The sequence below is a fragment of the Phalaenopsis equestris genome, unplaced genomic scaffold (genome assembly GCF_001263595.1).
Source record: "Phalaenopsis equestris unplaced genomic scaffold, ASM126359v1 Scaffold000240, whole genome shotgun sequence".
In the NCBI taxonomy this organism is placed as follows: domain Eukaryota; kingdom Viridiplantae; phylum Streptophyta; class Magnoliopsida; order Asparagales; family Orchidaceae; genus Phalaenopsis; species Phalaenopsis equestris.
Window position 1 is genome coordinate 1,694,810 of NW_018164682.1, and position 56,031 is coordinate 1,750,840.

General features: G+C 33.3%; 1 protein-coding gene across 2 annotated transcripts; it reads right to left on the bottom strand.

Moving 5' to 3' along the window:
* Nucleotides 1-7,620: 7,620 nt before the first annotated feature.
* On the bottom strand, nt 7,621-25,310 carry LOC110024012. Of its 2 annotated transcripts, none has more exons than XM_020723725.1 (5): nt 24,781-25,310; nt 23,140-23,275; nt 8,753-8,943; nt 7,959-8,132; nt 7,621-7,878 (listed from the first exon to the last, which is right to left on the bottom strand). In XM_020723725.1, the coding sequence occupies exons 1-5, from the start codon at nt 25,006-25,008 to the stop codon at nt 7,792-7,794; spliced, it is 816 nt and encodes a 271-aa protein (XP_020579384.1). In that variant the 5' UTR covers nt 25,009-25,310; the 3' UTR covers nt 7,621-7,791. The 2 variants fall into 2 exon arrangements, with proteins under 2 accessions (XP_020579384.1, XP_020579383.1); XM_020723724.1 differs by having other exon boundaries at nt 8,753-8,955.
* Between the last annotated feature and the right edge of the window lie 30,721 nt (nt 25,311-56,031).

The window sequence follows — 56,031 nt, forward strand, 5'->3', positions numbered from 1 at the left end:
TATATATATATATATATTCCTTTTCCCTTGTAGAAGTGTATTATCATGTCACAGTTGTTTCTACAAAATTCTCAATCTCGGAGATTGAGCTAAGTTCATCTTTCTTTTTTTTTATTCCTTGTAGAATTATGGCGAAAAGGCACAATAAAAGATAAAAATATCATATAACACTCCTGTTAAAGTAGGGACAAGTATGTAAATTTTAGAGTCCGTCCCTAGCATGTATTAATGGCTCTTTGCATCTCTAGACCTTGGCCTCATCATCTTCCTAGGGGTTTTAGCTAGGAGGTGAGCACCACAAAACAGATGGCTGGCTCCCAATGTTCTAAACAAACCGACTGACCGTACTTGTGTATTGCTCAATCAATTCTAGATGGATGACACCTCACCGAGTGAAAAAAGAGAGTATTATTTTCAAACTTATTATCTTCTGACCAATAAATTTTTTTATTGTTTTCTTAGTTCCAATTGAAACTCCGAGAACTCAAATCTAAGAAGCAATATCGATAGTGAACCTAAAAAGGCTCTATCGACAGAATAACCTATAACCCAAAATGCTCCTGCATCGTATATATTGGTCACCAACATGAATCAGATAAAGCTTTAGAAATGGTTCCCTCCCAAGTATTGACAAACTACGTGAAGGGTATAACGCAAATCACCACAGAAGTAAGTCTCGAAGATTATCATCGTAAAAACAACGATAAAGTTTGTCTATGACATGACGAAAGGTGAGGCTAGATTTGACAAAGCAATCGAGATTATGAAAAGTGTAAGATGCGAGTCGGACGACAATGTCATTAAACAAACTGACAGCGATGTCGTAGGCATCCGGTAGATAAAAAATAATAATGGAAACTCACAGCAACGTCATAGAGTTTGATTGGCATCCTAACAACAAATCTGACTCACAACGTCAAGCATAAAAAAGCCCATCTCAAAGCTCAATGTGAATGAAGCTCTGGAGGCGATTTGTTGCTCAGTAGTGACAAGCTACGTGAAGAGCATGTTGCAAATCACACCAACAATGAATTTTGATAATTACCCCACAAAGGCAGCAATAAGATCCGTCTAAGTTCTGACAAAAGGTGCAACTTGGCCAGAGTAACAATTCAACTGAGCAAATGAGACAGGCAATATAAGACTTGTGTTGGGTCGTGAAAAATCTAAAAATGATCGACTGTTTTTCTCAAGATCTAAGCCATCAACCAATACCAATGTTCATCACGAAGTAGTTATCACAAGAAAATAACGCAATAAAACTAAAACTGTAAATAAAAGCAAATGTATGAAAAAAATGACTAAAAAGCTTCATTTATTTCTATTTTGAAAAAAATATACATGTCTTTTTCTATGCAAAAGATTAAATTTATACAAAAAATCTTTACAAAAGTTTTCCAAGAAGATTTTATAAATTTCAGCTGGCCAACTGGAAGATTAGAAAATGTAAATTAATCTTAATCGTCCTCATAAGAACGCTTAAAGCCAGTATACAGAGCAGCACATTCACCTAAGTCCATAATCTTTGGGTCGATTAGGCTCAACTAAATGAGTCGGTCGATTGGTGTGATGTTGTCAACTAGAAATTGCTCGCCTAAAATCTTTTTGCGATCGGTGGGAAGGGAGCGCCTCAAAGAACTCGTCCTTGGTCATCATCATCATCATTTGTGTCTTCAGCTTCTAATTCTCTTGCTAAGTGATCGATTGAAGATCATATAGAGTGGAAATCACCTTCTTCGTTGCTCCCAACTTCCTTTCAGATATCATGGCTTGCTTATCGTACTTCTTAGCAAGCCTGACTAAGGTCTCAGCCTTTTTTGAGGCAGCGGCCCACTTCGTCTTGGCCCGACTACCACCGTTGACTTGAAGTGGGAAGCCTCTCACGCTTTCAAATGGTGGTAATTGGCCTTCTTGTAAAACCCGCGTCACTCAAGCACCTGGAAAGACTTAATAATAGTGTGTGACCAAATCATTTCAATAAAGATGGACATGAACTTCAGCCAATGGCTAAATGCTATACCAATCCACCTTCTGGTCGATGGTTGTGTACCAACCATTGGAAGAATTTCATATCTTTGTCCCCTAGCTCTTAGAGGAAACCTAGTCAATTAGGGAACCCTTCCTCTTTTTTCAATAGAAGAGAGGAGATGAAAAATTCGACTCAATAATTGGCTCGTTCCCTTCCCTATGTTGTACCTTTTCTGGAGAAATTACTTTCAGGTCAATTTGAGACATGTTATCGCTCTTGACAGTAAAAACGAGTTGATTGTCCTCACTTATGATAGATAATCTAATGAATGAATGATCATGGCAAGGTGAAGCCAACCGCGCTCTCACCCCTTCCTCATGGGATTCCTCAGCCCCATTCTCTTCTAGGCAACCGAATAGCTCCCCAAATTCTCATTGACCAGTGCATAAAGGAGCTAAACCCAACAGATATATGTCAAAATTAGCATGAGTTGAATGTCTCCTTGCAATGATGGCAAATTCACTAGTTAAAATTCGTTGGATCACCACTGTGGTTACAAAAATAGAAAAAAAAAATTCTTTACCTACTAAGCCAACTACTTTGTCATGTGGCTCAACCGACCTCCCTTTAGTCGTCGTGATTCCCTGGGCAGGAATGACTTTTTCCCTAGCCCCAGCTTTGGCCTTCTTCCGAACCGTCTGGAAAGCAACTTCTGATTCTCTCTTAACTTCTTCAACATCCGAGGCGGCCCACGAATTCATTGTCATTCGACAGAAAATTCCAGAGAATAAAATCATATTCACAATCATTAATCCTATGTACTAGGGAAATGAGAGCAACTTCCCATCGATCTCAGCTCCCTCAACATGTGAGTATTTTGTACCCTTCTTCCTCTTGAAAGCATCATCGGTCGACACGGTTCTGATGCCCTCAGATCTAAGAAGACAAGGCAATGAAGAATTTTTACTTTCAATCCTTCACCTTATTCTTTAAGCATGAGACTTGAAATCGATCAACCTCCCTGAACTGCACATATCCATCAACCTTTACTTTGAAGGAAAACATATGGCTGAACAAGTTAGTCAACCACAGGATTCCCCTCCTTTGATAGAAAAACACATAGGTCACTATCGCCACTATTGAATTTGTCTTGATTTGTGATTTAATGGCCCCAAATTTATTAAAATTTGTCCTAAGTTATTGGCACAAAAACAGTCGCGGTCCATACTGCAACTGATCTCGTTAGACTGCCACATCTTCACTGAACCTATCGATTGCCCTCTCATTCGTGCGAGCGGCTCTGCACCTAATGATTGAGTTGAAGACAAAGGACTCCTCAACAAAAGCTACATTGGACAGAGACAAAATTGACTACTCAACCACAGCTATTAAATCAAAAGTCTAAAGAGTTCACTTCAGAGCCATCAAAAAATAGGATGTAAAAGTCAAACTAAAAGAGAAAAACCGAGCAACAAAAGTTGACAGAAAAAAGACAGCAAGTGAACAAATGAATCCCTTAGCTCCAATTTATAGGGACCCAATGAAAGATGAAACGTCGCACGAGGATTTCAAGAGAAAACATTACATCAACACAAAAATTATGACAAAAAAAAAGAAAAGAAAATATTTATTTTAATAATGAGGTAATTACACTTGGATCTTACCCTGACAACAATTATTTAACTAACTGGTCATCGACCGCCTCAAACAAAATAAAATCTTTCCTAACCAACCTCCTATACAATATTTGACCACCTGGCTTAAAATGGTTCACTCGATTGGCCAAAGAATGAGCCTTCTATACAAAGGCATCTTCCTAGAGTTCCGACACTCTCAATGAGGATCGGCTTCCTCCCTTGCATCTCCTCCAACACTGCGTGGAGATCCTCCTCCTACCGAACCCAAGCAACTTGTTCTCATCCATGCAATGGGTCAAGGTTCTCGAAGTCATTTGAAATCTCTCAGCCACTTTCTCTCGGATGTCCACAGGATAGACCGAGCAGTTGAACACATTCTCCCTAATATCGACCGACACTTAGCGCACAGGAGCAGCCACCGCAGTCGAATTTCAGCTATCACCAACAATCGATAAAACTCTGATATGAATGTCCCATCTACTAGAAAAAAAATTTGATAAACAAATAAATGAAAAAATCTAAGTAAAAAATAGAAATAAAAATATATACCCAGGATCCAATCCACCTCGGACTAAGTAGCTCCGCCAACATCCAACGATGAAATGTCATAAACCCCTCCTTTCTCTCTGACCTGATTACCCCCACAAACTCCTGGTACACCAGTTGGCGGAGGTGCACTCGCCATCTCGGGTTGACTGGGAACCTCAACAGGAGTCTTTATTGATGGACCAATTTCCAAAGCACACAGCTCTTTCCCAATGCTAGGTTGAACCTTCTCGAGAGTCTCTCGCATTGAATCTGACAACTCCTCAACCCCTACTAGCTCAAATGGCTTTTGCTTCTTAACAATATTCTTCTCCCACTTTTTTTATTCTTCGCCTTGCCTTCCAGTCAACATTGCTTCTTTACTCAAGGGCAACCAACATATTTGTTTGATCGACAGGTTTAAGTGTCAAATCAAATCATTTCTTCATAAGGAAATCACAAAAGTTGAGCGAATGTAAGGAGGTACAGACTCGAGATACTGAGAACCATCTACTATGCCTTATATTTAAGGGTCATGGGCACAAACATTCAGGGTATCTAAGCATTGCATTAAATTATGACTATTAAGATTTGATTTATTGCATTAAAAATTTTGTTGTCCTTATCGTAACTACTGCTATGAACAAGAAAGAAATTTGGGGATCTTAAAATGTATACTTAATCATTTGCATGAATCAAAAGACAATATAACAATCCATATTAAGAGAGATAAATCGAGAATCATCCCTCTGACAAGAATCTACAAGTATTCATGAAACCAACAGGCTGAAGATCACCAACCGATTGATGGCCAGCTGACCAATGCTGGTGTCAGACCGAAGCACTACTGATCAACTAAAGGCCAGTTTGCTGACCAAAGGGCCAGCTTGGCTGACCAGAAATAGATATTCACACCAATGACTGAACAATTGTCTAATACCCCCAACAATCTCAAATTATCAACGTGAGGCTCTCTCAGTAACTCCTTTAAAAATCTTCAAATATCACCAATAAACAAACAAGCCGACCGACCACCCTAAGGTCAACCGGCTACCACTCTCTAAGCCGGTCGGCTTCCCAAAGCGAAGATCGACCAACAAGCAGGTAAAATAGTAGATCGATACCAGCTCGATCGACCGATCCGAGGACCTGGCAGCCAGAAGATCCAGAAACAACAAATATGACAAAATCAATTAAAAATACAAAAAGGCACGACAAATGACATAATACCTTGTAACTCTCCAATTAAAGCAAGAGCAAGTATGTAATTTTCAAACTTTGTCCCTCTATCTTCTATAAATTTGGGAGACCATAGCATGTATTAAATGTTTTTTACCTCTCTAGGCTTTGGCCACTTTAGGCTATTCTCTCTAAACCGATCACTTGTAGGGAGATCTTTCTCCCCTTCTTTCTCGTTACCCCATTTTCAAGATATAAAATGGGTCACATAACCCGAGAATACCATAGTTCACTCCTGTGGGGCAAGTCTGTGTATGTTCTTTTATTCTTTCTAATTCTCTGTATCTTTTTCTACTTCTCTCTAAAGGTTTTTATAGCTCTGGTCCTTGGGCATGCCTCACAGAACAAATTTGGATTCACTATTATTCTGGTGGAGAGATGGCTTCACCAGACTCAACCAAGCAAGCGTGATTGCATTCAAAAACGAATAATCGACGAAATTTTATTTTGACAGCCCCGACTTTGGCTACATTGAAGGATTCAATGGGAAAAGAGAGAGCAACAACATGATGGACATATATATTTTAGGAAGATTTACATACATATGACTTACTTCCTATGCATTTATGTCTTAACACCGAACCTTCATTTTTTACATATATACAACCCTCCCAATGCATTAAAGTATATTTAACTTTTTCAAAGTTAAAATAATGATATTTTTGATGTGATATGAAAGAATTGGGTGATAAATGTAAAAAAGTAAAATTTTGGTGTTGGATATGTAAATGCATAACAGTTTGGTGATATGTAACTAAATACCCCTACCATAGCGAGGAACAAAAAGTGTGCATTTAGCTTCTAAAGTTCTTAAACTGTAGCACAGATCTTCGAAGGAGATGATGCCCCTTACATCAAGATCACAGAACTGAATTAAACATATATTTTAAGCATATTTCTTAACTAGATCTAACGAAAATAAGCAGTATGTTCGCTCATTCTCTACTCATTATTGTCTCAAAATAAATAAATAATTAAATAAATCTTTAATTTTATATATGTTTTGTAATGCGCATGAGTCGACTTTGAGCGAATGATAATTCGAACGAGTTCAACGCTAACACGCAATAAGCTCGCTAACTAGAGTTATCAAAAAAGATTTTTATTTATAAATAATTTATGTTTGGCACATTAAAGGGTGCTTATTTGATTCCACCATTAAGCTATTTTAGTTTAAATGAATATTTTGAGCTCAATTAAGAAAAAAAATTAAATAAAAAAAGAACTATATTTGATCATGTTCAACCTAGTAATGGCTGGCTTTGAACTATGTTTTTACCTAAATGTGTCTTTAAGAAAACTATCATGTCTAAATTCCTATTTTATGGAGACTTTCTTAAGAAGTTACTTCTTATTTCATACAATGCTGCTCCTCCTGAAAAAAAATGGTGAAAGGTTGCAATTTAAGGCTGTTCTTCACGATTCTAATAAAACTAAATTGCAAAAGATGCACCCAACATAATTATTATTTATTTACATATTTAAAACCCAAACTTTCGTATTTACATTTATTACAACTTGGTGTGATAAGCCTATGCATGAAAATGTGCATTTCACTTTAAAAAATAGTAATGATATTATTTTTAGTGTAATGTTAAAGACTTCAATTGGCATGCGCCTAAATATGAATATTTATGTGCTTGATATATAAATACATAATAATCATGTGATACTTTTGTAATGCCTCCAGATTATATTTGGGACAAAATTTTGCGTACGTAAGACGTACGTAAAGCTGCGTACGTCAGAGGTGATTCAGCCAATACCCTCTGTATAACCTCCGACGTACGTAGCTTTGCATACGTCCGCAAATTTTTCTCTTGGGGAATTATAGGTAAGTTACACCCCTTGGGACCACTTATTTTCTAAAATTTATCATTATTTTATTTTGCTTATATTTTAATTTGAGACAAGGCATGATTGACTAATTAATTAAAGCAAGTTTTTTTTAATACTTAAAACACCTAAAAATTATTTCAGAATATTTTCAAAAGCATATTTATTTTTTAATATATATATATAAAATTAAAATATTTTTAAAAATAAATTTGTTTAAAGAGCTCGCTTTTTATATATGGCTGTTCTTGATGAGCTTAACCACAAGTCATTCCTGTTCTCACAATACGAGCAAGCAGCGTAGGTCCTAAGTTCCAGAAAATGTCAAAATCTGCTACCGCTTACAAAACATTCCAGAAATTGCTACAACTTACCAGAAAATCAAGTAAAAATCACATCATAAAGTGACGATAATATTGTGAATTTACAATCATTAGAAATAAGAAAATGCGCACATGAAACAGAAATAAAACAAACCAACAAACCGGTTCGGTCAAAAGTTGGTATTACCTCAAATCAAAGTTTCAAAATAAGAAACAAATCAGCAGAATATACACAAGATGTTTCGGGCAATTCATCAGAGAGCTAAAAGATGTCAGGATGAAATCTTCCTGGGATTGAATAACCCTGTTGAGCTTGCTTCAGATGCATCGCCAGTGCATAATTGTTAACCTGCCAGACAAGAAAATAAGCTAAAATTTTTTATTTGCAGAAAAACTATTTCATGTATTATTCAGGAAAATTTTACATACCTCCAGCTTGCTTAACTGCTCCTGGTACTGGGAAGCGAGCTGCTTAAGCTGATGTAGCTCCTGAGTCTTCACCTCGAAGTCCTTCTGACGCTCGTGCTGAATGGCCACTGCAGATTTCAGAATTGTGTTTTCACGGAGGAGTGTTTCAATCTGTTCTTTCAGAACCATGCTTTCCTATCTCAAACAAAATGGTAATTTTGTTACAATCTTAGAAATGGGGCAATGAGAGAGAAGAAGGTTAACCTCTTCAAGTTCAAGGGGTGTGCACCTTGATTCAGTACAGTTTTAAAATAATGATTCGGATTTTTGTTTTAAAAATATAAGTATACATTTTCCGGTTTTCATATTGGATTTTAATATTCATTGAAGTAAAGAAACAGAAAGAACAAAAAACATTAGGATTAGATAATTAAATTCATTTGGAAAAAACAATAAAGTCAGCATATGACATTTGTTTTAGTTTAGTTTGAGGTAGAGGGGGAGAGAAAAAGGTGAAATAAAATTTAGATTTTGAAATAAAACTTTCAGTTTTAATTATTTAGGTTTAAAATAGATATAAATATTAAAATTCGATCTGCTCCAAAACAAATGGATTAAACCAAATAATATTTCGGTTTTGGATTAAACCAAATAATATTTCGGCTCGGATTGGATCAGTTTTAGCAAATATTTAAATAGTTTGATTTTTTGGATAATAAATTTTGGTTTTATTCGACTTGAATAATTTGTAAACCGATTCATCCAATAAGTCGTTTGCACACCCTTAACTACTTCCATCAAGAAAAGTAAAGTACCTTATTCAGGTTTTGCGTGGCTTCAACATTAACCCGTTTGACAATAGATTTCTCTAGGGCTTCTAGAGCTCGGGAAGTACGAGTCCTCGCATCACCCATGTCGGATGCATTCATCATCTCTTTCACAAAAAGATCCACCCATTCTGATCCTTGTTTTGGAATATAGTCATTAGCAGATTCTTCTCCAGAAACTGAGTTATCAGCTACAACGTTTGAAAATAAGAATAAGATTTAGTAGAAAAGTTCCGAGTCATCAAATAAATTCATCGTAAATTTAACAGAATAGCCTTTCCTATAAATATTTGTGAATTAAATTAATTAATGAATATTTACATGCATACCAATGAATTCTTGTGTATTTCCATATCCAACACCTAATCAATTTTTACATAAATGCTGCTTTACCTATGCATAAAAAGGTGTATTTAACATTTTACAAGTTAAAATAGTGATATTTTTAATGTGAAATGAATGATTTGGGTGATATAAATGTAAAAAATTAAAGTTTAGAAGTTTGATATGTAAATACATAAGAACTGGGTGGTATGCATGTAAATGCTCCTTTAATTAAAGATAGTTGGGAAGCATTGATAGAATCCACAAGAGCTATAGGCGCAAAGATTTCTTTTGAATATGTCATGGAAAAGAAGTGGGCAAAAGTTGTTGCAGAGCACAGGTTGTCAAAGCCTACCAGTATTCAGTTTATAGACCACATATATGACAGACAGCCTAGCGAAGAACACTAATAAATCTCAAAGGCAGCCTATCGATGGCTGAATTATCTTAGCACGCAACGAGATTTACGAAATATTTAGTATTAACAATTATGATGGTTCATGGTGGTGTGAAGTATATGTTGGGATAAGCCTAATCCAATGAAGAGGAATTCTAAGCTACTCAAAAAGATTATGGATGGACTGCTTCAGTATAAAGAAAATGCTGTTTCAAAGAAAAATCAATAAGCTTAGCACATTCAGAGGAGCTTGCATAATGAGGAAACAAAAAATTAGAACATGAGACATGGATGCAAACTTGCGTTTTCCTCTTCATTGCAGTCTTTAACCTGGAAATCAATGTCTCATTTTGGGTTCTTTTTTGTTGGATTCACTCATAAATATTAGGATAACTATATATCAATTAATTCACTCTGTCACGGAGAAGCCAAAATTATTAGATCAAATTTTAGTAAGGGAGCAAAGTGTTAGACAAACGACAAACTTTAAGTAACAAGCGACACAAATGTGCAAGCTACACTTGAAGGAAGAGACAAAACAGAGCCACATCATTCCGAGAGGAGAAATAAGGACCAAGATGGTTAAAGGTTTACTTCAACAGATATTTTTTGATGAATTTATACAGATGTTAGAAAAGATAAACGTTGAGGGCGGCCTTGTAAAATCTATAAAAACCTTGACATATGAAGAAAATATAAAGGTGATGATTATACTAGATAATTCTTCCATTCTCTTCTTCCCACTTTAAGGAGTTGGTATCAATTCCAAAGGTGTTGTTTCTTGATTTGTATGTTTTCTGTGATTTGTAGACAATTTCAAGCTTTAATGATGAATATCGATAAAACAATCAAAATGTTGTCTCAATGCAGAAAATCATCATCGATACTGTAGGACAATTTCGAAGGTGAAAGCATCTTATAAGCCCAGACAAATCAAGATCAGTTCCTCAGGCATCAGCTGATATAGTTCAATTAATGAAATCTATAAAGGTAGAAATACCTCAATATTTCAAATGCTTCTAAGGTCAAAACCAGGGTTTTCATTGGAGAAGAGTATTTAGGTTTCCATAATACGCTGGACTGCCACTGCCTTTATATTTTTTCTTTACATTTTGAAGGAGTTGCCAGCTACACGGTATCAATGGGTGTGCGTAAAAGCCAACAATTTAACATGGAAAAGTTTTCTTCAATCATCATAAACTCGTTTTGGAATGTCCTAATATGTCGATTTGCAAAAAAAAAAAGAAGAAATAAAAATTGTTAAATAGCATCCCAAAATTCCTTTGAAGAACTAGCCTATAAGTTTCTTAGTCTTTCTATCTTCTCTCTGGATAAATACTTTAGTTGAAGTTTCAAGCATCAATAATGTCGTTTGAAGCAAAATGACGTCATAAATTTTGTTCAAAACATAATTATGCTATGAATTCCGAGTTAGCCCCGGTTAGCATCTTTATTCTAGATCTCAAGCATAAATTAGGCAATGAGTTGTACCCATTGCAAGTGCAAAATATGCTCCAATTCACAGAAATTTAGTGCTTCTTATAACATTCAAATGTTCAATTAGATTACAATCGGTACATCAATGCAACAATTTCAAATTTCATAGTATTTCAGACTACCACCACATTCATATCGCATATTTTCATCTTGAAGAAGCTGCTGTGCTGTGATATGCTATCAATGTTTACAATGTTGAAGTAAAAAATGCAACCTGGAATAGTTTTCTTAAATCTTAATGAACTTGTTTTGAAATTTTACAATACAAGAATTTATGTGAGAACTTCTTGTTAGAAGTTTTTAGCATTAATTTATTTCCTATTCATATTTTTATGTCTTTTCTATTTTATATATTTCCTATGTTAGGAGTAATGTAATTTGTATTTATACATCCACTTTCATATTAATAAAATTATCCTCTCTATTCCCAAATTCTACATGGTATCAATCTATGAATCTAACCGTAGCTATCGCCTGGACAGCACCCTAGCCGCTGAAACTTCCTGTAGTTCTTTTAGTCACCAGCCCCTTCTTCTTGCAAGACCTCCAGTCGACGATCCCTTCCCTGCAAGGTTCAGCCGTTGACTTCCCTGCAGGTTCTCCCATTGCAATTTCCCTGCAGGCTTCTGCAGCTGAACCCTCCCGCGGGAGATTTCAGCAGCCAAGCCACCCGCACCCCCACAACAGTCGGCTAACCCTCCTTCCAGCAAGGCCTACCTTCTTCTGGTCGACTTATCCTTGTTATCCTTTCAGAAATGCCACCCGTAGAGCCTATCTCCCCGTAGGACTTTCCAGCCGCCTACAGAGCCTTTTGTTGGTGATCTTCCCAGCCGATTTTCCTGCTGCCAGAATCCTTCTATCTTTCGGCTCACATTTGGCTCGGTTGGAATCATGGCGGACTCCATCACCAAGCTTCCTTCTGACGGTGTACTTCACCGGAGAATCAACACCAACCGCAATCCCTCTGCAGACCGGAGGACCTGAAAATCATATGACCTTCCTGATCACCACCCATAAACTCTAGACTCTAATTTCCTCCAATGATATCAAGTTGTGTCATTGTTCGTCAAAGCTCGAGGTAAATTCGGTCATCTCACAGATATGATTCGTGAACCTTCGAAGACCGACCCGACGCATACAGCGTGAGTGGAGAATTCAATGGTCATGTCATGGCCGATTAATTTCATGGAGACCTCAATTGGTTGGAGACCTCGATTGGTCGTTTGTATTTATTTCTTCTGTCTGCTAGTGACCTCTGGACTGTCGTTCGTGATACTTCTTGGACGTAGGCAATTTTGGCCAACTCTTAAAATTATTAAAAAGATTTGTGAGGCGAAACATGGATTAAGAACGGTAACACAATACTACAATGACTTGTTTGCCTTATGGATAGGATGTAATTTCTACTATGTCTGCACTTGAAACTCTCCTGCAGATCTCTCTCTTCCAAAAAATTGTGATAAAGAATCACGTGCTCCAATTCTTGACCGATCTAAAAAAGGATCTCGATGAAGTCTGAGGACGTATTCTTGGCCGTGATCCCCTTCCTTCAACTCGGGCAACATTCACAGGGATTCACCGCGAAGAAAGTCGGAGATTTGTCATACTCGGCACCTCCACTCCTTCAGTTGAACCTTCAGTCTTGGTCTTTAATAGTACTAAACACTCCGCCACGCCCAAACACATGTGATTTCTATCACAAACCCTACCATACGCATGATAAGTGTTGGAAGTTTCACAAGAAGCCAGTAAATGAGTCATCAACCAAATCCTCCGCCGCTAAAAGACTCTCTATGACCTTAGAATCTTGAATCAACATACTCCATCAAAAGTTAGAGGGAACACTTAATTACTTTTCACCAACTACAAGCTTTATTACATACAATTTTACTAGATTTTGGTTTCAACCTCTAAGATGCACTCGCAAAATAGAGCATTCCTTTGAATACAAAAAAAAAAAAAAAAAAAAAAACTAGGTCCTTTTGACTGACTTGCAACCTAAATTTTGTTTTCATTTATGTAGCACCAACCCTTCTAAAAATGTTCATACTCTTTTCAGACACGTATCAATCACCGACACATGTTTGATATGCCCCTACACTTGTTCGATACTAAAAAATATATGTTTAAATATTTTTCAAGCCTGAATATGCCTGAGATATGCCTCAACACCACATCATATATAAGCTCAACATGATGTGGGTACAAACGGGATACAAGAATAGAAAATTATAAATATATGTATAACTCAAATTATACCTCATAATCAAAGTCGCCTCCTCTCTCACCATGCCAAAGCTTACTCTTAACATTCATCAAAATTGAGCATTGAAGGCGCATTTAATATTAGTCGAAATCGAGCATCAATTTCCCTTTTTGTTTGTCAAAGCCCAACGTCAAAGGTCCATTTTGCATTCGTCGAAGCTGAGCATTGTAGTTTCTTTTGTTTATCGAAGCCTAAACTACATCCTCTAAAGTGGAAGTTGTAGTTTCTTTGTCATAACCTATGCAGGAGTCAAACTGGTTCATTAAAGCCAATTCAAAAACCCACAAATTTTGCAAAGGGTGCATTGAAGCTTCTATTCGTTGAAGCCAAGAAGAGTCAAATCCACTCTAGTTCGTAGGTGATAATTTATATATATTTTTTACTCCTTAACGAGCTAATAGTTATAAATCTATTCTTATTCTAATTCTAAAACTTAAATTTTAATTTAATTAAATAAATAATGTGTAATCGTAAGCTATTTTAAAATTTAGTATATAAGTTGGAGAAATTATTTTGAAACATATTATATGACTAATTTTGAAAATTAATTTTTATAAACTAGAAATTTCATAAATAAGTTAAATTTTATTATTATTTTTTTTATTTTGTGATTTCTTTAATAAAGAATAAAAGAATATTTTATTTATATTAATGATTATTTAAATATTAAAATTTAACCATGAGAGTCCTATTTTTTTCAATTATATTATATCCCAATATTGTGTTGTGTCGTGTCTCTGTGTCCACGCTTCATAGGTTTCTATTCACCTTAATTTACAACATTTTAAGTGTACTTTTTATTACCCTTATACTATTCCAACACATGCTTGGATGGACCATGCATTCCTTTGGTAGCTGGTACAAAACCAGTTAATTTCCATCCTTATCATTATCCTCATTTCCAAAAAAATGATATAAAAAAGCTCGTGAAAGAGATAACTAAAGGCAGGAATATTCAGGTATGGTCAAAGACCATTTTTCAATCCAATTCCTCTTGTCAAGACGAGATGGTACGTTGTAGTTTTCTTTTGATTGTGTTCCTATGGTAAATTAACTGTTGCAAGGAGCTAATTATCTGAAATTTCAATGTTGGTTTTGGCAATTATCAAGTTCATATGGGATTTTGAGCTCTTGTTGGTGTCATTTGAATTTTATTAGCATCGTTTGGCTTTAAATGCACCTTCTGCTTTTCAATCCTTAAAGAATCAAGTGTTTTGGGCTTATAATGAAAAAAAAAATGTAATTAGCTTCTTTAATTATATTTTGTTTTATAGCACAAACTTGTCGACTCATGTTTTTCATTCATAGACAATTTTGGAATTATTACAAAACCACCAATTTGTTGTTACACTAAGCAAAATTCAATTTATTTCAAGGTAATCGGGAATATCTTGGACATACTGTGCAAACTGACAGTGTTAAAGATGATAGCCGTAATGCTACGATGGCTTATTCCTAAAGTAGTTAGAAAGCTGGCGTTGTTTGACTGTGACTTTGATTTTCGTTAAATCAAATCCGCCTCATAGGTGGATTTATCTAAACTCACGAGCAACGACAGAGAAGACAAGTCCCATTATCCGCCTTTTAGGTGGATTTAATAAATCCGGATTCACGTTGTAAGATAGACGGAATGCGAAGAAATCGATGGAACGCAAGATATTTCGAATTAACGGAGCGTTAGGTTTAGTTTCTATTTTTTTATGTTTGGCAGGATTTAAGTTACAACCATGACTAAATCCCGTAAATAACATGCTACCGAATATCCCCTAAGTTCTTGGGATTAAGAGTCCATCATCGACGATTTATTGATAAATATGACTAAAGAACCAATTTGCAACTCTTAAAATTATAAATGTGACAGCACCTGTTTTGGTCGTACTAGATTTTCTAGGGCATTTATGACTAAGATGGATAATTATAATAGTGGCAAGCTCTATGTTGACTCAAGATTGCCATCCAATTTCCTGTTTTAGCAAAAAAAAAAATCCTTCCTTAAGTGACGGGTTCATTTGCCAACTTATGAAAATAATTTCCATAGTAATGTTTGACTTTTAAGTGGCGAAAGAAAATTTCCATAGTAAAGTTTGACTTTTAAGCAGCGACAGTATTTTTTAGTGATGATATTCATTAATCGCTTAGATGTTTGATAGAATAAAAACTTAGGAGATTCAAAGATCAGCTCAACAACAATGAATTTGCAAGATTCTAGGGTTTGCATTCACATCGAGATTCTCTTTCATGCATGTATGAAGATGGAATGGAGGCCACCACGGTGCTGCAGCAAACTAGCTGTTTGTTTTCAGATTTTTCCTTCTCCGTACTAGATTATTAGAAAATGAAAACTAAACAACACCTGATCAACTGAATTTACAAATATGATTAAAATGTGGGGAAATATCAGCTATTGATTAATGCATGCGAGAAAATTTGTTATATTTTCAAGGCAAAATTTGTCCTAGTATGAATTCAATTCATAAAAGATAAATTGCTTAATGAATTCCAATCAGCACCAACTGTCAAACATGGGGAATATTAAAACGCTTCAACAGCTCTCAGTAAATTTTTATTAGCCTAAGAAGCATAAAGATGTTTATGATTATGTTGGTCATTAGATGATAATTTGACAAAGAGATAAAAGCAGAAAAAATTACGCTAGCTGGAGTAGCAACTCTCTCCCCAAACAAAATTGTAGTCAACTTTATTTATGTTGGGGCCAAAGTATGTTATAGCACAAGTTTTCATACAACTTTTCAAATGACTCCATATCAAGCATTATAAGCATTATATGCTAGATGACCAACAACCATTTTCACTAATATTCTGAGAGGAAAAATCATTCTAGCTTTAGAAGCGAATCTAATGGAGAGAAACCGTTTACTCAAAATTGCCTTGTCAAAACCTCCAACAAGCCCAGATTATAACAAAAAACTATGGTTGAAAATCATCGTGATGATAAAAAATTTAATGAGGGTGATTTAGTTATGATTAGACTAAGATAGTACCCGCAAAAATCTTTACCCATTTATGCTAGCAATAAATTAATATAGATTCTATAACCTTTTCGGATTAGAGGAAGCATTAGCTCTGTTACCACATTTTGGATATACTGTGAGGATGTTAAATTCATCCTATTTTTTACATTTCGGTTTTGAAGCAATTCAAAGGCACTGCAACAATTCTTTGCATAAATTTGCCTCAATTGAGCTTCAATAATCATCCATTACTCTTACCCGAAATAATTTTGGCATCACATTGGTACCTTCATAGTATTGGTACAATGGACATAGGCGTCAACCAAAGAAGATACTTAGAAAGACTTTACCTTATTTTGCTGTCATGTTCATCTCTCAACCTCAAGAACAAGGTTGTTTACGAAGTTAGCCGGAGTGTTACCAAAGAACCTATATTATTAGAATAAATTTTAATAGTGTAATGTAGTTGACAAATGATGAGCTCTGCCGATACAAGCGGCAATGAGGCCTGAGTTACACTGAGGGAAGAAACAAAGCAAAGCTGCATCATTCCAAGAAGAAAACAGAAGGGCCCAGAGGGTTAAAGGACTACTTCAAGGGAAAAGAATTGATTAATATGTAGAGAAGTTAGAATAGTTGGAAGTTGGTTTAAATAGCTATCATTCTTTTTGAGTCAATTACATTAAATAACACAGAGATAGGCAGATAATAGTAGGAATGTGTGGAAGTAGTTCATTCTGTTTGGTTCAGAACGACACCAGAGGAGATAGAAAAGAAGTTTTGTAAACCCTATAAATAAATTAACATGATCAAGAAAGGAAGCATGATGATTTTACTCCCTTATTCTATCATCTTCTTCAATGTTTCAGAAGTAAATATCTACTAAAAAAGTACCATTTCTCAAATCATTTTTCATGATTTTCAATTTCCCAAATGAAATGCAATACTCTCCCTCTATAGATAACACGTAATGTCAAGCCATTGGTTTTCAATATATATATATATATTAGTTAAATATTTCAAAAGAGTGATAATATTTTCCAAATTTAGGCAAAATAGGGTAAAATTGCGTATAACCTAGTTATTTTCATGTACATATGAATGTATTTGCCTATGCTTTTATTTTTTTTGATTGTGTGGTGCAATCTATGGTAATGCAAATCTAAATATTTTACTCATTACACATTAAAAAATGTGTGCGTTCATATTATTTTAGTGATCTATCGCAGTTGGCATTACTTTTTTCTTATGCAGAATGTCTGTATTTGACAACTCATTTTTCCTCATATATCCTTATTTCCATAATCTTTTGATTTATGGTTGTTTCTTACTATAGTTAAAGAATCAAGTAATGGTTGTTTTCTTCTGTGGCTTTTTTATTATAGCTAGAATTTGGTTCTTTATTCCTGGCCTACTACTCAAAACTTTCCTTATCGCGACAAAAAATTGAACCATTTATTTGCTTCTGATCACGGTTCCTACGCTATAGTTGGATCAACACTTTTGTTTGGTGATTCTCACATTACTACAGGGACAAAAAATTCATTTTACAATGAATTGAATAGAAAACTTTTTTTTTTGGAGACAATTAGAAATTTAAGAGAGGTTTCATGTGTCATTCTATTTTTTATCAAAAATAAAGGGTCGCTATGCATATGAAATTCAACATTAGCTAAATAAAATTTGAAATTCCTCTCAAACTTGCATGCATACTATTTGATATGAATTCTTAGTGCGCATTGCAAATGTTGACAATAACTTATAGAGGAATATTTCTCCTTTTACCAACACAATCAACAAGTTTAGTGATTGTTATACCTTTTCTATACCTATATATCGTGTAATTGTTTTTACATGTGGGATTGAGATTTTGTCAAATCTACTACTGTAATAACTGAAAAAGAAAAATTTAAATTAATAATAATGTTATTATTATTATTATGAGTTTCAATCATTGCAGCCATTTCGGGTGGAAGGAAATGCCTCGACACTTTTGTTTTAAATGTAAGTGTTCCTTTCGAAGCGAACAAACAAAGAGAGTGAGACGGAAGACAGAGAAGGAAGGAGACTTAGAGAGATCGAGAGTTAGAGAAGGATAAGGAGAACGAAGAAGAAAAAAAAGAGGAATGCTCACCTACGAGAGACGAAGCCGAAGATAGCAAATGCTGACTATGATCATGAGCGGCTTATCTGGGAAGCCGATCGATGCATGCTAAGGCAGGAAGATCGACGAGTGCAAGTCAAGGCTTCCAAGTGCATCGATTAAAGCAAAAGACGACAATGACAACGAGCGAATGCGTGTATGTTGCAATCAAGCAAAGGAGGAAAGAGAGGCGCACGCGTGTTCTGTGTGGTGCACCTTGCGTACAAAAAGGAGAGGCGGGTCAATTCGAGCCCTATAGTGCGGGAGAAGGGTGAACCGAATTCGAGCGCCTCTGTGCGCGAGAGAAGAATGAGGAGGCTTACAAGTGAGAGGCTTCAACACTTCGTGTGAGGTACTTCATGCAATAGGAGAAGAGCTAAAGTCAAAGCTAATGATCCTTGCTGCCTTTCATGCATAAACAATGTGGAACCGAACGAACCAGTACAGATTAAGGTGAGTTAGGATTTTAGCATACTACTTATGAATTTAATATATATATGTCTAATTATTAAAATATTAATAATAGGTTTAATTAAATCAGAATTTTAAAAATATAATGAGTTGAAGTGATCGAGGAAGGAGCAAATAAATAATATAATTGAGATAAGTTCTATTTATATATCTTTTAATATAGAAAATATATTATTACATAAAATAATATGCAACTGAGAAATACATTAATTTTTTTTAGTAAGCGAAAAAAAGTTGATAAAATATTATGTTTTGCATTTTTAGACACTAAATAGATGGCGTCAAAGATTAAGTAGCTATAAGAATCATCAAAGGGTTGGGTGAGTGCTCATGTTCTTATGTTATAGTAATATTTTTGTTTCTTTTTAACAAAATACGTTTATCATCACTGTCACTAGTTATATTGAAATCACTACAAACTCATGATTAATGATTTTATTGAATTTTTATTCATATTGTAAGAGTAATGTGTACACAACATTATTTAAATTATCATAGATATTGAATGCTATATAAATGTAGTTATTGTTATGTAAATAAGAAAGAAATAATCATTATTAGAAAGTGATTCTTATAGTATGTTTTTGTGTGCATGCTTGGTTATGATGGAGTTCACCCCTTTATAATACTAGCAGAAAAATGCTAAGGTACATGTGCATATAAATGAAAAGTTTATTGATATTGATGTGTCTTAATTGACATACGTTTAGATACTGCTCATGTGACAGTTGTACAAATATAAAATGATACAGACATGCTATTGATATGAGAAAACGTATTGAATATTATGAACTATCGTGAAAAAAACAAATAGGAAACTGTTTACTGCTTTTATAATGATTTATAGTATCTCTGACTGCATGCATATCATTCTCTTTTTTGTTACATTATAGTAGTTTAAGAGTATGAGTATTTACTCACTATAATTAGCTCATTGTTATTTAAACAAAATTTTCAAATTTAAAAAATTGATTAAAAGATTAGGAATGAAAGAAAAAATATTTATAGAAGATATGGATAACCAAAAATGAGATAATTTTAATTGTATTACTTTAATTTATTTTATATAGTGGCTCTTTCATTGTTAAAATGTCAGCTATGGAAAAGTTTATTTTTTACTGTCTGTAATCGTCTTGATTAATTTCAAGTCCCGGGTTGATTCATGACAACTACAATTTCATTTTCCCTTCAAAGTAAGAATTGATAGATAGTTGCATTATTTTTGCAAGTTCTTAGACTCTGAAATTTCAAATTTTGGTAAGATTTATGTTAACATTTGACTAGTTTTATGTGTTTTTGGATTTTACATTAAAAAATAAATAAATTATTGAATGAATAAAAGCTGATGAACTGCAAAATTATGATTTTTTTGTTATTTTTTACATCTCATCCAAGATTTGTATCAAGAAAGCCCAAAATCCTATGACGTGTTGCAAATGATTTGGAATCAGAACTGTGATTGCAACATTATGTCAATGAGAAAAATATCAAAGTGATCTGCTGCTTCTTTATAGGGGTTATTTTAGTCTCAAATTTTATAAAAATATCAATTTAGTTCACATACACTTTAAACATAGACTAAAATAATGCTATGGAAGGATTATTTTAACATCAATTAAAAGACTTTGGGGATTGATTTGATTCTTTTATAAGCTCTGGGATTAAAATGATCCCATATAAATTGTCAAGAGCTTTTTTTGCACTTTACTCTTAGTCAGCTATAAGTTAGACATAATAATAGGGTTAAACAAAATAAAAAAGTTGCAATATGTAATACCCAAACTTTTCTAAATTTTAAGTGCAACTTACCCCAAATAAATTACATCTAAAATTTTAATTTATAAAAATGCATCTAATTCATTCTACTCTTCAAAATATTCATTTTGATATATAGAACTATATGTTAATTCAAAAAAAAAAAATTAATTTAATGAATTAGTTTCCATTTTGATTAAATTTTTTTAAGTTTTTAATTAAACTTACGCTCCTAGTCCTCTGGCAGTATTGAAATTTTCATTTTTAACTTAATTGTGCATGCAACAGATGGTGAAGTATAGGATTGTGATAATTTAACTTGTTTATACATATAAATGTGTGTGTACGCATGTGCATGCATACAAGAGTGCAAGCGCGTATTAGTATGCATAATTATATAAAATTTATTAAATAAATACCCTAATTCCCTAAGCCTATAACCTCTCCTTCCCCATTCCGTGAGCCAAACAGAGAGCAGCCAAGAAAATTTAAGGAAGAAAATAAAAGAAGGAAAGGGTAATGATGAAGAAGAAAAGAAAAAAAGGAAGAGAAGATAGGAAGGAAAGAAAGAAAAGAGAATAGAATAAGAAATTAGTTTTTTCTTTTTCCTTAATTTAAAATTGGATTTTGGTATTTTCCTAACAGTTTGATTTCTAAACAAGGTTATAGGCTCATAAGCTTAAATGAAAGAAGGTGATATTGAAATTATTTATAAAAGAAAAAGTTTCAAGCTATTCAACTTGAAAGGGCAAATAATCAAGTATGTAAGTTATATAAATTTTAATACATAAAATGAATTCTCTTTAATATTTTGTATAAGTATAGTAGATTAATAATTGAAAAGAATTGTCAAATATTCATATTTTGGAACGCATATTTACAATCCACTATTCATGAATAATGCATCACACTATTCAAGATAAATGAATCATATAAAAATTTGTTTGATACTAGCTAGCAATTAAATACATTTCACTTATATTAATTTTTTTTTAGTAAATGATATCGTTAAAAAATTTATCTTATACCTACAAATTGTTTATTTACATATACAATCATTTAGTATGTTTTAAAAGAAATCACATGTTTATTGAATTATAATTATAAAAATATGTAAAGTTTAAGAAATATCATGTTATAAGGGAAAAGGTTGACGATAATATGTTATGATATACACACAGGAGAGGCAAAGGGATCCGTAACAGGGCAAAAGAGTCTCCTAAAGAAATAGTGATAATATTGAGTTTCACATAATTTCTGTTGAACTTGATGAAGAAGACCTTAGGCTGAATTCATGTTGGCTAAATAACTAAAATAAATGTACATGACTTGACTTGAAGTTAAAAGAAAATATACGGCAACAGAAAATAAATAAGCAACAGGACTTGATACATTTAAATTACCAATGCAATTATAATGTTATCTCCTATTATTAATATTTTATTATATATTTTATATTTTCATCGTTATAGTAATGTACGGATCACATACACTCATTTTATGGCTTTGTCTAGTCATGATTAGCACACAAGTTGTTTATTTTTCTTTAGTATTTGAATTTGTATTAAATTTGCTTATTTTATTGAGTCTTTGGGTTCAGTAGATTATTATAAATATTTTTACAGAAAAATAGGATAAAAAGATTGAGTATATAAGTAAAATTCATGACCATATATTATTGAGCGGTTAGGTAGTAGCTTGATAAAATTTAACATTTTTTTTTCAAATCCATGCATGTCATTCGTTGTGAATATTTGGTAAATTTTAGTCTCATTGTTTTCATCTAGGTACTGTAAAACTGACTTTGCATGTGGATTAAAATTTGGTTGAATTTAATTTAATTTGATTTCTCTCTTTGTAGTTCATATTTCGATAGCTTATGTTGATTTTATTCATTCTCAAAATAAATTGTGAATTTCATATTTTGACAACTTTTAGATTATCATTTGATTGAGATTATATGTGTTTTCTTATCTTAAATCAAAAGTGATTGAAAGTATAGATAATTAATAATAGGACTCTATGAATTGTATTTTTATGTGGTTCGAGATTTCCATTAAGAGGAACCCTAGATCCTAAGACATCCTGCATCATCGAAAAATATATATTCTCATGTGTGCATGCATATATTTTGATGTTTATGTATCTACATCTATACATGTGTATGTGCATATTTCCCTAGATATTTTATTTTCTCCTTAGCGTTTGCATACATGAATCAAGCAATTCAAACATTTTCAATAAATAGCAAACCTCTATTGTATCTTATCCCATAAAAATGTACTCAATGTGTGCATCTTAGCTTCATGCTCATTATATTTAATAGGAAAAAAATTGCAACATAGTCCCAGATACAAATTATGGAAGCAAATGAGAATATTTGTTAAATAAATAATAGTAAGATCATATTCCATCCAAGCATGTTTGTCCAATGTGATATATAGATATAGTATTTTTATCCACAAGAAAAACATCATTCATTCAAGTCTTAAAACTTGCAGTAACCATTAAGATGGCAGTAGAAGAAAAATAAATGAACTTAAGAAATACCTTCAGGCAAAACTTTCCCATTTTCTTCAACTCTGCCACTGGAGTTATTTGCAGATGATTCTAAGCAAAGATCATTTAGACTCATTATGGCAGAATCTAAATTGTTACCGGATGCTTCAAGGACTTTTTCAAGATACTGAAATGTGAATAAACGGCCTGTTATTGAAAACTAAAACACCAATATCTAAATAACAAAAAAATATATAACTTTTGCAAACCAACCTTCAACAATGTTTTTTGACATACATGAAACAACATTGAACTGAAGTTAGTTCGAAAACTTTGAATATTAATTAAAAAATGTTATTAAGAAAATATATTGCACTTCATGAAATATCGGTCACTCGAATAAGCTTACATGTAGACAAGCATCACTATACTCCAAACAGTTAGCTTAAATCATGCAGAATAACTTTTAAATTTAAAATTCACCATACAAAATGATTTATTAAGAAAGGAGTGTCAGTTATATCAACTTGGTAGTTAAACTTATAATGTATAAATTGCAAAAGTAAAAAGCCCATGACCATGTATCAATTATTGACATTAGAAAAATGATATTCCATGACAAAAGTGATTGTATTCACACGAATTAGTTTTCAAGCTCTCATCATTAAGAGGTCACCATAGTAAGTTGAATTATTCAAATGACAATTTATTTGTTTTGTTAAAAATAAAGGGGCCTTTACATACCTACCACCCGCTTCCTATGTATTAACATAACAGACGCTTCAATTTTTGCATACAGACCAACCGATTCAAATGTTTTTAGCACAGGTTGGGTGGTCTGTAGGTAAAAATTAACGTTTAGGTGATTGATATGTTAATATATAGGAATTTGGGTGGTAGGTATATAAATCTCCCAAAAAGAAAACAATAACAATGTTCAAACAGCTCTCCTAAACTCGGAGGTATCAAACTGTCTCAATTTTAAAATCATGAATAACTATGGAACCAGTGTTAATTTCTTATAATACATTCTTTATGAATTACAAACTTTTACTTCCATAATTTATGTAGAACATATAATCAACTTAAAATTCCTATTCATTGCTAAGCCAAATGCTTGATATCAACCGCACTATTTCGTTCTATGATTCTATCCTATCTGTGGAAGAAAGGTCAATCATAGCCAAGAGATTGTGTGTGGAAGAAAGCCAACATATTTCTCAATGTTCACTATATTAAGCTTAAAGATGCAAAGGAGATGATGCTTTTATTTTTATTTTCCTGAAAACATAAATGCATTTAACATAAACAAGCAAACAAAAGGAGGTAAGATAAACCTGACCATCAAGTACTAAAAACAATCACATAAGATGTGAGAATAATTTTGAAGAAACTGAAAGCCAACTAATCATCAGTAAAACTACACGACCATTTTTTTCATTGTTTCATACAATCATATGCACAAAACCTTAAGACAGACACAAATAGGCGAAGGGCATGTTAAACCATCATTAAAAACGCGTATCTAATGAGTATATTTTTCTGTTTCCTGTAAGCATAAAATTATTAGGCGCTAAGGATAAGTTGGATGAGCGGTTCTGTATTTTGGTGTGTGTGTGTATTGATGTGTACAAATATATAAAGGAGGGCCCTAATTTTAGAAGAGACGAAGGACAGAAAGGAATTAACAACCTGCTGCTCCATAGTAGGGAAGAGGCTTCTAAGATGATCAAGAATTTGGCTGCTATCCCCTGCAGATCCAGAAGCGATCGTCGGAATTAAGAACTGGGAAGCGTTCCTGCTCGATGGCGGCGAAGCTACGCCGGCGGAGCAGCGAATTTTCTTAGAAGGCGAAGGATTGATGTATTGGATTTCTTCGAAAATAGAGGTGGATCTCTTCCTGCAAACTACGGCAGACATGATGCCAGCGCCCTCCTCTTCTCGCACAGCAGCTAGTCGCGTTCTTTTACACCGATCCCTCCAATCTCCGGCGGCTCCAAGCTATGTCTGACCTTCCATAGAGCGGCCGCGAAGGTGGGGAAAACGTTAGGGTTTTGCTTTCCGCCGCCGAAGGGTATGGGGGTTGCGCTTGTTAGTGCGGTAAGAGAAAGCCGACAAGGTTGTTATTGCGTTCGATGCCACAGTGCTGCAGGTTGAACCGTGGATGCCTCCTGGCCTTGCCAGCGTTCTAATCGCACTACATTTATATTTGGGCAAATGGATGATGGCTTTACTTTTCCACTAATAATAATAATAAATAAAATATATATGCATATCAAAATTTGCATTTTTCTTATATATTTATATTAATATTTAGGAACATTTACATATATACCGCTCATTTCTTATGTATTTACATATCTAACAAGAGAGTGATAAAAGGCAGATCTTTGGGTAACAAATAGCAAAATAATGTTTCGAAAGGAATAAAATTAATATTTTAGGAGAAATAAAAAATCAAATTACCTTCTCATATAAATAAAAATATGAATTTAAGCCGGGGGGGGGGGGGGGGGGGGGGGAGGTAGACCTAGCTAGATCCACCTATGCTAACAACTAAACTTTATTTTTTATATTACATCAAAAATATCATCATTTTAACTTTTAAGAAATTAAAATGCCTTAACTAATCATTTTATATTTGTCATCAACCATAATGTCTAATGAATCTTGAAAAAGAATCATGTTAAAAAATAAGATTTAGTATGATATCCCGAAACAAAAAAAAAATGATAAGCATTAATTTCGAGTAATTTCATTATTTTCTTGAGAACTGATATGTTTTACTAGTCATTATTAAGAAAATTTTATAATGACAAATAAGCATTTTTTTTTTGTTTCATAAGCAAGTTTTTTATGGGTATTAAGTAATTAACTTGATAATTATTAATTTTACAACAATATAAATTTTATGTAAATAAAGTTTATGCTATTCAATATAGTTAATTGCATAAAAATAAATATTAATATTACATGAATCAATTTGAGATTCATAAATTTTTATAGTAATATACAAAATTGAAACAAATAATTAAAATTAACCTGTCAAGTCTTTCTATATTGTAGAAAGATAATCATATATGGGATAAAATTGAGATACATATTTTTTTTAAACATGTCAATGCAAACTTAAAAAAGGGTCAATAAACATATATATAACAAATAATTAAAAATAAAAGGCTAGACTAATAGCTTGTAAATAGCTAAGAACATAGCATAAAATATGAAAGATAATGCACCAAAAAAGATTATTATTATTCTTCAATAAATTAAAAGTACTTACCCCTAAGTGAGTAGATTGTAATTCCAAATTTAACCGAGATTCAATAAATTTTACCGACTAAAAGTCCTACATATAATAACCTAATTAAATGCAACAAAATTAGTTAATTAACTAAGATAGGTACTAACTTAATTGATTTGTGCTACACCGTCATAAACTTGAATTGATTGTTGCAAGGATGTAATCAACTTATGATTTAAAACATAATTCATCAATTTTGATTTAATTAGAATTTTAATTTAGTTAATCTAACCTACCTAAAAATTAATAACATGAGTTAATATATTATAAATTTAGGAAAATTAAATTTCTCTTGACTAATTAAATGGAGATGATGGAATGGCAAGGTCTCCAAAAATAACAAAAATATATAAGATAGTATTGACAGAGGGAGCTTATAGTTTGAGGAGAAGAGATTATAGATTGAAAGAAGGCAAACATGAATAGGACTTGTAGCATGATGGCTCTTTGATTGAAGAATAAGAAGGTGATAGAGAGGCCTCTCTAATCTTTGTTAGTGAGGTTTTCATCGATTACAAATTACGGAAACTGGTCTTGCAGTTTGGGAGAAAAATATAGGGAGGGAGTAAGAGATTGAAGCTCTTAATCAAGGGAGACTCAATATTTTTAAGGGAAGGTTATGGATGAGAAGTGCAATGCCTCAGAGTTACAACCATTTAAATCAAGATTCAAGGAGGTGGTGAGCATGGCATATATATAATGTGTAATGATCAAATATAGTTGGGAGCTTAGAAGACTTTTGTAAATAAGATGGATATGAGGATGTGTGGTAAAACAAGTTTGAGTTTACAAGCCTATGGTTTAAGAGATTCGGGTGAAATGAGAGGGAGGTGTGGTAATTTTAGGATAGGTTTGTTTGTACAATTACACTAGATTTTAAAATGATCATAGTTTAACACCATCTTTAATATTTGATCTTTATTTGAACAAATATTAATCATCAATTTTTAACCTAAATTATGGTCATATAATGGAAATTTTGGCTTTGATTAGGCCTTGAATGAAATTTAAATCATGCTCATACGAGCTTTAAACTAGCTTTTAAATAGACCATTTATTCTTTGAAATTTTTGTACGCGTAAACATATTCTTGTATTGCCGAGATGAGAATGCTTAGGTGGATGTGTGGCTTGACACTTAGAGACAAAATGTGAAATGAATATATCTGTGATAGGGTTGGTGTAGCTCTAGTGGCAGACAAAATTAGATAGAGTCGTCTTAGATGGTTTGGTTACATTAAACTTTGACCATCTGATGATTTGATTGGGAGTGTAGATGTTTTAAATTTGATTTATGTTAAAAAAACACAAAGGTAGACATAGAAAGACTTGCAGAAAATTTTTTGATCATATATGGGATAAAATTAGAGGAGAAAAATGTTTCATGTAGCCGACCGTATATGGGATAAAATTAGAGAATTCTTAGAATATTTGCAATAATAAAGATAGCTTATTAGGGAAGTAAATTATTTCCTTTATATTATGGGTGGTATTAAGAAAAATATTTTCTATTAATTGAATTTCCTCAAAATTTTTTATTAATATTGCTTATATATAAACCTCCTTTACTTTTACACATATGATTATGCTTATGTAAAGAATATTAAAAAAAGACTAGTTAGTTTAATAATATTTTAAATACAATTTGTTTTTAAATATAGGGTTCTCTTTCTATCTCTTTCAAATTATATTCAATATTGGCAACATTAAAAGGGGAGATGGGCCACAATCACCTAATTGATATTTTAAAGACTGTTTTAGCATAATTTTAACATTATTTGATGTAATTATATTTGATTTATAATTTTTTTTTTTTAAAGTCTTATTGTGGGCTTTGAAAGACACCTTACAGATATTGAACTAAAGGATTGGTTGTATTTAAATCAATTGACTCTATAGTCATGCCATGATCAATAAAATATAGATTGGATTTCACATCCTAGATATTTTTTCTATAAGAAAATATAATCTCGATCATGATTTATTTTAATTTTAGGGATTATGATATCTTAAAGGAGCATGCTCCTGTGATTAATTACATCTCAAGCTTATCCGGAAAGTACTCTCAATTGAGGAATCAATGCTTATATTGATTAATTTATTGAGATTTAGATTTGATCTGGTGAACTGAAAATCATAATGGGTCTATGAGGTTCTATAAAGGATGAAAATTTAGGAAGTGACGGAAATCAACTTAAGGATAGGCTCAAAGGCACTCAAGAAAATCAAATTATCCTACCAAATAAGTATGATGTTCTCATCAATATCTTATGATTCCAAAATTATAAGTCGTTGGTATCCTTAGTTTGTTTAGTTAACGGGTGACGAGAGAATCTTTGTTAGCAACCATAAGTTACCTCTTCTAAGGGTATTAGCTCACATTAATCCTAAATTGACGGATGTGACTAATTACAATACACTCACATATGATGGAGAATTCTAGACTGGACTTATAGCACCACGTGTGACGGTGGATGCTAAGACTAACATGAGCTATTATAGCTATGGCTCTAAGCTTATGGGTAGGAAAGATATGATGTAAAGAATTTGGATTGTAGCTTGATCGCAAATTATTAAGATGACAAAATATATCCTCATTATAGAACGCTGAGACACAAAAGATATAAAGATAATCCTCAATATAATATAAAAAAGGAATAAAGATGTGAGCCCTCTTTGAGGAAGTGTAAGGAGATCCATGGCAGGGATTCCCTTAAAATAGTGTGAGGGAGGATGAGAGACAGAGAGTCTCAATAAAATGCGAGGAGCCCAAAACATGATTTTTCTCAATATGATGTGAAGAACAAATGGATGATTTCCCTCAATATAGTGTGAGGGGGATTTAGAGATGAAAAACCTTCTTAATACAGTGTGAAGAGAGGTTAAAAGAATATTCCACTCAATATAGTGTAAGAGAAAACTCAAAAGTTGCAAGCAAATACAAATAGAGTGGGTCGACTAAATGTAGAGAAAAGCCAAAGGTAAATAACTTAAAATGACTATATGAAGTTGGCTTAGGGTCCGTTTGGGGCAGCTTATAAGTGCAGGGGGTGTTTTGAAAACGCCGCCGTACCGTTTGGTTCACGCGTTTCGCCAGCTTATCTGAAACTGCGTTTGAGTTTTTACACTAAACACGGGCCGCGGGTCGACCCCTATAGCCGGCCCGCGGGCCGCCGCCCACGATAAGCACCCAGCTTATCCTGAAACGCACTAGCTGCCCCAAACGGACCCAGGTGTAGTGTGAATGCGTCTAAATTTTCAATCCTAAAAGAGAATTCTAAACTATATGCGGACTCACAAATATCTTGATATGATAGACGCCAACAAAAGGAGTTTGAAGGTTGACTAGTGTTCATCGATCCTACTAGACTCCTATATTAGGATTTATCTTTTTGTTTCCTAATGTGTTCAGCCTATAAATTAGTGATATGTGACACTAGGACATTTAATCATCAATCATAAGTAGTGTTGATCAATCGCAAGAGCAGTGAAATCATAATTGATACAAACAAAGGATATAATTTGCCCCAATCCTTAATCTAATTTAATAATTTTTATTCTATTTTATTCATTAATACTTTTAATTGATTATAAATCTTTGCAGTCTTATAGTCAATTAATTTTTTTTAAAATACTACTCATCAAAGAAATATATATAATTGATTAGTAGTATTTCGAGCCAAAACGAGCCGAACACGAAACGAATTGTTCGTGTTGTTCGTGTTCCGCTCGTTAACTTAGCGAACAAGCCGAAGAACAACGAGCCGTTTTGACAGCCCTAGCCGACATAAAAGAAACTTGAATGGTTTGAACATGCCAAATGTTTTTTTACAAAAAATTCTTTGACATACAAAATGAACCATTCGTAATCCATAAATATCATCCAAATGCAAAATTTAAATTCCACTCAAAATTGTTTGAATAATTTATTTAATTTTAAAAGAAAATTCCACTTAAACTCAATGACATGCATCAGAAGGTGGCATGCAACTGATACAATGATTATTCCATATTAAAATTTTTATATGCTGGAAGAAGAATTTTATAGTTCTTAAGTTGACATAAAAGTTAAAATATTCATATGAGAATAATAAATATTAATTCAGTATGGAATTATTGACCAAATTATTAATTAAAATAACAAATAACTTTCATGCAGAAAACATATTATTGATTTGAGTAAGGGTTTATTTGGGGCAATTGCCGAATTGATATTAAAAAAAAAAACTTAGTAGTTATAAATTTTTTTTTTCAAGAGGCCAGACCGTTGCTTTCTAGTAGCAACCGCACATAATCAGATCAGGTTGAAAAATGTAGTCTTCCACCGTAATTGTTTGAAAAAATAGTCAAAACGTAATTTTATCAAATACCAATAAGTGTGGAGGGGGCACTACACCACCAGATCCCCGTCACACCATCCCAAACTCGGAAAATATTTGCGTACGGAAAGAGTACGCAGAGTTGAATATATTTTAGATTATTAGGAGGGTATAACTAGGTTACACTTAAGTTATACCTCATGTAATTTTTCATGTAACCTAACTGTACCCTCCGAATAACCTAAAATGTACGCAACTCTGCGTACGCTTTTCGTACACAAATATTTCTCTCGCAGGAGAGATAAAATAGTGTAAGTTATTATATTTGTATTATTTATTTATTTTGAAATATGAGCGTCACGTTCAATTATTTAAAAATATATATATATAAATAGAACCACAATGCAATATAACTCGAAAAAAAGAAGCTATGAGAAACAATCCCATTTAAAAAACATGAGAAATAACAACTACCACAAAAACAACTACAATAAATCAAAAAAAAAAAAAAAAACACAAAACCCCTCAGCTTCAAGTATAAACATCTTCAATCAACCCCCTTGAAAAACTCTCCAAATATCAACAAATTCAACAACAACCACAATACACAACCTCGGAATAGAGCTCCATCGATCCAGAAATTGCAGCATGTTACCTAATTAGCAACAAGATAACCTGTAAATAAAAAACCAAACCAACTAAAAGTAGAACCAAAGAAAACACCAACCAAAAGCAAAAATTAAAAAACAAAGGTGAGCTCAAAATGAACACACTGAGCAAAAAACAAAACAACAAACATAAGAGAGAATCATAAAAAACGGAGAGATAAAACAAAGGAAGCAGTTGAATTAAAAAGAGAAAATAGCTCAGCCAAATCCATATCCCAAACCGGAGAATTCATCCAAATTCTGTAAAAGAAATCCATATTTATAAAAGAAAAACTTAATCCACAAGCTAATAATTCACTAACGGAACCAAAACAATTGATTTTATAGTCGTCGTATAATCAAGAGCGAACCCGAGGCTTTTATCATGAGATAAAAGTAGCCATGACAAATAATTTAACTACTTCAAGTTAAATTCATAAAATGGATGAGAAGCAATTCAATCCAAGTCTAATGAATCAAACAAAATAAATGAGCGAACCATGATAGAGTTTCAAATATTGATTAAAAGTTAGAGTTAAGACATGATACATAATAGCTTAAATAAAAACAATCATAAAAATAAAGAACAAAGAGAAGTATCTATCTAATCAATAAAAAAATAACAAAAACAAACATAGTGGTAAAACAAAAACTCCACAACATAATGACTACTTAAAAAAGAAAAAAAAAACTAACACAACACCATCTAAAATTAAAGAAAAAAGAAACCAAGGTAGAAAACAAACACAAAAGAACATTCTTCAAAATCAATAGAAACGCTCAACAAAAAAATGCAAGGAAACTAACAATACTAATAGCACACAAGGAAAAAGCAGCCACAAAAAAAGCACAAAAAATAAATAAACAAGAATTAACAAAACCACACAAATCAACTATTAGAAGATCACCAAGCAGCTATGTCAAACAAAAACCTTAAAAAACATTCACATCATAAAACATGAGAAACAACAACCACCACAAAAATAATTACAAAAAACCACAACAAATGCAAAACAATAACACAAAACACTAAATAAAATCATCTACGAGCATCAACATCCTCAAAAAAATCTCCAAACATCAACAACTTCAAAAACAACCAAAATCAGCAACCAAGATATATAGCTATTCAAAAACTACAACATCTTCTCTAAATGATAATATGAGAACCTATAAAATAACAAACAAAATCAAATTGAAGAAGAACCCCCAAAAATAACAACCAAAAGCAAAAGGCAGAAAATAAAGGAGAACTCATAACCAACACAAAGAGCGAAAATCGAAACAACGAACATAAGAGAGTACCACAAAAACAAAGATATAAATTAAAGAAAGCAATTGAACTAAAAAGAAAAAAGAGCTTAGTTAAACCCATATCCCAACCGAAGGAGTTAATCTAAATTCAGTGAAAGAAAATTTTGGTTTAAAGAAGAAAAATTCAATTTATAGGCTAGTAATTCATTAAGAGAACCAAAACAACAAATACTACAGTCACTGTAAGATTAAGAGCAAAAACGAGGCTTCAATCACAAGATAAAAGTAGTCAAAACAAATAACTCAACCACTTCAAGTGAAATTCATCAAACAGTTTAAAATCAATTACATCTAAGTTTAATGAATCAAACAAAATAGATGAGTAAAATTTCAAAAAATGGTTAAAAGTAAAAGTTGGACAAGGTACATCACAACTCAACCAAAAACAACCACAAAAATAAAGAACAAAGAGAAATATACAACTGATTAGTTAAATAACTGACAAAAAGAAAAGACTGATGAAGTAAAAACACCACGATAAAAAATCTACTCAAAAAAGAAAAAAAACACAGTAACATCCAAAAAAATAGAAAAAAGAAATAGAGGTTGAAAAGAAACACAATGAACTCTCTCCAAAGCCAACATAAAAGACAACAAAAAATCCTGTAGCACTAATAACACAAGGAAGTAGTAGCCACCATAAAAATACAACAATAATAAATAAATAAAACAACAAAACTAAATGAATGAGCAATCAGAAGATCACCAAGCAATTATACCAAACAAAAACCTCAAAGAAACAAAATCAATAACCTAAAAAAAAAAGCATCATATAAAACAAAACAAAACAAAAAGGATAAGAATAAGAAGTAAATTATATCAAAATAGAAGAAATGAAAACACTAAAAATTATAAAAATTCATGATATAATCAGAAATAGACCTTTTAAACTTTCAAGTCCTACTTTTAAAGATAATTATCCAATTAATACAGTGAATAAGCATATCCAAAGTGGAGGATTTATTCTTAAAATTCTCGAGTTTCTCTCAAACCATTTGTAATAAGGAGTGACTTGCATAGCCAAAAGATGAAATATTTTTTAAATTTTACAAGATATATTATTTGAATAATATAAAGTTTAAAGAATATTTACAGGAGCAATAAATAAATTACCATTGTGCACGCATTTATTATAAAGATAATGAGAGAGAACATTCAAAATAAAGATGGTTATGAATTTCAAGACTGTTATCATAAAGAGCATAAATATTATTAACTTTCATATTTATTCGAGAAATCATGTCACAAGTTTTCAAACCTTTAAGAATAAATTTTCAAGTGTGATATGCAAACATAGTCAAATAACCATTAAACCAAATATGTTTAAGACAATCCACACAAGGAAAGTAATCATAGAGAGAAGGATAAACAATCTTATAGGAGTAAAAAATATGGTGATCTCTAAGATAAACATCCCAACAAATGATAAATATACCATTAATAACATTAAGATAATGAACGGGAGCATTGGTAACATTAAGAAGATTCCATCTTCCATAAAAAATAACATAAATTAGCAAGATATAATTAAGAATATTAAACCAATTAAAAATTATTTAACCATAGTGTTATTTAAGGCATAAACCATTAAATCAATGATCATAAAAAAGATAATTGACTATCATAATTAACTTGAAATAAAAAAAAAATCCTCATCTTATAAGCAATTTTACAAAGTTATTCCAAAAGAAAGAAGATGAAGCACAAGAATTATTCCAAATGGAATCATCAAAGACTCAGAAGACTACAAGCCTCAGAAGTCATTAGTACATCAAAGGCATTAGAATGCTACAAACCTCAAAAGACACAAGTACATCAAAAACCTCATGAGGTTACGAGTCTTGGAAGACATCAGTTCATTTCAGCCTCCTATAAGGCATAAGCCTAAGAAGACACAAACCTCAGAAGATACATGCCTAAGAGGGCACAACCTTAGAAGACACGAGCTTCAAAATGTACGCAATTGTTTTTTATATAAAATGCACATGTTAACTTTGATTGCAAACTTCCACATGATTCAGAAATCACAAAACCTCTGAAGTCATAAGCCTCATAAGACGAAAACATCAATAATACCAAAGTGGGAGCCTAGAAGTTTGGTAACAATACCCCAGAAGTGAGGCAAAAAACAAACCTCAAAAGCGACGTCAAAATTTTTTTTGCATCAAGCAAGTTAATGACGTACAAAAAAACACATTTTTTTACTTTATACTGCCACAACAGGTGATTGAAATGATACAAAGATCAACAGACACTATACAAAGACAACAAGTCAGTACATTTTCAAATGGTGTCGGTATTGCCTCCTAAAAAATTGGTACTTCCACGATTTTTATGTGACACTCTCTTCCAAAAATCATATCAGTAGCGTAGGAAAGAAAATCCTGAAGGTCCTACTAGGCAGGGTCGGGAATAACTTTCAAAATGACTTTCTTCTTCTACTTCACGTGAGAAGACAGTGAAAGAAAATTTCGGAGGTCATGCTGGACAAGGTTAGGAATAACTTTTAAGACTGCTTTCACCTACTTTTTCATGAGAGAAGATCACAAAAAAATCCAAGAGTTCCTGCCAGGCAGAGTCAAACATAACTTTCAGAATAACTTTCTCCTACTTCTCCATAAAGAAGATCTCAGAGGTCCTGCTAGGTAGGGTCGATGATAACTTACTGAAAGACTTTCTACTTCTAGGAAATTTCAGATCACCTGCTAATTAGGAATGGGGACTCCACCTTAATTCTCATTTCCTTTGTCTATTTATAGCTAAAAAATCTCTCATATTGATGACAAAAGAAATTAAAATAATAATAATAAAAGAAAAATGTGCATTGATTCTTTTGACCTTCCTACTTTCATCTTATAGCCTTCCGGCTTCCACCTTATGACCTTCAGCCTTCCTCATTCCAAATTCATAAAAATGTTTCCATCTTTCTAAATTCCCACCATTTCAACTTCCACCTACTCCCACACGCATGCCTAAGAACAAAGGAGCTAACCAACTAGGCTAGCCTCAACCTTTTGATTGAATATGGATATGTAATATGTTTATATTCTTAAATTTATAACAAAATTTATATAAATATCAAGAAATATGAATATGGCTTTGAGTCTTGATATTTTCAGATGACGAAGTTGTTCACGCTCGGAGATAGGGGCTAACTGATATACCATCAATAAATTTCCAATATCCAGCACAAATCTAAAGGCGTGACACACATCTCGAGGTAATCTTTTGAGCAAAAAAATTTCAAAATTTAATTAAGAGTCATCAAGAGCTTTGATTTCAACAAATTTTTAGTCAAACTGACCAGTTCAAGGAGACAAACCCAATGATACCAAAATTGGTCCAGTTCGAGTTAAATCAAACTCAGATGAAACCATTAAATTTCATTTAAAAGTTTCATGGAAATATTTGAAAGATCAAACATATGTTTAATCTGACATTCATATAGTTGAATTGAGCGTCTCAATAAGACAAATTAGTCAACCTAATATTGCTCATTTCTAACATCGCTAAGGCTCTCAAATGTCCATCAAATGTTTTCTGATCAAGGGAATCTCTCTGGGGCGTCTGATTCGAAGTGGTTTATATCATTCATTAATTTCAATTAAGACTCTATAAATAGACCCCACACCTCTCATGAGGAGAGGAGAGAGCTTGAAACCCGAAGAAAAGCTTGAAGCTTATAAAAGGTGCTGAAGTCCAATATCACCTCGTTGTCAACTGTTGCCGACCACCACTCACAGACTGCCGTCGATCATCATCGGTCGCCGCCCACTTCATACAACAAGTTCATCCATGCGACGACATGGTAACTTAAGAGACAATATAACCCTTTCCTTCCCAAGGGACAATGTGTTATCTCTAATTTCTAGTAGATTTCTACAGCTGTGACACACCTCGTGGTTGTTTCTTTTTCATGGTTTCAACATAAAAAACTTTTGGTGTTTCTACTATTTTTTTTTAATATAATCATGTGTTAATTCTCGTGCAACGCTAAGACGACAATCTATTAATCTATCACCACGAATCTTCTAGCATGCATCAAACAATAAATCGATCGTATTTATGAACTTTAATTGAAATTGTTTATCAAGTTTCTTAAAGAACTTTTTTGCAAGCTTTAAATGTTTTTATTCACGAGCATAAAGGAATCAAACAAGAAATTGTAGAAGCTTGTTCATTTTGCAATGGAGCATTTATAAAAAATGTTAAAACTTGTTCAATTAATTAATCAAACAAACATCAGTTACAATAAGCTTGTCAAACCCATATTCATTCGTAATCATAATATTTTTGATATGATAAAATATTTGGGTGGTACAAATATAAAATCAAAATCTAAGTGTTAGATGTGTAAATATATAAGAATGGGGTGGTATGTATGTAAATGCCCTTTTCTAAATTAATGAAGCTCCCTGAGAGAGAGAGAGAGAGAGAGATGTATTCGTTTGTCTTCCGTGCGAATGCGATGGCAACCTTCGCAGTTACAATCCTAGCGGTGATCTGCGCGGCTTCTTTGCCCGACAACTTCGATTTTCCCTCCCCCGCAGATTGTCAAGGTATTCACCCTCTTTAACCACTCTTCTTTCCATCCCGAATTACCCAAACCCTAACGCTCTACTCAGGGGAGTGGATGTCTTTGTTTGTCTTGTCATTCTTGCTGGAACTAACCGCAATCTTAACTCACTTTTTAAGACGATCATAAAGGTTTGGGCTTCGTTTCTCTGCTAAGAACAGATGGAAGAGCCAATGCCTCTTGACTTATAGTTTAGATTATTTGTTTCAATTTTGGCTTTGATGATTTAATAGTAGGCCTCGGGATTGTGGCCGAATCATAATTTGGAAGGAAGGGGGAGAACAATAACAACAACAAGAATAAGCCTTTGTCCCACTAAGTGGGGTCAGCTACATGAATTCTTTTTCTCTATTGTATTGCATCCTATTGATTGCATCCTATTGAGTGTCATATTTTCATTTAATTCTAATAAATTAAGATAATTTTTTATATAATATGACCAAGTATTTTTTAGGTAAATCTCTGCCTTTCTTAACTTAACTCAAATCTAAAATATCTATTCTCCTAACTAGATCATCAGATGATCGACGTTTAATGTGACCAAACCATGTAAGACGGCTTTCTTTAATATTGTTCGTCACTGGAGGTATACCAACCCTATTACAGATATATTAATTTCACATTTTGTCTTTAAGTGTCAAGTCACTCATCCCCCTAAGCATTCTCATCTCAACAACACTCAACTTTGCTTTATGCTTCTCTTTTAAAGGCCTTCATGCTGCGCCATAGAGCATTACAGGTCTCACCACTATCTTATAAAATTTTTCTTTTAGCTTAAACGGTACTTTGTTATCACACAATAGACCCGATGTATTCCTCCACTTCAACCAACCAACTTAAATTTTACTAATAACATTCCCATCTATATCATCCCATCTATATCACCATTATCACCATCACTTTGAATAATAGATCCGAAATATCTAAAATTATCACACATTTTAATGATTTGATCACTCATAGTTACAACTTTGTCACTTGAGCTACTACTAAAATTACATTCCATGCATTCAACTTTAGTTCTACTTAAACGAAGGCCTTTAGACTCTAATAAACGAAGGCCTTTAGACTCTATTTAGACTCTAATGTAAACCTCCATAATTCAAGTTTTTTTTTGAACTCTTTCTCTAGTCTTATCCACTAGAAGTATAGCGAAAAATATACACCAAGGTTCATCTTCTTTTGAATGTCCATTAAAAACATCCATAACAATATTATTTTCTTAAAGTCAAAATAAATAAACGAATAAAATGAGATGAAAAAAATGTCAAAAATAATATATAAAGTAAAAGCATGCATATTTTAATTTAGTCGCTTTGAATAAACATCTTGAATTGTGTTTGACGTTTCTTCATTACATCAAAATCATCAATCATCAAATATATATCAAAATTCATTACAATGCCCTTTTAAATATATATTTTTAATGATTTGCAAGAAACCCATATTCTATTTTATTTTGTAACTTTATCTTGACAATTTTCATCGTTGAAAAATATACGTTTAGTTATTGCTATTGAAATAAACAGTGTCAAGGTCAGTCTAATCAAACAATCAATAAGAGGATATGCGACTAATTTTCATTCAAGATCAGTCTAATCAAACGATCAATAAGAGGATATGCGACTAGTTTTTATGAGTTGGTCTGCAATTCACATAACTCAGAAATTGTTAAAAGATTTTGAAAAGTTGATTCTGATGAGCTTTAATTTTAAAATGTTATAATTGAATTTTTAAGTGTATAAAAATTATTTTTAAGCTGATAAATATCATCGATTTTAAATGATTGATATTCATCTCGAGGTCCAATGTAGAATTGAGGGTCAATAACTTTATAATATAATATTTAAATTTATTATTCATCTCCTGTGGTTGTGCGTATAAAATGATTATGAAAATATTACTTTATAATGATATTTCAGTGTAATAATATTTTTTTATGACTAGAGCGCCCTCAATCCTAGAGCAAGGAACACTTAATAAGATCAATAGAAACTGAGTTGAAGTCCATTTCTTGCAACATGCTGAGTAGTTTATTTTTCAAAATCTTTATTAATATGTTATAACAAATTCATTATAACTTGACAATTTTTCACAGCTTGTTTATGTGTCAAATTGGATTCTTTACATACATGCTTTATGAATGGGCATTTATCATAATTTTTTATTTTCTTCCAAACTTGAAATTCATCCACTATAAAATGATTAGATCCAGGATATTCTTGCAAAAAGAAAACATGGAAGTCAATAAGCACGACGACTACACAAGTTATAATACGTTCTTCTAAATTCATCTCTTTGATGGAGGGCATAATCCCAAATAGAGTTTCGAAAATACCGGGATCATGCTTTAAAGATGTGATATCAAATTCTTTTATTTTATGTCAAGCAATTTTTGTTGAACGTGATCAACTTTAGGAGCTTCATCATCAGTTTCTCAAAGAGATATGCTCGTTAAAAGATGAACACAATGCAAAATTTTTAATATTATTTTTCTTGAAAAATGAGTTTATTCTTTGTTCATCCTATAAAAACCTAAAAAAATAAATAAATGATCTTAAAGGTAAAACATTCTCTTGATTTAAATAACTTTTCAAGAAAAATAAATCATACGTTTATTTTAAAATAATGTTGAATAAAATAGAAACATAACTTGTAAAGCTTTGAGACTTTAATTCCTTAAATATATTATAAAGATAGTGCTTGGTTCTTTATATGTCTGACATACCTCTCTACATCCCTCATCTGTCTAAGCCATAGAAAATGTTCTCCCACAAATGCGAGGTCTTTTCTCTGCTAAAATGATATGCTATCCCTCATTATGGCTCCTGTATGATAGACTCTCTCAATGAACATCCGGGAACACAATCTGTTATGATGGGACAAGTAGATATCAGATCGGTGGTACTGTCCTGTAAGCCTCTCTTGAAAATGACCCCAAATCTTTTTGAATTCCTCATTAGCCTCGTACAGTTTCTTCACCACCTTGAATCCAATTACTCTTCTAGCTTGCATGGAGGTGATCAGTAAGTGGCGACGACTCAAGGCATTTGCTACTTGCTTCTGATTTTCTGCCTTGTGTTTGAGCACAAACTGAAAAGAAACTAAAAACTCAACACAAGAAGCATATCTGCCCTTTAACTGCTCTGACTGTTCAGGAATAGGAGTGTAAACAGTTCAAGTCGAGCTTGAGCTTAATTAATTTTATCGAGTTCAAGCTTGACCTCGAGCTTAAGTCTACGAGCCCGAGCTGGCTCACCAGCCGACTTGTTTATTAGAAAAAGAGAGAAAATAATATTAATTTAATATAATATTATAATAAAATGATGAATAGAATGAGCAATTAGGTGATAAATAATAACAAATCACTTAATATATAGTAAATAATATTTTTAATACTTAAAAAGTCCTTAAATTTAATATATTTTTAATATATTTCATATTAAAATTTTTTCGAACAAGCTAGCTCACGAGCTAACGAGCCGAGTTGGGGTTAGCTTGAGCTTGGCTTGTTAGCTCATCTAGCTAAGTTCACGAGCCACTTATCGAGTCGAGCTCGAGTCTGCTTGACTCACTTACAACCCTATTCAGGAACCTCAGAACCTCATGATCTGTGAATAACTTAAACTCATTAGTCACCAGGTAGTGACTCCAGTAACTAAGGTTTCTCATAATAACACAAAACTTATTATCATATGTCAAATATTTTCTCATTTTCATATGTCAAATACTCCCCCCCTCCCCGGAGCTAATCATCTTCTCATTGATGAAGACTATAGGATAGTGACTCGACTCACAATTACATAGATTTTTAAGCTCCGAAAGATGACAAAAAACTTGACCCCTTGACCCAATTTATATTAACTTGACCCAATTTATATTTAAGCGACTAGGGTGCAAAATAATATTTTATAAAATTTAGAATTTGATTTATATTTCATATACTAGGAGTTGTACTTAAGTATACATATCGTTTCAAGTAATATAAAATTTTATTTTAAAACTCTAGTATCAATCACACAGAGAAGTGAGATAAAAAATCTCTTAGGCTAATTATAGGCCTTAGTTTGGAATGTCGATTAAAGTGATTTTTTTAATAATTATTCATGAATAAAAATTTGAAATCTATAGATAAATTATCTGGATAAATTGGTTTGGAGAATTTTGAGATGTTAAAGATTACCCTTCTCGTGCAATGACCTAAATAATGTGTAGAAATGAAATGCTTAGAATTTAATATAGCCCGTGACAAATAAGAGTATACATATTCTTTACCCCCTCTCGGTGCTAGCAAAGAACATTGATTAATATAGAGTTTTTCACCAGCTTGTGTAGTAGTGCTGAGTAGATTCTGACCTCTCACTTTCAGATTACCGACTGTGTCCTCTCTATAGGACCTACTAGGGACCCTTAAGATCCAAACTCTAGACCGAATTGATAAAAGAATATAGTTTGTCACCTAGAAACATCAATCTATGCCTATCAAAACTTATCTCCCTATCTGTTTGCACTCTCCCTCAATTGATCGCAACAGCTCTGCCCAAGTTGAAATGTGGTACTCACTATTTGGTGAAATCATAGCCCTCCCGGGTTATTATGTTTCACAATAAATTTTAATATTATAAGTGATCAGTTTGTAAAGTAAATTAAGATCCGGTGAAAATCCTATCACATTAATTAAATAAGAGAATATCTAAGCAAATCTAAATTCCGAAACATGTATCTATTTCATTGCAAAAGAAAAGTAAAATGAAGATAATGATATAAATAGTAAAATGATTGATTGAATCAAGTAATAAATTATGTGCCAACAAGGAACATATGTCTATTTATTCTCTTTCTAGTATATAGGTATGTTTAGTATTCTATTAGTTTTATGCAACTATTTGTCACATAGAATTATCTAATAGAAACAAATCATCAAATTATATTTCTTTAAAAGTTGCATTGTCGCCTAAACTATTTTACTAGCCAACCGATCATGTGAGTGCACTCAAGTTACAAGATCAACGCTCTCCAGAGTCTTAGTTTTACTTACAATAAATTTTAACATAACCTATTGCCACTTAAGTTATGTTAATGAAACAAAGGAGATATTACTCATTACATAAAAATAAAAATAATTCTATTACAAACAAATTTTCCTACACATGTCATTACTTCATATTAAAAAAAAAAAATAAAGAAAACTACTTGCGAAACATGGATAAAACACAACAAAAAACTACGTTTAAATAAAAAAAAATTCACTAGAAAGTGTTTACAACAATTACAAGATAATGAAGAACACAATATTTAATTTTTTGTCTCTAAAAGAAAGATGAAAATCTCTCAAACAAAGTCTTCTGCCGATTCATGCGCCGCTCATACGTGTTTACTCATATCTCTCAAAATTTCTCACAAATCTCTCTAGAAAATGGAGAAATTTATATCTCCATAGACTCACGCCAAACTCTCTCTCAATTTCGCTAAAAACTCCTAAAACACACACTAATTACTTCCTAATTTCTTGTCATGAGAGCGTCAACCGCCATATTTAAAAAGAAGTCAAATACCTCATTTTCTCAAAAGACACACGCCTTCACTCCAAGAGACACGCTCTTTCACTCTAAGAGACATTTCTTCATTAAAATTTTTTTCAATGTGTCCAGATTCATTTAACCACTTCATGGGGCGTGCGTAGCCTCCCAGAAGCTTCCAGAACATTCCGGAATCTCCAAAAAGCCATCCAAAAACAGTCTCGGGGGCTATGACTCCTATTTATAGTCGTGTCCGATGCTATAGCGCCAGAATCCGACGCTATAGCACCACCCTGCGGGCAACATCCCTGTTTTCCGTTTCACCCCATTTCAGTCCCGGTTCACTTATTGTGTTATACCTAAAAGATAAACATAAAAATAATCTTTTATTAAAGTGTAATTTCATTCAAAAACATGTGAGAAATATAGAGAAAATTAAACATAAAAAATCATATCAAAATGCGTTAGATCAGAATTTTTTTCTTGCTCAATTTGATTCCAAATTGCACCGTTTTGCTTCATTTTCGCTAAAACTCCATTCCTTGTACCTGAAACCAAAAACATGCAAAATATTTTTCTTTAAAGTGCAATACTTTAAAGTGCAATTTCTTTAAAGTGCAATATCATAAAAAATGTGCATAAAATGAACATGAAATGCACATTAAAAATATGTAATTTTAAGGTAGATCAGTGAGCTTCCCCGACTCAATACTGCTCCAATCCCCACATTAGAAGCATCACATTCCACATTAAACAATTGATTGAAATCTGGTAGTGCTAACACCGAGGTACAATTCAACTTCTTCAGGAGGTAAAGCTAAACTGAGTGACCTCTGTCCACAAAAACTTCTCTACTTTTAACATCCCTGTCATGGGGGCTGTAATGTTGTTGGAGCTTTTGATGAATCTCATATAAAAGTATGCAAACCCCAAAAACTGTTTGAGCTCTATTTGGGGTGTGTCCAACTCATAATAACCTCTATCTTCATAGGTTTTTTTTTGAATATCTACTCTCGATATAATATAACCCTAAAAATTTACCTGTGTCGTGATGAAGTGACACTTCTTTGGGTGGGCAAAAGCTTCTCCAATCGAAAAACCTCAAAAACCATCCTCAGATGCTACAACTAATCCTCCTCAGATCTGTAGTAGACTAGAATTTCATCAAAGTACACAACTCATGAAAGTGTCAGGTGCATTAGACAGTCCAAAGTGCATGATTGTTCACTTATACAACTCATCTCTAGTCTTAAAGACAGTCTTTTATTCATCCCCTAACTTCATTCTGATATAGTGATATCTATTTCGTGGGTCAATTTAGGAAAAGATGATAACTCCATATAACTGATCCAATAAATGATGTAGATGAAGCATAAGAAATATGTGCTTGATGGTGATCTTATTGATAGCTCGATTATCAATACACATCCCTCACAAAACATTCTTCTTAGGCGTCATCAAAGCAGGAAGATCACATGGAGTGACGTTCTCACACACAAATCCTCTAGCTCCTGTACTTGTGCAACTCCTCTTACTTAGATGGTTTCAATCTATAAGCAAGTATGTTAGGTAACACCAATCTAGGGATAAGCTCTATTTACATACTAAATATCTCTAAGTGGTGGTAGTCTCTCAGATGAGCTATCAGTCATCACATCTTAAAAGTCATCTAGTAGTGACTGTATCATCTTAAGTAACCCAGTCTCCTCATTCTCTGTAGGATGACTAAGTTTTTCACCATTGGGGCCTCTTGCATTGACTATAGGAAGGTGGCATGTGGGACTACAGACTCCTCTTCAATGTGAGTGTTAGCTCCTCCATACTCCTTAATGGGCAAAAGAATTATGCGCTTATCCTCCTTTGTGAATGAGTAGGTGTTCTTAAACCCATAATTTCGAGTCATGCAATCAAACTGTCACAGTCTCTCCAAAAAATGCGATAAGTATCTATGGGCATAACATCACACCATATCTGATTCTGCAGTTGATCTTAATAGAAAAATCTACCAAACATCTTTGAACCACCTGTATTTTTTCCCCTTCTTTATCCAGGTCAAAGAATAGGGTTCATAATGCTTATGAGTAGCCAAGTCCAACTTCTTCACCATAAGAGTAGAGACCACATTTTCATAACTCCATCCCTCAATGCTAAGACTCTCACAGAACACCTGGTGCAAAAGTTGCTAAATCTCAACCAAGAGTGATACCTCCTTGGTTCAGTCTACAGAGCCCTCCTTACAACTAAGATCTCACTCTCAGCTCTATAGTGTTGATACTCCTCACTCTGCTCTTCTTCCACCTCCACTCACTTCCTCTATTGTAACCTGCTCAGTGAAGGAAACAACTCTGCTAGTAGGGAAAACAGAGGCGATGTGTACATATCCATGAAACTTGAACACTTCCTGGTTAGAATTGTGTCGGGTGTGCTACTCTTCTCAAGCTTCTTTCCACTTTGATCAGCTTTGTCATCCCCCTGGCCAATCTTCACACCTTTCCTAGGTGTGTTACTACTGATACCTTCAGCTGTGGACGGCTGTCTAAATGTAGATGGGTGCCTACTCTGCTTTTGATCTCTCTCCACCTTCAGTGCCAAAGTCTAAACATCACCCAACAATCAATAAGATTGTAGCTGGACAACCTTACTGATAGTTGGCTTCAAATCTTCCAAATATCTGGTTATAGCATGCTCCTCTGACTCAGTCAGCTCATATTATAGCATGAGCTGCTTAAACTCTGTTGTGAAATCCTCCATTGACAACACTCTCTGCTGTAGGTGGTGGAGCTTCAAGAACTTGTCATGATAGTAGTGTGAGGGCAAGTACTTTTTCTGCATCTCCTTCATCTTCTCTCATTTGGTGATCTCGCTCCTACCTTCTCTCTACCTCACCCTCTTTAGATTCTCCCACCATAGAGAGACACTTCTCTTTAGTTTTATTATAGCAAGTTTCACTCTTCTATCAGCTGACATGCCTTTATACTAAAAAAATTTTTCAACAGTTTATAATCACTAAATGAAGTCATATGGATTCATTCTGCCCTTGAAATCTGGTAAATCTACCTTTATTCTCATATCTTCATGTCCTCCACAATATGCTCCATCCCTCGGCCTTCTCTAATATTGGAGCCTAAAGCATCATGTCTTGTCCTTCTATCCGTTGGAATCATCCTTATGGAAGGGATCCTGATTACCCCCCTCTCTCCATTGTGAGCATCATTATCACGATCAATGGTGATATCACTATTGTCCCATCCTCAAATTCAGCAAGCCTTTGCTGAAGTCGACAGATTTCCTACTGGATCTCATCCATGATAAGATCCCTGTCGGTATCCAATACTATTTTCTCGGTGGCTTAGGGTTTAGGTTAGCCGTGGAAGAAAATGTATGTGGGTGTTTTAGGGTTGGGAAAATAATCAGGTTGGTTGATTTGAAAATTTAATAAGGAGGAAGGGTTTTGGGTGGTGGAAGGGTTAGGTATTGGTGGATTTTAGTAACCCTAAAATGAAGTTATGGTTAAACTAGCTCTAATACCAAATAATATCGTAATCGATTTAAAATTATGGTGAGCAGAAGCACAACACAACCACTAGTTATTTTATTGAAGCTAGAAAATTGAAATTCCAATAGACTGACAACAAATTACAATGGAAAATACTAGGGAATAGGGTGTAGGTGATGTCAATTAGGATTTGGACCTCGAGGGTGGTGGCAAGGAGGCAGCTAGCAAGCCAGAAACAGCAAGACAATTGTTTTCAGGAGTCCGAATAACAAGCAAGCATAAGGAAGAGCTTTGGGAGGGTTGTTTGGGGCAACAACAACAAGGATGTGGGCCATAACAGTTGGGGCTGGCTGTTCAGGGTGGAGGCAGCAAGAAGCAGGGATAGCCATAGGAAGGCTGTTCTTGGTGGCTGCAGCAAGGAAAACAATGAAGGGGATGTGGGAGTGATGCGGGAAAGGATGGGGGAATGGTATTCGAAGGATAAACACCATCGGGAGACCAAGATATAACTAGAACACCACGTGGAATCCTATGATACAACCTGTAGAGAGAAAAGGAGATGCCGACAACTGTCCCAAAGCAAATCACAGAAAAACTAAATCCTAAGCACCGGTGAAAACAAATATATATTTCTAGATAACCCAAGATTATAGGGCTGGCGTGCCCTTAGTTACCATGGACTGAACTGGTCCAGGTAAAAGCGCCCCACGTCAGCCTAACTTTTGGAGATTTACTCGTGAACTTCAATGAAAATTTTTAGGGAGAGCTGGTTTTTTATCTGCGTTTTCTTTTATTTATCATCATTCTGTTTACTTTTTTTTGCATCTCCATACCCCCTTGTCATGATCTGCTGTTGCTCTCCAAATTCCCTCCACATCGTGGGCTCATCCTTTGTAAGCCCTCTCAAAACAACCTAGAACCTTTCACTCTCTTTTCATTCGCTTCTACACACAACCAACCCTTAAAAACCGGAAATCCCTATATGTAAAACTCTACCTGTACAAACCATAGTCGAGTCCTCAACCTTATTGTAAGTTCCAAACAAGCAAACCTCAAATTCGGAAAGGATATAGAATTTATGAAATTAGTAGAAGGAAAGCCGTGATTTACAATTGAAGCATCATACCATGCATGTACTGAAAGATTAGAATTTTTTATTCCGATCCCATTTACTGATTTACAGGTTTCACTTAGGATGGTACCATCCCATCTAAAGCGGACGCAAGGTTTTGGATCCATATGACTAGCAAATACAGGTTCATTGATCAGGCGAGTCAAAACACAACTAATTTAATGTGTTACTAGTTGTTATTTTTAAAGTACAGATTGATTGTTTGTTCCTGTCATATACATAATTACAGATGACATAGTTACACTTCCAGAAATAGTTTTTTTTTTTTTTTTTTGGCACTTCTGCTATCTTTCAACTTCGTTCTGCTAAATTTCTTTGATAAATCTGGGAACTTAATGCGTGGTACAAGCTAGCATATATTTAGGGCCCATTTGGGGCCGCTTTAGCTTTTTTATAAAAGCAGTTTTTGGGGCGGGTTTAGCTTTTTCATAGATGCAGTTGTAAAACTATTATAGAGAAAACAACTATTTTGAAACTACTGTAGATTTTTTATTTTTATTTTTTTTATAAAGGCCAACAGCTATCACCTACTAGCAAATCTTGTTATAATAAGTAGGTTTCCATTACATAAATTTCTAAAGAATTGCAAAAAAGCAATAATCAAATGAAGATATAGGGTATGTTTGGGGCAGTTGCAGCTTATTAAAAAATAACTGTGAAACTGCTGAATAATAATATGGTACTCAAAAAATTGTGCTGGCTATTACAATTTTTTTAAGTCAGACTGCAGCTAATCAGGAGTGGTGGGAAAATATAGATTTCAACAGCAACTTTTTGAAAATGTTGTTAAAACGAAGTTTACCCAAACAGACAAAACTGCGTTGCGGTGCTGCACCGCCGCTCCAAACGGACCCATAAGTAGTTTCGAAAGCCCTTCGCCTTTTATTTCAACTCAAGAAAGTATTAGATGTTATGAATATTTCTAGTATGTTGAACTAGCTGGTCTAGCATTGTCATTGTCGGGACGTAAGCCCCTGATGTGAAAAGTGAAGGCTTGTGTTTGGTAGTCCATGACCAACATAAAATTTTTTGTTGAAAAATCATGACATGAACCTCTTAAATTCTTGTGTAAATGTTAAGACGTCCCTTTAAAACGGTGTGATGTATGACCTGAATATAATGAAAAGAATGCAAGGGTCGCTACATTAGAGCCCTGGTGTAGTGCCAAATAAGCAATTGTTTCGACATTACGGACAGATGCGAATAAAAAAATTAGTCCCTAAAACTAATAATATAATAGGATCCTGGAATATATGTACTCTCACAAGTAAATTAATAGTATTAGTAGATATTATGATTTATAGAAAGATAAATAATTTATGTATTTATAGAAACTAAATGGGTTAGAGAAAAAACTAAAAAAAATTGGTAACTAAGGTCTTGTTAGTTTTTTGTTTTTGAAAATAAAAAATAGAAAACATACACAAAAATAGTGTTTGTTTTTTAATTTTTTATTTTCTTTTAATTTTATTTTTAAAACACATAATGCTTGTTTTCAAAACATCAAAAACACAAAAATTGTGTTTTGCTGTTTTAAAAACATGTTTTTTGGAGCATTACCTTTACGATGTTTTGTTGCTCTCCAACTACCGTCTGCTGGCCCCACCCCCCTCCGACTCTCGTCGGCACTTGGATCCAATCGTTTTATAATATATATATATACATATTAACTATAAAATACTAAAAAAGAATGTTTTATATTTTATATTTTTAAAAATATATAAATCATAATTGTATCAAACACATGTTCTAAAAACTGAAAATAAAAAATGAAACAAACTAAAAATAAAAACAAAAATAGCAAACAAAAATTGATTTCAAACTGCCCTTTATGTTTTAAACTTTGGTATTTAAGTAGGAGTCGAACTATAAATGATGTAAGTATAATTATACATAATAATTTGAAAGATAATGATGTAAAAATTAATAGAATTAGAGATAAAATTATAACACTAAAGATTGTTGTTGATACTAAGCTTTTTAATGTTATAAGTGTTTGTGCTCCTCAAGTAGGTTAGCTATATGTTCAAAAGAAAAAAAATTAGAATGATCTAGAAGAATTAATACAAATGATATCTCTTGAAGAAAGAATTTTTATTGGGGAAAATTTAAATTGACATGTTGGTAGAGCAGTAAAAGATTTTTGAAATATCCAAGTGTAAATTTAAGTACTTATGTTTGATTATTAGTTTTGGATTTTAAAATGAGTTGTAAGATAAAGTATACATTGAAACATTATTATAAAATTAGATGTGGACACCTAATGACAAATAAACTTATTTTTACGGGTAACCTTCAAGATATTAAGATTTGAGATGTTCATGAAAAAAATAATTTTATGTGGGATAAAGTGACAAGCACTATTAAACATGTGACAAAAATATACTTGAAGAATTAAAAGGAAAAATTTTTATGATAAAAATAGTTGCTGGTGGAATAATAATGTGCAAAAGAAGATAAAATATAAATTGTGTTATAAAAATTTGTTTAAATGTAAAAGCTTAGAGAATTGAGAAAAATATATGGTAAATTGTAAGAATTCTAAGAGAAAAATTTGTGTGGCTAAAAAAATTACTTTTAGTGATATTTGTAATAGAATAAATACAAAAGATGGTGAAATATATATATAAACTAGCCAAACAAAGAGAAAAAAAAGAAATATTTAATTTAAGTAAAATATTTTAAAGAGGAAAATAAAAACATTGTAATAATCATGAGACATTGAGATTCTTGAATATTAACAACATGCTGAAGGGGAGACATGCCTTTTGGGTGGAGTTTATGTCCTCATTCTATTTTATGTTCTAGCACAAAGTTGAGAATGAGAATAGGGTAGATTATGTGTTAAGCGTTTTTCACTTATTATTCATTATTATACAATCAAAGGTAATTGACTTCGAAGTGTTGAAGGTATATATGCCACCGATGAAGACTTCAAGGAGATTTGGATTCATTATTTGGAGAAATCTTATGAGTAATATCACAAATCTTTGTATGTTTTTCCAAAATAGGTTGTGCATTCCTAGGAGTTAACTTAGGGAGGTTGTTTTCTAAGATTATCATAATACAGGAATGGATAAAACTCTTTTCTTAGTGAAAGATAAATTTTAGTAGCCTAGATTGGCTCGAGACATAGAGAGGCATGATAGGGTAGAATTTGTCACTTTTCCAAGACTCGAGATCAAAATAGGAGTCTGTATACTCTCATTCCTATTTTAGAGACCTTAGTTGGATGTGAGCGTGGACTTCGTTTTGGTCTCTCCCACACCAAATGGAGTAAGGATTTAGTTATAGTGGTAGTGGAACACTTCTCCAAGATGTCATATTTCGTTCATTGTCTTATGATGATGGATGCTTCACATATTGCATATTTATATTTCAAGGAATTAATTCATTTTCGTGGTGTGCTCAAGGCTGTCACTTTGGATCGAGATGTGAAATTTCTTAGTCATTTTTTAAAAATCTTATGTGATAAGCTGTATAAAAATTCTAGTTCAATTCAACAGTGTACTCATAGACAAATATAGTAAATCACAGTTTGTGAAAACTTGGTTGTTTTGTGGGAATGGACATCAAACAATAAGATTGGTTCTTCCCTATTTCATCCCCTTTCCTTTTTGTGTCAAATTCGAATTCTTTCCTATTTCTATTTCTTTCCAATTCCAATTCTTCCCTATTCATTGCATACATTTTCTACCACCTTCCACTTCTATCCCAATTTCAAATTCCTTCTTATTTCTTTGTGCTAGGTTCCTTTTTATTATGCAGTATTTGCTTAGTGTGGAGAGGTTTTTTTGATGATAGCTGATTTTAGTTGCTGCCTTTGAGGCATTTTTTTTCTTTGGGAGCTGTACTCTATGACGAGAAGGTGCTCCGGTTGTAACTCATTCGAGGTGGCGACCGTCTCCAAGGGTCTGAGTGGTGCTCCGGATGTAGCTCGACCACGACAAGACATTTATCCTTCCGCAACCCATCCGACCCTGCTTCTAGAATTCTTAAACTATCTTCTCTGTTGTCGTCCAGGCTTCTAGCCCCCTTCCAACAGCCACAAGCCACCTTTCAGCCACCACATAGGCCTCCAGGTCTTTCCGAGCTACCACCCAGACCTTCGAACACCTTCTAGCAGCCATACACATCCCTTCCGATCCTCTTCTTGCTGCTGGCCGCCCCATCCTACCTCCTTCTAGCAGCCCACCATCCTTCCATCTCTACTCCATAAGGCCGCCTACCTATTGCTTCCTCCTACAAGACAGACTACCAAGCATCCCCCCCTTCAGTCATTGTCTCTGTCACCTGCTTCCAACCACCCCTCCAACAGCTGCTGCAGCCCACTCCACCAAATACAGTCAATGATGATTCCTTTCCAACCCATCCTACTGCTACCGCCTTCACCAAAACTGTTTTCTACCTCCTGGCCAGCTGCCACCCACCCCCCTACGCGTTAGACCTAGGGTGTGTTTTATGTTTGTTGTCGTTTATTTCATGTTGGCAAGAGTTTTTTTTGTAACATTTTGAATTCAGTAATAATAATTGTGTTTTTTGTGATGGTTTTGAGCTTCTTCCGGTATCACATGCTGTCTTAAAATTTGTTCATTCCAAGTTTTTGGGTCGGGTCGTGCAGAAAGATTACTTATCATGACTTTTGGTTTGTCCAACCTCCCGAGTATCTTTATGATACTAGTGAATTAGATTTTTCGAGCTTTGATATAAAAATTTGTGGTTGTATACTCTAATGATATTTGAAAGAGGGGCTATTTTTTGATTGCTCAGTTGTGCTTCCTTGGATATATTATTTCAGCTTTTGGCACAAAGATGGATCTATTTAAGATCAAGGTTCTTATTAACTAGCTCAACCCGCAATCACTTAGGTATGCTAATTCTATAGATTGGCTTCTTTTTATAGAATATTTATCTAAATTTTAGCTTTATAACAACACCTTTGTCGGCGCTCCTCAAGGTAGAAATATAATTGAAATAATTCCGCTCATGATAAGGAGTTTTATGCCATTTTGAGAAGTTTTAGCCATTAGAGCTATTATTTATTGGCAAATGAGTTCACACTTTGTAATAATCACAAGACATCGAGATTCTTGAATATTAACAACAAGCTGAAGGGGAGATGGGCCTTTTGGATGGAGTTTATATCCTCATTCTATCTTATGCTCCAACACAAAGTTGAGATTCAAAATAAGGTGGATTATGCATTAAGCTTCTGTCACTTCTTATTCATTATTATACAATCAAAGGTAATTGACTTCGAAGTGTTGAAGGATATATATGCCACCGATGAAGGCTTCAAGGAGATTTGGATTCGTTATTTGGAGAAATTTTATGAGTAGCATCACAAATCTAATGATTTTCTGTTTTTTCAAAATAGGTTGTGCATTCCTAGGAGTTAACTTAGGGAGATTATTTTATAAGATCATCATAATAGAGGAATGATAGGACATTTGGCGAGGATAAAACTTTTCTTAGTGAAAGAGAAATTTTGGTGGCCTAGATTGGCTCGAGACATAGAGAGGCTTGCATGATAGATAGGGTAGAATTTGTCACTTAGGCAAGACCCGAGAGCGAAATAGGAGACTCTACACTCCCATTCCTATTCTAGAGACCTTAATTGGATGTGAGCATGGACTTCGTTGTGGTCTCTCCTACGCCCAATGGAGTAAGGATTTAGTTCTGGTGGCAGTGGACCACTTCTCCCAGATGGCACTTTTTGTACATTGTCTTATGATGATGGATGCTTCACACAGTGCCAATTTATATTTCAACGATTTAGTTCATTTTCATGGTGTGCCCAAGGCTATCATTGGATCGGGATTTGAAATTTCTGAGTCATTTTTTAAAAATCTTTTGAGATAAGCTGTACATAAAATTCTAGTTCAATTCAACAGTGCACCCATAAACAAATAGATAGGCAAAGATAATAAATCACAGTTCATAAAACTTGGCTGTTTTGTGGGAAAAGTCATCAAACAATAAGATTGGTTCTTCCTATATTGATTTCATCAACCTTAGGACTTAAACATAGTGTGCACCTAATTCAATTTCAGTGACACCAGTCCACATACTCGTCTGTTCTCAAGAAGCAGCAGCCCGCTCATCTTCTGCTTTGTTAGCTCCACCATGTCAGCCGTTGTACTCCATCAAATAAGAGCAGCGCCCCAGTACACCATCAAACCGTTGACCATTTGCATAAGCTCAACCGAGGGCACATTTATATACTGTGTCAAAGAAGTTATTTGGTGACACCACTAGTTATTATTTTCCTGTAAGGACAGCGTTGAATGGACTGAAATTATCATTTTGTAACAATAAATGCTTAACAGTTAGAGGTATAGAATTATTAAAGCTTTTGCTTTTAGTTTTATTCCTTGAAATTTAGGTCTCCCCACTCATTGCTGATGAGGAAGTACATCTTACAATTTATGGGAGTTTTTAGGACATTATTTGGGCTTTGTTGCTGGTGCCTGTGCCAATTTAAGGGTCCATTTAGGCTTGCTGCCGTTTTTTTTTAAAGTGGTTGTAAGGCTTTGGAGAGAAAATTTTTTTAAAAAACTGTGATGTAATTTATGAATATTCAGACTACAATTTTTATATAGTCATCACACTAATAGATTTGCTTACAAAAAGTAGCTTTCTCTCTCTAAAAATTTTTAGAAAACAACAAGAAAATGGTTCCTTATGGCTTTGTTTGAAAGAGCTTCACCGTTCGGTGAAATTCCTTTTAAAATTGCGTTGGTGGAACTCAGAAGATCACCTGCAATCTAAAATAACAAAAAATCGCTGTTCTTACGAAAGAACTTTGGAAGAAAAAACGTTATTTCACCAAATAAAAATTTTTCTATGCGTCAACATTGATTGCAATGCAAATGAGGTTCACAATCTTCTCAAACTAAGCATTAATAAAAACATAGAGCAGATAGAAAGATGTCTCAAACAAACACTTAACCCAACTTTCTCTGCATTAAAATTGCTCTGAACACATTCAATATTTCTGTCATCAATAGTTATTTTCATCATGCATGCTTTTGTAAGTTCGAATTTAAAAAATTAAATGGAATCAGAGAAACACACTTCATGGCACAATTAATGGTTCTGTTTAGCAACCTAATTTTCATCGGTACAAAATGTTCTTTTCATCCTTTAACATTCATAAAAGGGAGTGGACCATTGAAAGTGTACACTAAAACTGTACGGCTCTGAGCTTTGTTTTACAAATGCTAGATCTTTAATGTTTTAATTTTGAGCTTCATGTTATTCAGTCAATCTAAATTGCTCAGGGTACAATAAAGTCAAGCCAAATTTATGTTTGACGTGTAGGAATTAAAATCATTTGTAATCTTGAGCCTTTCATGTTTTAGTATTACTTCTAATTTAATCACAATTGAATACTAACTTCTTCAAGCTACTTTCTTCTCGCTTTTGATTTGTTAATGATTTTGGGGATATGCAGCAGCTTGTACACCAAAAAGTTCAAAAATATCAATGCACGAGTACAGATAGGAGATGCTTCACACTAATTGGTACTGTTGGATTGGTTTTTGTTTTCTCGGATCATCAACTTGCAATTTTTGTTGATTTTTAATACTAAAATCCCAGTCCAATGAGAAATCCAAGTAGTAATAATTGATTTTGCTGGCAGAACTCCTGTGACTTGTTCAACTAATACGAGTCACGGCACCCTTCAATATATTATACATACATACGTGCATGTAGAGTTGTAGGTGAACCAATGCATTTGATGAACCAGTTGAATTTGACTTGATTAATATTCGATTATGTTTGTTCAAGTTGATAACTGTACAAGTTTTGAACATTTTTTAAAACTCAAGAGTTAGATGGATTAAATTTGAACATAGTTCAACTTGTTTATTAATATTGTTCATGTACAAGTTTGTTTTAAGATATAACATATTAAATATTCTATATTTATATGATATGTTATTTAAATACAATTTGATTAACTAAAACTTATTTAATAATATATTTAATAGTAACATATCATAATGTAATATTAATATGCAGATAAATTTGATAAAATTTCCTATTTTTCTATTTCAATAAATTAGTTTATTAGTATTTATTTATGTTACTTGATTATAAGAAATTTTATTTACAACTTATATATTATTTTATTTACCTAGTATAAACTATTTAGACTTGAAATTTATTAAACTGTTTATTCATTTAAATTTATAAATTTATTTATAATAATTTTATATAAAAAATTAAGTATTCATTTAAATTTTTAATTTGTACACTTAAAATAAATAAATAAATTATGCACATATATGAAAAGTTCGGCTCAAATTCGAAGTATACTTGCAAAACTTGTAGTTCAATCAAGTTAAAAGCCCAATCTATCTCTTAACTTCGTGTGTGTGTGTGTGTGTGTGTGTGTGTGCACCTCTTTGGTTGCAAATTCTATGTCTCCTGGGGTCACGGGCTCGAGCTTGTCTGAGTTCATCTGCCTTGCAGCGCGAGATCGAGTGGTAGACACATGAAATTGGTTGTGTGCTCGTATCATAGTCTACGACCATTCTAATTTGATTAACTAGAATTTATTTAATTATATATTTAATAGTAATATATTATAATTTAATATATATATATATATATATGCGTGTTTTGTGG

Excerpts from the sequence above, each read along its gene's own strand:
- LOC110024012 (XM_020723724.1), bottom strand. The coding sequence starts at position 25,008 with ATGTCTGCCGTAGTTTGCAGGAAGAGATCCACCTCTATTTTCGAAGAA. Across the intron at positions 23,276-24,780 it reads TCCCTACTATGGAGCAGCAG|TATCTTGAAAAAGTCCTTGA; the intron begins GTTGTTAATTCC and ends TTCACATTTCAG. Across the intron at positions 7,879-7,958 it reads AGCAGTTAAGCAAGCTGGAG|GTTAACAATTATGCACTGGC; the intron begins GTATGTAAAATT and ends CTTGTCTGGCAG.